General features: G+C 41.2%; 2 protein-coding genes and 1 long non-coding RNA gene across 4 annotated transcripts; 1 reads left to right on the top strand and 2 right to left on the bottom strand.

Moving 5' to 3' along the window:
- Nucleotides 1-2,630: 2,630 nt before the first annotated feature.
- Nucleotides 2,631-10,439, bottom strand: LOC146424717 (uncharacterized). Of its 2 annotated transcripts, none has more exons than XR_014846831.1 (3): nt 10,302-10,439; nt 3,100-3,223; nt 2,631-2,838 (listed from the first exon to the last, which is right to left on the bottom strand). It is a non-coding gene; the product is annotated as an uncharacterized LOC146424717 (long non-coding RNA). The 2 variants fall into 2 exon arrangements; XR_014846832.1 differs by having other exon boundaries at nt 3,100-3,243; nt 10,302-10,432.
- Nucleotides 10,440-16,224: 5,785 nt separating this feature from the next.
- CTSL (cathepsin L) lies at nt 16,225-21,250 on the top strand. Its single transcript, XM_085042012.1, has 8 exons — nt 16,225-16,356; nt 16,665-16,800; nt 17,148-17,270; nt 17,349-17,504; nt 17,669-17,893; nt 19,430-19,598; nt 19,938-20,055; nt 20,841-21,250. Exons 2-8 carry the CDS (start codon nt 16,675-16,677, stop codon nt 20,938-20,940), a joined length of 1,017 nt encoding a protein of 338 aa, XP_084898138.1. The 5' UTR covers nt 16,225-16,356; nt 16,665-16,674; the 3' UTR covers nt 20,941-21,250.
- A 13,094-nt stretch (nt 21,251-34,344) lies between these two features.
- LOC146424715 (fructose-1,6-bisphosphatase isozyme 2) lies at nt 34,345-55,553 on the bottom strand. Its single transcript, XM_085043204.1, has 7 exons — nt 55,193-55,553; nt 52,420-52,582; nt 51,414-51,506; nt 45,819-45,959; nt 44,477-44,614; nt 38,304-38,423; nt 34,345-35,163 (listed from the first exon to the last, which is right to left on the bottom strand). The coding sequence occupies exons 1-7, from the start codon at nt 55,363-55,365 to the stop codon at nt 34,969-34,971; spliced, it is 1,023 nt and encodes a 340-aa protein (XP_084899330.1). The 5' UTR covers nt 55,366-55,553; the 3' UTR covers nt 34,345-34,968.
- Between the last annotated feature and the right edge of the window lie 616 nt (nt 55,554-56,169).

The raw sequence follows: 56,169 nt of genomic DNA, 5'->3' as shown, positions 1-56,169 counted from the left end.
GAGGTGAGGATGGAAAGGCACAGAAAATGAAGAAGAAATGGTACTACTCATCATTAAACATTTTTGAGCAAAACTCATCTGTGTGTCATCTGACCCCCTTCATCTTTTTCATTATACCCATCAGATATATTTTGTCTCTTGGCTTTTGGATTTGTTGCTTTCCTTTCAGTCTGAAAAGTAAAGAGAAAAAAAACCCATGCTTTTATAGATGTGCAGCAGCTGCTGCAAATGTTGCTTCCTAAACCAATATAACTAGCAAGTTTAATTTAAATGCAAAGTACTGTTACAAAGCAAGGCTCAATGTCCCATTTCTTGTACACCCAATACCACTGCTGGTTTCAAGACCTGAGTCTACATCATTCTGTCTGGGAAAACATTAAAAAAACAAGCCAACAAATAATGCAGGTTCTGTCAGTGAGTCAGAAAGCATTTTACTGTATTTGAACAAAGTCTGATGAATTTAAGGAATGTTCTGTGAACTGCTTCTGAAGAACAGTCTTCATTTAATCTCTTCACTCTTCACCCTCAAAGCAGCAGGGTTTGCCACGCTGTGGCTCGCACATGGTCCCAACTTGTCTGCAGGGGCCATGCTCCAGGACCATTCTTCCAAGAAAGGCACCATACTGAGAGCTAGAGCAGAGGTCAACTTGGACCAGGTCAAGTGTGACCAAGGATTAAGGCATTGCTTTTGGATGTTGAGTTTCCCTGGTATTGCAGCTGCATACCAGACTGTGGACCTTATCACAGCTAAGCTGTTTCTGTAGATTAGGTGAACTTTTCTCAGAGTGGTCCACGTTTTCTGACTAAAGAAGTTACAGCACCTCTCTTCTCACCATTTGACCCTGCTTGCCAGGGAGGGGGTATTTTTTATGTGACAGCATCAGCTGAAGATTTATTAATGATGCAGCTTCCTCCCAGTTCTCCCAGTCACAGGATGTTTTCTGTGGTGTGGGGAAGATTTGCAGATGGGAAAGGCACACTTCATTTGAATGGGGAATGGTGGTCATTTTCACAACTTCCAGAGTCTTTGTGTCTCTAAGGAATCAGTATGTAGTAATAAAAGGGAGTACAGAAGGCTATTTGTAATTCTATTTACATGTATGTTTTGTCTTTTATTAAGTGTGTATGTAAACCCCATTAATTTATCAGGGCTTTGGAAATCTGTATTTGTGAATTATTTCCTCTTCATGTATAGAGCAAATGTGTGACCCATCAAAATAAATAAGTAGAAAGGACTGGGCTGTGCTGTGGGGAAAAGCTGTCCAGCTCAGGAATGACAAGGAATCTGTCATTGCTTCAGATGTGGATAACACTGCCCTTCACACCTGCTTCCATAGAGCAGAGGTACAACTTTTACCTCTCCAGCAATTAGAAAAAATACACTGGCTAGGATCTGAGACGTGTTTGCATTGACTTAAAAGACAAGAGGCTGAAATGGAAATTATAAGAAACAAAAATTTCTTCCAGTGGAAAATTAGAGACAGGTGAAAAGGGCAAAATGTAAGCAAGCAGGTTTCCCACAGTAAGCAATTTTTCTGGGCTTTAGATTTGTCATTTGTCTATTTAAAGCAGTGGGTTTTTTCTTATGTTTTTCCACTGAAATGTTTAAGGATGTTTTGTTTAAACTTTTCAAAACTAACTTCAATAGTTGAGTACAGGGAAAAACCAAAAGAACGTGTAGTGCTAAGCAGAGGAGTCACCCAACCAGCCTATGTGAAGATACTTTCCTGCACAAGTATTTTATGCACTTGTAGGAAAAACCACTGCTGAAGACACTTCCTTTCCTGATCACATTTTCCCTGCTAAGATAAGTAAGCCAGGCATTTTCACCAGCTAGTTATTTACCAATATTATTAGAGCAGGAGTGGGAGTACAAGTCCCATATTCTAAAGCTGAGATTCTGTAAAGAAACAGGAACCTGACTTTGTGATTCCCTCAGAAGAGTTGTTTTTGCAGTGTTATAACACGCAGCTTCCACTTTGTATCCACTGGAATTTGACGAGTTTCTAAAAGCTGCTTTTCGATGGGATCAATAACCAGGCATACAAAACATCTCTGACGTCTTCCTGGCTGTAGCAGTTTGTTTATCAGTATCACTGAGAGAATAACATTGCGTGTCTCTCTCTTTAGGGAGGCTTCCAGGAGCTGCCTGGAGCTTACAGACACCAAGACAGACACCCTTGCCGGCTCTCTAGCACAGACACAGGTAACAAAGCTCAGTCTTGTCACCAAGGAGTGGGAGGCAGTGTAGGGACTTTCTGAGAGCTTCCTCAAAGGGCTCCAATGTGGTATATGCCAGCTAAGAGTTTCTTGTAATTGCAATTGTCACATAAAAGAGAAGAGAGACTGCAAGTAAATACAGAGAGATAGGCAAACCCCAGTCTGTTGTGAGTCAGTTACAAGCAACATATATCTGGCAGTGTAAAGATGCTTCCATCCACCTCTTACACAAGTCCTGCTCTAAGCTAATGCAGTACCAGAATCAAGAGCAGCTTTGATGCTTGCTTGCTTTCTCAATATTAAACGTTAGAATAGTATTTGCTGCTGCTTCTATCCTAAAAGTCATCCAGACTAGAACTGTAGGTGCTGCACTTTGGTATGAATCATAGCGTAAATATTGCCACAGTCACTGCTTGTCACAAACAGGTTTATTTCAAAATCACCATTGCCACATTCCTCCTTTGTTTGGCTGTTTTACAATTCTTCCTCGACACCTGTCAGCACACTTGCCACTGGGAGGTGAGAGAGATGGTCTTGTATTGTCCCTCATCACCCGTGGAGGCACAATCTGTACAATTCACCCGTGAGAGGAGGTGAGGACTCTCTCATCTGACCATGCTGTAAGATAAACAAAAGTGCTGATTTCACACAATCTTTTTTTTTTTTTTTTCGCAATATAACCACAAATCTGTTACATCCGATTTCCTGCACAGCCTGTGTGCAATGCATTCTGGTAAAATAAGGGGAGGTGTCTGGGGCAGGGAGACATTGGAGTGCACTGCTGTACTGACTTTAGTCCCTGCCTAGGGACACAGCATTGCACAATCACCAAACTGCATAGCACAACTTGCCCTGACCCCATCTTCTCCCCTCTCTCACCTGCTGTCTGTCTATACAGGAGTTTCTGGGGAGATACAGAGGGCATTGCAGCAGGAGGGACACATCTCCCATCAGACCTCCAGTCATCCCACTGTCCCTTTGCAACATCATGCCTTCAGGCCACCTGTCAGCCAGGGTAAGAAGCTGGTAAACAAGAGCACAAATCAAAAAGCAACATTGTGACCTATTTAATGGGAAAAAGACTATGTCGACCCAAGCTACTGGCAAAACTTGTTTCATTGCTATAGCTGCTAGCCAAGTACGTCATGTGTGGGATCTGGCATTTAAAGTCATCATGCTAGCAGGGCTCCTGCTCCACACTTTCAAATGTCTCTGTAAGGGCTTGGTTGGATGGGACTGTATCTAGGCACACACTACTTCTGCAGCAGCAAGAAGAGTCTAGGAGTTGTTTCATCTCTCAAAGGGAAAGCATAATGCCTTTCTTGCTCAAGCACTCTGGGTACCATGTCCACCCATGTTAGTGATGTGTGGATGTACCCCTCTGACCATACCGAAGAAGGCACTACACCGAAGAAGGCACTGTGGAGGAGACTGTTCTCCACTCCATCTCCTACCTCATGCTTTCAGTTATCTCCTCCATGTAGATAGATAGCTGGGCAACTACTAGAGAAGAAGGAAAGCAAAAGTTTGCAGGGATGTTTACAGCACTGGGGATGACATTTTAGTCAAAGAGAAGGGGGACAGGCAACAAACCAAACACATCTATTCCAGTCTGAGGAAGCTCCAAAGAAATAAAATTATTCCAGTGACAAAAGAAAACTCTACAGAGGTGGTAGGACAAAAACCCATAAAGCAAGGCTCAAAGACAAGTAGGAAAAAAAAAAAGCCGTAACAAGGTCTGTGTAAAATAGCAACTCTGATCTTCTGCCCTAACCCTGAAAGTTTTTATGTACAAGTAATGTGACTGCTAATCTCATCTGTGAGTGGCATAGCTTCATCAACTCTACCTGAAGAAAATGCTCAGCTTGTGGTGCTCAGAACATTCTCCTCCACACATCAGTGCAAATAACTTTTAACAGAAGAAACCAGGAGGGATTGGAGGAGAATGAGAAGCTTCCTTCTGTCATGAAACACATTGTACACAAACAGCAACACCATCACCATAGATTCACTGTATTCAAGCTCTCAGTTTGGACCCTTTGGGACTGGAGAGATATATATAACCATGAAATATTGCTGTAACACTTGTAAAGATTGAAACAATACACTAGTGATCCTTATACACTTCATTGCAGAGAGTAACCCCAGCAAAAAATTGCTGTGTGATCTTCACAGCAGCTTTGGGGCAGGAAGAAAATTTCTTAACAGTTCCACTTGGCCTCCATAGCATACAATTTGCTTACACAGCTCTTAGAAATTTGTTAATTTCTCAAGTTAGGTGTCAAAAAATGTTAGGTTACTCTCCATTTAGTCCTCTTAGAAATACTGTCTTGAATCATACACTTCTCACTTTATTCAGTAGACTGCATATATGTGCTCTATAATTAGATTTTATTTTAGTCTTCCTGAAATTTAGTGTTACAGTGCTGGGAAAAAAAAATTGATGCAGTGTATTACAAGTGCATAAAATACTTCGTGTTATCAACTATTCCCTGAGAGCAGAAAAAAAAAAATTCTTCCATCCCACTGCAGCAGAGAACTTGGGTGTTTAGGGCTTAGTCCTGCAAACATTTAAAAATGTGTGTTTGTAGTTTATTCATGTGAGTGAATTGACAGAATTGTATGATACCACCTCTATGGATAATAATACAGGGTGTGGTTTTTCACTGTCTTCAGAACTGGCATGGCTGGAGGTTCCTGTCAATTGTAGAAATGGCATCTGTAGAAATGGGAAAGTGCTATTTTTTGATTCCTCAGACAATATATTAACCTTTAGTGATAATTCTTTCATCCTAACTGCTTTTCTAAAATGCTTTCTTAGGAAAACGATTGATGTTTATTATCACTGTTGGTTTCTGCTACTGATGTAGCACATTGTTACATCATACTTGGCAGTTGCAGGATGCTCAATCTTTAGTCATTTACCCCAGAAGACTTCATCTAAGCAGAAACAGTCAAACAGAAAAGCAAAACTCATTCTACCTTTGCCTCCTCCTTTGTCTGTAGCATGCCCTCTTGCAGTGCAAAGGCTTGATCTCTGTAGACAAGGATATTGCACTGCCCATTTGCTTAAACACACTTCAGTTTCTTTACAAAAGAAGCACAGGTAGGAATTGTTCTTCTTAGCTACAATTCATAATTCCAAGAATCTATCAGACTTCAGTAATAACACAGAGGTAGCTGTGGGATCTTCTGCAAGTAAATGAGACAACCAGCTGTGGAGATGAGATGTCAATATAGATGGTGGAAAAAGTAGTGTGAGGGCAGAACCAGTGAATTTTCATTATTGTTGAGGCTTTCTTTTGTGTCCTGTTCGTTCTTTTCTCTGTGTATCTCTTCCCATCCTCACTGGGCAAGTGAAAGCTGTGCCACAGATTGGAGCTGTAGGTGCTCAGATGGGGGAACACCACAGTGCAGCTGTCAAGCACTGGTCTGTGGCAGCTGTGGTCTCCCTGGCTTTCCTTCAGTAGAGGGTCTGATTTGGTTTTCTTCTCTCCTATCAAACAGCTGCCTTACAGGCAAGTTGGAGATTTCCCCCTTTCACACCTGACTTGCGATGGCCAATGTCCTCAAAAGATACAGCAGGGAAATAGACATGTGGATGATGTGGTGCCCTAGGTCTTTTACTCTCTGCAAGGAAAGAACAACCAGAAGGTACTCCTTACTAAGGGAGTGGGAGCAGGGCGAGTGTGAATTTCACCATTAATTCTGCATGCCTACCTAGTGAAACTCTTACTCACTTTCAGCTCAGCCTACGTAAGGATGCACATTAAGGCACTGTGTGCTTCACTGTGATTCATGTGAAACTTGAGTATTTTCTTGAGTTTAAAAAGCCTTTTGAGAAATGTGAGGTAACCCTGGTGTTTCCCAGAACTAGTGCGAGGGAGAAACAAAATGGATACAGAGAAAAACAGACAACAAGCAAGAGAATTCTGCAGATACACAGCTTCATGTACATAACAGAAGGGAAGGATAAGGTTGTTCAGGGACCTGAGGATAATACTGTTCCTTTATGATATATCTCCCTTGCTTAGCATTCATAAAGAGCCACCCACAGCCCTACTATCTGCAGTCTTATCAAAAAAACCCTCACTGCACCCTGCAGCTGAACACCTTTTCTCTGGTATGTGAAAACAAGTAACCAGCATTCTCTTGAATTTTTCTGCTTGAGGAGAAAAGCACGAAGTCAGCCAAGACCTCACTGGGACATGATATTTCTAGACCCTTACTTTCTCCTGCAAGCCTGTAGTGAATACAGGATGTGGAACTACTGAGCTGAATTGAATTACAAACCCAGTTGATGAATTCTTGTTGTCTTTCCAGTGTTTTTAATAAAACAAATGGTTCAGAGCCTTTTCAAAGAACACACTAACAATTTATCTTAAAAAAAAAAAAAAAAAAAAAAAGAGAAAGAGAAAAGAAAAATCAGTTTGACCAGGCTTTCATCTTCTGCCACTAAAGTTTGGCCAGTGCTGCCATGGCACATATGCTGATTTGTCAGCCCAAAATAATTTGTTTCTACAACCACGCTCTAGCTAGGAAAATATGTAGAAAAGAGTACTGACAGCTGTATGGAGGTTTCACAGAGACACTAGTCCTGAATTATTTTCAGGATTAATCCCCTACTCCCAAACAGGTCTTAGTTAACAAAGCATTGTTAGTTAATGTTCGTGGAACAGGACGGTATTCAATCAATGCAAAATATTACCTTTAGCAGTGATACCATTACAGTGAGGTATTTTATTATCTCTTTTTTATTTTGTTTTGATTATCTTCAGTCAAGATCTAGCTGGAAACATACAATGTGCATTTACACAATGCAATGTCTAGGGTGGCTGCTCACCTCTGCTTTTCTCAAAGGATAGTGATAAGGTAAGGCTAACACTTGATGAAATCAAATTTTTCAGAGTGAATGGTCTTGGTGATAAAGCTTGGGGGCAGGGGGAAGAAAGAGCTTATTTTTGCTAGTTTTTGTTTTGAAGAATTTGAGGCATAAAATAGCAGTATGAAGGACTGTGAACTGACTTGATGGTTGGAAAGGTCAGGGGAAACGTTAAAAAATCCCACATATTCTGCTTATGCCAGCTACCAGTCACTTCTAGCAACTCTGTCCTTTTTCTGTCGTCCTTTTCACTCTGCATGAGGAGCTATTGTGTGTCAGCTCACAACCTTAGTCACCTGAGGGAAGGTTAAGAGAAAGACCACTGGCGACAGAGGGGCCCGCAGCTGAGGAGATGGACTTCTACCTCTCTGAGGTTACCGCAGGAGGAGCAAACAACCTCGGAGGCACTGGGTTTCTACAGGAACATCAGACAGGCACAGAATTTGCCCCAAGTCCAGGTGAAAAGGGCATGTTATGGCCAGAGCTAAAACATGCAGACATGCTAGACATTCTGGTGTCATTTAAAAACATGTTCATATTGATTCCAGTTTGAAAGCTAACATGAAAAGCCAGACAGTTGTCTGAGTCAGAATTTTCTAAGCTATTTCTTAAAGACCTTTTCTGATGACTCTTTGATTTAATGTTTCCAGTCCCCTTCAGACAAAAAAGGCAACTGAAGACTTGCATTTGGGGCAACAAGCAATGTAGTTCTTTTATGTAGCCAAATACAGAAAGAGGTATGGGCTAGTCGCAGCTGGATATTGCCACTGCTGCTTGGCTTGTCTTTCAATTAGAAGTACAGAAAAATAGGGGAAAACAGCTTTCTATATGATGTTAGATATCTTACTAGACAGCTCAACCAAGTCTAATCCAGTATTTGATTGAAGAATTCTGTTGTTTTAATTTTAATTACTGCTTCAGGGGGAGACTAGATTTTTAGTACTATTATGGTGGACTATTTTAATTTAAATGACCATAGTATACTAAATACATAGCATCACCGAAGTACATTTTTCCATTAATAATTTACCTTTCTTTCTACACATTTTAATTTACAATCTGTGAATGGCTTAGGACGTTACAAATTTAGTCCATTGAACAACAGATGAAATAATGTGCATGATTTAATATTTGAGTTATGTATATTTTTTTTCATGAAACCCAGGAAGAGAATAGCTGTTCTAATATGGAACCATTCTTGGGTGTCCTACCCTTGTTACAATGTAAGACTATTTAGGGTGGATGTCCAACTGTGCTAACATAGTAGTATTGCCTGCATGAAAAAAGTACAAAATTCAGGCTCATTTGCTAGGGGGGGAAAAATAGTAATTGAAAACTTTTTTTTATATTTACATTAATATTTGCCACTGTACATATAATCAAAATAGTCCCAAAAAATTATTTTAGGTAAGCTCTGGACTGCTAGTATGTTGATTCATTTTGTATATTTCTTCACTTTCTTTCTCCCTTTCTTCCTGTCTGTCTGTCTTCATCACAGTATTTGGGGATTAACCTTTTGCAGGCAGGTTGTGAATGTACCTAATTCCAGATCTGAGTGTCAGGACTGAGTGCCTCTGAGAATTTGCACTGAAACTTACACCAAGGAAAGCCTTTGTTAACAGATATTGTAGCTGAGGCACACTGCATTCACCCTGGCAAAACCTTTAAACACAGCCTTTGTTTTGAGCAGTTATTTGTTTAGCCACAAAGTCCTTAAAAAAAAAAAATCAGCTGGGGGAGAGGAAACAGCTGACACTCTGTTTAGATTGTACTGTGTGCTCAAGTGTCTGCCCTTCATGCTAATGGGAAGGCTTGGGACCACTATCAGCATGCAGGAGAGCAGAAGGCAACCCAGGTACACAGCATTGAGACAGCCTCTGAACAAAGGGGTTTCATCACCACCTTTCCAGCCATGGGCAAAGCCCATATTTTTGCATTAAATCACGGCTACAGTCAGCACTGAGTTGTTTGCAGGCCAGTGTGTAAAATAGTTTATTTGGCTAATATCCAAGTCTGACTTCGAGTGATAGAGCTCAGAGAGGGAGGCATCTGCAGGTAGAGGACACTGACATTTGAATGGTGAGGCTTGGCTTGAGCAGGCCCCAGTATTAGGCAGCTACATTCCAGCACAGCTGCAAGCTACCATAGGCACCATCATGACCACTCCAGGTCAGCCCACTTTTCTGGTAATGCATGACCACACACCAAGAGATAGCCTGCTCTAAGAGCAGAGGAAGATTCTGGTGACAAGGGTGATTGTATGAATGTTGTGTCAGTCACTCACTGTGCTCTTCTTCAAGCCCAAGGCCAAGGTCTAGTAAAATCCCTGTGGATGTTTCCATATGGAGCAAGAGGAAATTGCATAAACTTATATATAGCTGGTCATGAGACAAGTTAGAAAAGCAGTGTTCAGCTCTGCAGCTGTTACACTATGTATGGCCTTGTCCTGCAGCCATCAGGACACTACTGTGACATGAAACAGTTTCCTAAAGTATCTTGTTAAATGCAGGCCACTAATTAATCAGCTTCATCCCATATCCAGATGAATGTCCTCTTGCACACACTCACTTTCAGTGGCAAATGAACAACCAGTGCATAAGTCATTTGCCTTCTGCTGTGCTGTCCTGAAGCTTGGGGCGTATATTTAGGATGCCTCACAGGCTGAGGTTGATCAAAGAAAGAGAGATCAAAAGACACTCTGCTCTACTGACAATGAGAAGATCCAAATCGAGAAGGTCTTGGTGGACAGAAAGGTTCTATAAAAGACCTGGTGTAGTGTGTCTGCCGCAATGATTCAGCAGTTATTCAAATATTTGAAATTATAATGTAAATCTGACAGCAACTGCCAGAACCCTGGGGATCTTACTGGGCTGTGAATGCTTCAGCTGAATCTTAGAGACAGTCAAGGCAATGTGCATTTCACTGATTTATATCATATGTGTCTCGTATTCCCCAAACTAGATAACCCTTGCATTTACATTGACTGGTAGAAATAGGAAAAAAGATGCATTATGATTTACCATGGCTAATTGTAGTATTGAAGAGCCTAGAGTGATTTGCCCGTAGTCATCCATTATATTTCACAACAGCACAGTACTGCTTCTTTTTTCTTCAGTCTGTTTGTAAAGGAGGAATAACAGCAGGTGTGAGTCACCACTGCTCCTCACCCCAAAAGCACATGCACTCATTTCCCTCTTACCTGATTTTCAGGAAAACAAACTTTAGACCTGTATTTGATTGTCTCAATAGCCTCTCTCCTCTTCTGCAAGCAGCTTTTGTTTAACCTTCTCTCACATGATCTGTTAATGAAGCCCAGCCTGTAACTTTTAAGTTTAAAAATAATTCCTCACCTCACTCACAGTCTCTAACCTTATCATGGGAAATGCTTTCCAGCATGTCAGCTTGCCCTTTAGACACTACTGCTCCAAGAACAGGAGACAGACGGATTTGTCTTTCATGCTATGCAACTGTTTACAATGGCTTGCAGAAGCATAAACATCTTAGTCAAACACTAAAAGATTTATGCTTCAACTTTATTACTGTTTCCTTCTCAAAATAGAAATGGTGGATCATTGCTTAAAACAAAATGTGATTTAAAATATTAAATAGTATGTGAAATCCTCCCCACACCTTCTTTGAAATCTATTAAAATGCCTTCACTGTGATCTGTAGAGTACAGATGGGCAGTAAAAAACTGGTCTTGGTCAGAGGAACCTTACAATACAGACAGGATTTACAATTTCCGACTTGTTAATAAAATTTTAAATTAGGAGAGTCAGGAAATGGTCAGTACTTTTATGTAATTTTTTAAAAATATCCTTCTTAGTATAAGGAGGAAAAAACACCAATAATCTTTAAATTTTAGAGAAACATCAATATAATGTGGAAATTATTCTATATTTGTGAACTTCTACATCAACAACTCAAGATGATACTTCCCTGCATACTTCCACTTTTTCCCCTGGTTAGTTTTCAAAATCACAAATCTCCTAAAACACAGAAATTACTACCTGCCAGAAATCAGGAGGACACACTGAGTAATGAATGAGGAATCAATCAAACTGAAATTTAAAATTTTAAGCACGTGAGTTACACCATGGTCAATGCTTCAAAGCTGACTTCAAACATGACTCAGTATTCAACCTCTTTAAAAAAATTAAGGTATAAGAAAAGAGAAACAAAAAGAACTAATTTTTCCCCCATTCATACATACATATAAAAAAAAAAAAAAGTCTTCACGAAAAACCTCACAGGGACGGAATACTGCTTGTGAGAAACCCTAATCCTGAAGTAATGGAGGACCCCCACCTGGTCTTTCTTGCAAGGCAAGCAATCCCTTGCATCATTTCCCAACTCCTCTGACCAGGTAAGACATTGAGATGCAAACGAAGTCGTCTCTGCCTTGTGGGCCAGCAGAGAAGCTGGAATGTGGTTTCTTATCTAGCACTTGGGTGAGGAAATGGTGATTCTGGTAGATCACAAGACCGCTGAAAACAAAGAAGTGTTTCAGGAGGATTGTGTCACTGTTTCTCAGCCATCTCCCAGGTCTTCAGAACACTCACAGAACCCTGTCTGCGTTCCCTTGAAGTAAATGCTGCTTGCTTGTCTAACCTAATAATGATTCAACTAACCTCATTAGGTGCTACAGCTGAAGAACAGTTTGAATCTGATATTTTACTAGGGAGAGCATGAAACAAAGATTCTTAAGAGGCTACTTAAGAATGAACATTGTTAATCCCAGAGTGACATTTTTAAATTCCAGAGCCACCTCAAATCTGTGGTGAGGAATGCCTAGGCTGGGGAAGGAAGCTGGTTATTTTCATGGAGCTGCATGGAAGAAGAGAAACCACTCATGTTTACTTGGTAGCCTTTTTCCCAGATACGTTCAAATCAATTTAAGTAAAAAAAATATCTGCAGTTCCTACAAGTTTTCTGAGCATGCCACTAAAAATAATTATTAAAGCAAGAAGCATAGGGATATCACTACTGCAATTGTCTTCTCACATCCTCACAGCTTTCTGAAGCAGTCACTTTGGTTTTGGAAATTTACTGTGCTTTTTTCTTGCATGATGAATCTTTACCATACAATAAAAGGAAATCATGATTATTTTTTTAGAAAAGAAAGTTGACCTGTATTTTTTAAAATTTCATTTTCCTTAGGACACATATGACTGGAATTTCTTACACACAAACCAGACTCTGGGATGTAAAATCAGCACAATGTTCTCTGAAATACAACAGTAGTGGATTTTCTAAACTGGATCAAATTTTGGCTGAACAGAAGTACATATAAGACATGAATTTTAAAATTATGTATATATATAGTAGCATCTAGTGGAAGTTGTTTAGTGAAAGCTTGCTACAAAATACAGTAGTTTGCAATTTAGGCTAAATAACACTTTCATATCTTGACTGAGACCATGCTCCTGTAGAAGTCTTTTCTTAAGCCATAGTGTAGTAGGATGAAACCAGATTTAAGCTATAGGACTTTAAACTTTGTATAAACAAACATGTTCACAGTATTAGCTTTTAAGCAAGCCCGTTCAATATTTTTATTTGAGGAATAAAAGTTCTGAACTTAGTCTCAATAGTAATGCAAAATGCTTCCAATACTTTGACTAAATAAAATGTTCTAGCTTTGCTGTTTAGATAAAATGGCATACAAACAAACCACTTGTTTTTATTTCAGTAAATATCATGGCTCATGAGTTACCTTGAGATTGCTGGTCTGGGGGAGCTGCTTGTGCACAGTCTTGTGACAGCTGAGTGTGACAGCTTATTCTGTTTACATTGCTCAGGTGTTTTTCACATATTGCCAGCCTCCTGTAGCTTGGCAAGTCAATTGCCATTACAAAGGAGCTTATCTTTTCTGATTGCTGGGTTGTCTTCTCGAAGATGCAGATTGGTCCCTTCCTCTGTGCACTTGTACCAAAAGAACAAAGAAGGGCAAAGATTAAAAGTACGAAAAAAGTTCTAAAAATCCCGTATTCAAATAAGTAGATGGTTCCACAGGGGGAGCATTGTGCTGCACACTTGTGATGTGCAGCAGCACATCTCATGTTGATGAAATGTGTCCCTGGAGAGTTAATGATGAATTGACTCCTTCAGCTTCAGAGGCAACACACTGCTATGCGAGTTCTTGGCACTATTTAGAAATGCACAGCCTATGTTATCTGGTAACTTGTAGGGCCTGATAGCTACAGGGCAGTTGGCAAACTTTTGGCTGTTGCAATGGTGACATGCCCAGTTATTAAGAGGTATTGTTCCTGCATCTTAGAAGAGCGGTATGCCTTTGGCAAAATAGATGGAGTTTTGCGTTATGCAGAGTTCTTCAAAAGCTGGTGTTTTTTTCAAAACAATTTGGTGTATTATCCTCTGAAATTGAGAGATTTAAAGTAATGGACAAGAGTCTTCCTTCAAAGTTTTGATGTTTAGATTACTGCAGGCAGAACTCTGACTACTGTGATTAGCATGGCTAGCGAGGTTTCATCTGGACTGGATGGGATGGTATCTGTTGAGATTTTAAGGAGAGGAACTGAAGGAGCTCTTGATTTCACGCCTTCTCTCTGCTAACCTAGAAGGAATGCATTGCTCAGTCCCCACAGACATGTTTTCAATAGAGCTAAGGCTGCTATAGCTAGTGTGACTGCAGCATACTATCAGAAGGTTGCACAGTTTGGTGGAAAATTATTTCTATCAGTATCTGCTCAGTTTTGACTTGTAACTGCTGCCACTGACCCTCTGTTCACTTCAGCAGACCATCACCACACTGGCCTTACACTCTGGCTTGTGAAAACATCGTGGTGCACAAGCAGGAGCAGCTGGAACAGTGACAGAGAGATGCTGAGTAGCTGTGTAATATGGTGTTTTTACCTTGCCTGAAATAACAAACAGCTGCGGCAATATGGCTGGCAGTTTTCATGTTGATCTTATATAATAGACTTCACAGAGAGGAAATGTGCATCCAGGAGATGGAGGTAGTACTAGGCCAGCCTCTGTCACAGATTTCTAAATAGCACTCTTGTGATGACCAACTTCTGACCATGGCTGTTGCTGCGCTGATTTCTCTTGCATATGCTTATATCTTTGCACCTAGACTCTCAAACTTCCATAGCAAAATACCTAGGGAACTGATATATCCACACAACAGTAATGACTCACTACAAGCCCAAGTCAACATGCTGAACGTGAAAGTATTCCTGTCTCCTTCAAGGATTTCAACAAATTCTCAGCTAAGATTTCCCTATGTACAGTCATTAAATAACCTTGCAGGATGAATTTACCTTCATAGTAAAAATGGTATGTGACTCCTCTGTGTGTGTGTGTGCACGTGCACCAAGAGCATTCAGGAGGAGAGACAGCACAGTGGTATCACATGTTAGCTGACTGCATGGTAACTTCCCCAAAGAGAAAGGACCTCGTCCAGAAAAGCATCAGTTTGCCTTGGTGCATCTCAGGGCACATTACAGAACAGCAGACATGTGATTTATGGTGCAAGACCTTCTGTAATTTAGACATTACCTCCTGCCATGCCAGCTAAACATCTTGTCCTTTAAGAAGAGAACTCCTTGTCGACAGTTCATTGATAATTTACTTGTAGCCTTTCAGTGCTCAGTCGATACTAGATACAGTTGCACAAAGCTAACCTAAACAGGACTGAGAAATCTTCACAGAAAATGTTGGCAAAAAGCTGTGAAATAAAAAATTTTCAAATGCCACACATCTCAAAATAACCAAAACCCGAGATTAAAAAACCCCACCTAATTATGAGTTAATCAAACCAAAGAAGTTCATCTAACTCTCCTGAGGTATTTAAATGGGTATTAAATATGAAGTGAAAAGTTTCATACTGGAAAGAGACAATGCATAGCAGACTTGCATCAGTACTTTAAAAAGACAATACTAGCCCTCCAACATATATTTAGGTATTTGGCTCAATAAGTTTTCCTTGAGCCAAAGAGTGCTCCTGAGATTGTTTGGGTAAGTAAACGTGTATTGCTTGTTTTAGCAACACACTGTGTTTCTTAAGGCATCAAAAAAGTGAGAAGTACATATCATATGATTTCTTCCTTTTCACTGTTGTGTAACAGTCTGCAAAGCCTGATTTTTACACTAAATACATGCTCTCAAGTTTATAAGCTAAAGCCATCAGCAATGCTGGCTCCACAATGGTTTAAGGGTGAATCTCGCACAACTTGCAGTTATTCTACTACTGTAGACAAGTTCCCTGTTAAAAATTGCAGTTTGTCTAGTACTGTGTACCAAGTCCATGTGTAAACTCTCTAGTATCTCATAGTGCTGCGACTCTTGGTGTCACAAACAGTGTTTTCCAGTAGGTATTACTGGATGCTATGCACATAAACACTAGCCACACTGGTGTTAAAATATCTCTTACCGAGCTTGGGTCCAAAGGCAGGAAAAAAAATAAGGAAAACAAACAAAAAAACCCGCAAACCAAACCCAAAAACAACGCCACCACACACCCCCCCCCCCAAAAAAAGAAGAAAAAAACAAAACAAAAGCCCCAAACAAACAAGCAAAAAACAACGAAGCAATTTTCAGATATTAAAACATGGGGACGTTCCTGGAAATGTTTCTAGCAGCAGTGTCACGGCCACGCCGCTGTGCCCCGTGGGAGATGCTTCCTCACACCTGCCTGGCGCCAGCCCCATGAAAGCGTTCAACAAAACCTGTGGCGGAGCTGCAAGGGCAGCAGCAGCTCTCCCAGGCACCCGGGGCCAGAGACCACCGGGGCAGCACCAGCCTCAACAACCCGACCCGGGCAGGAGTCATCCCCGGAGCACAGGGACGGGGCTGGGGCTGCCAACACCCGCCATTCGTGTCTCTTTGCCTCCAGACTTTGTTTTCCCTTCGTTGTGCCAGCTGCTCGCTTTAAGTCCCGCCGGGTTAAATTCCACCCAGCTTAGCGTGCTGCCACTATCTCCTGCCCGACAGCGCTCGGAGTAAATACTTGGACAAACACTGCTTAAGGTAGCGGCTCGGGCGGTGCGGGATTGCCCCACAACAGCCCGCACCGCCTCCGGGCGCTCCCGGCCCGCTCCCCGGGGCGATGCGGGGGCAGCCCCGGCAGACCCCGCCCCAGCCCGGGCCCGGCGGGAGGAGCGGCCCGGCCCGGCCCGGCCGCCAATGGGCGCGGCGGGGCGGGTACGGCCGCGACCGGGATAAGAAGGGCCGCGGAGGCCAAGCGCCGTCGGTCTGGGGAGCTGGGAGAGCAGCAGTGGCCCTTCTGAGAGGTGAGGTGGGGGCGCGTGGAGAAGGCCGGCTTCGGCTGCGGCCTTGTCCCGCGGCCTTGTCCGGCGGTGGGGCGGCTCCTGCCGGGAAGGGGCCGCCATTCCAGCTGCTTCGGGAGGCTGCCGACTGCTCATCCCCATCCCGGCCCCGCCGCCGGAGCTTGTTTACAGTCGCGGCCGCGGGCGGGGCGGACTGCTCGGGGCGCTCGGCTCCCGCCGGCCGCTGGCGGAGGACGCGCGGGCGGTCTCGGGTCTGGCATCCTCCGAGCTCAGGGCGCCCTGCCTGACCGCTTTTCCTCCGTCCTTGGCAGATCTGCCGGCATGAGCCCGTTTCTGACCACGCTTTGCCTCTGCTTGGGCGTGGTTCTCGGCGCACCGAGGCTGGACCCCGAGCTGGACAGCCACTGGCAGCTGTGGAAGTCGTGGCACAAGAAGGACTATCATGAGGTGAGCCCCCGGGGTACGTGCTCTGCTGGGCCAGCGCTGAGCGCACCGAGCTGGGCCCCGTCAGCTGAGTCATGTCTGCTTTGTTACAACGCCGGCTATGGGCAGCGCTTGGGAAGCATAATCCTTCTCTTCCCAGATTCCTTTCCTGTGGCTATGCGTTGACTCAGCTGCACTGTACTCGTTGTTTTTGTTATGAGGGCGGCAAAAAGACCACCTCTTAAGCACCGTTCCCGTTCGAGTAGTCCTACGTTTGCCCGAGTATTACAAGTCTTAAAAAGCTCGTTGTCGTGCAAGCGAGCTTGGTTTGACCTGCCTCCTTAAAGTACGCTGGTTTTTTTGCCCCTTAGAGAGAGGAAGGCTGGAGGAGAGTGGTTTGGGAGAAGAATCTGAAAATGATTGAAATCCACAATCTGGATCATGCATTGGGAAAACACAGCTACAAGTTGGGAATGAATCAGTTTGGCGACATGGTATGTATAGAGGCATGAAATGTACAGTGCTGAGTAGTGGTGTGTGATAGTGATTACATGTATTGATTCGCTTTTCAGACAACTGAGGAATTCAGACAGCTGATGAATGGTTATGTACACAAGAAGTCAGAAAGAAAATACAGAGGATCCCAGTTTCTTGAGCCCAACTTCCTGGAAGCACCACGATCGGTAGATTGGCGAGAGAAGGGATATGTAACTCCGGTTAAAGACCAGGTACTATCTGATGGTGGATTTCTAACCAGTTATAGGTCCAGCTCCCTGACTACTACATCCACTTTCATAGAGGGAAAACACTGTACCTGTTTATGGGTTACTAAATTAAGCACCATTTTGTGTCTGTCTGAGTTTATAACATGTTATTTCCATGTATATTTCAGGGTCAGTGTGGCTCTTGCTGGGCTTTCAGCACAACAGGAGCTCTTGAAGGGCAGCACTTCAGAAAAACTGGCAAACTTGTTTCACTGAGTGAACAGAATCTGGTGGACTGCTCTCGCCCTGAAGGGAATCAAGGCTGCAATGGTGGTCTCATGGACCAGGCTTTCCAATACGTGCAGGATAATGGGGGCATTGATTCAGAGGAATCTTACCCATACACTGCAAAGGTAAGTGTAATAGCTGAACTTGTATTGCAGGTGTCATGTGTTTTGTGTGGAAAAAATTGTGTGTTGGAAAAGGCATTCCTAGAAAGGAAAATGTCCTTACAGTGATCAGTACATCTGTTATTCCTGTTGCATTTTTGCTAAGAGAGCTGCCATGATTGCCAGCCCCAGTAGGAATCACGTATTGCACTGGTCTTTGAGGTCAAAATCTTGACAGACCAGTTAGAAAAACTGGAGCAACTATTCTTATTCCTCCCCCTTGTTGTTGCCTTTCTATCATGCCTTATCTTGGTTGCCACACTAAACCAAGAACCCAGCCCTTGCCAACAGTGCTACTTAGTGGTAATGTAGCAATTCATCTTCCCATAACTGACCTATTACAGAGTTGCTACCTATAGACCACCTAATTCTTGTGGCTAGTGTCATTTGTTTTTTTAACAGCAGTTGTTGCCTTGAGTTCTGTTTTTGGACTAAATATGCATAAATGGAGATAACAGACAGGCTTTTTAAAAACCCTGTAATGGTCTATCAAATGTTGAACAGATACAAGAGGATGAAAGAGCAGTAGTCAATTGTGGTATCACTTGAGAGCCCATGGTTCGTGGTTTTCTTTTCTTAAGAGTTCTGTGCACTATAGAGGATCACTTCTTGCAGCTTGTTTTGTGCTGTCTGAGTGGCCAATAGCAGTACCATTTGTTGTGAACAGCATTGGATTTGGGTTCCTGCTCAACTGTGTCCCTGTAATCTCAAACGTTTCCTAATCTTGGCTGTTCTAAAGATCCCAGTTGATTATAGAAAGTGCCTAACTTGCTGACTGCTAAAAGCAAGCAACTGAGCTGTAGTCTGTTTTCATTTACTTGGGGAAACAACTTTAGTACTAACCTGTGATGCAGGTAAGGGAAGGATGTGCTTGCTTGAATCTGTTTCAATTTTACATGATCTGACTTCCAAGCTAGGTCTCACCTCTCTCCTCTGGTAAATGTGTGTGACATCAGCAGTTCAGGCTTCACTGGGGAAAAAAAAAGGCAACATAATACACAAATGTTGTATGTAAGGTCATGTAGTTAAAATTCCTAACTTTCAAATCATTCTATACAGCTTTTCAAACTATGACATACTAAACCCATGGATTTAAAGTGCTTGCTCAATGAGCAGTTTCTGGATTGCTTTGTAATTAATGAATACTTGGCTCTCTTCCATTGCCCATTAAGCCATTCTGGGCTTCTTTTCCTTCCTGTAAAGATATTTGTCCTGCCCACCAAAGAGTGCAGAGTTCCAGAGCTCTGGTGCCCTCTGCACCCCCAGTAAAGCTTTTTTTTCCAGGCCCCACCGTTTTTTACTTTTTCTGTCATTTTGAGAAACTCAACAGCAGTTCTTCTGTATCCCCGTCTTATCTCCTTGCAAAGCACTGCTGAGGCAATTGGATCCTCTTCAGTCCCTTGCTTTCAAAGCTGCAAAGTCACAAAATGTCTAGTAGTTCTGTGCTCACCTGTGTGTTAAATGGAAGACTGTGTAATAAGTAGAGCTTTCTCTGCTTAGGATGATGAAGACTGTCGCTACAAGGCAGAATACAATGCTGCTAATGACACTGGCTTCGTTGACATCCCTCAAGGACATGAAAGAGCTCTCATGAAAGCAGTTGCAGCTGTGGGTCCAGTGTCTGTTGCTATTGATGCAGGCCATTCTTCATTCCAGTTCTATCAGTCAGGTGGGGATTTGTTAACAATTTTCATTCAGAGAACTTTTTTTTTTTTAAATACTCAGTATTTGTTACCTTACAGTTTAATAGACCAAAAAAACCTAGGTATGATCTTGTGACATAATTTAGAATTTATTTTAATTCTGGGTCAGGTTTTCCATATGTACTTCTCTTGCATATGTGTGTACTTGTCCCTCAGTTTTTGCCATGATGAAATTCACTTATGATTTCTTCCTCTAACTTTCAAGAGGCTGTGAAACATTAAATTTGAAATACACAAAGCTTCTCCTGAGGCAGAAGGGTTTTCTGCAGATAAATTTGTTCATGAGTGAACTTGTACCCTCACAGGTATCTACTATGAACCAGACTGCAGCAGTGAAGACTTGGACCATGGTGTTCTGGTTGTAGGTTATGGCTTTGAGGGGGAAGATGTAGATGGGAAGAAATACTGGATTGTTAAGAACAGGTAAGATCTGTCTGCCAGGGAGAATAGAAGGTAGTTTGTCACTTGTAGGGCGAGAGGTAGAGAGACAACAGTAATTAAAATCTCTGTGTGGGAAATCTGGAGACTGTTTTCAGAATGTGTGGTATGACAAAGGTTAAATCCAACTCACACTGCTGGCAGCCTAATAAAGTAGGCCCAAAGCAGCCATCTTATTCTGCTTGTTCAGTTAATTTAAGGGAGCTCAGTGCTGACACAGCCTGTGAACTTAGTAGATCTTAAAGGAGTGGAGCAGAGTGGGGATCAGGAAGAAGTCTGCTTGGGGGAGTGTAATGGATTTGTTTTGGAAGCAGAGTGCTGCTCACTTGTGTGAAATAGGATAACACTTTAAAGATGGAGTTACCTCCTTGGAGGGAAAATAATAAATTAATGCCGAAGGGCACATCACATGAGCTTGTCTCATGTTCTCACCATTACTGGGGCACCACCCTCAAATGCTGCTTGCAGCCTTTGACTTCCCTTAAATTGCCTGGGAGCAGTGTCTGTGCTTCAGGCACCTGTAGTCAAGGTTTGCACGTCAGTGTGACTACCTCATGGGAGAATGGCTGCATTCTTCATTTCTATGAGCTTGGGATGCCTCCTGGGATGCTTTTAATTGCTGGAAAACACTTTAGTTTTTTGGTTGCAACTACCTTGGATTTTCTTCACAAATGTGGAATTCAGCAGTTTTCAGTTTAAACACTTAGGGGGGAGAGCAGTAAATAAGTAACTTCTGAAAATGTAAACAAACCCTTTGCTTTTGTTTTCAGCTGGGGTGAGAAGTGGGGTGACAAAGGATATATCTACATGGCCAAGGACAGGAAGAACCACTGTGGAATAGCAACAGCTGCTAGCTATCCACTTGTATAATTTGAAGACTGAACATTTCAGTACAAGAGGGGATTTAAACTGAATGACCAAACACATGTTCACATGTGGTAGCCTTGTGTCTTTCAAAACTCAACTTGATTTTTAAAACTCTTGAAGTATATTTTACATGTTGGTGACATGCCACTTGTTTAAATTAATGTAAATGTTGGTATGTAAACAGCTTGTAATATTGCTGGCTTTTGGCTGCTTAATCCCATAGATTCTTTGTATTTTTCCTTTTTTTTTTTTTTTAAATTGCAACGTGTCCAAAGGTTGACTTTTTAAATAAATACTTAAATTCCACTATGTAGAGATGGCTTGGCTCTTTGGTCTTTTTTCTACTTGGAACTTGTCAAATAGGCATCCTAAATCATACTCTGAGCTGGAGTCTATATGTGTACCTCTCTCTATGAATCACTAAGATGCAACCCTATCTGCAGATGGCTAATAGCTCTTATAAAAAGGAGTGTAGAATTTATGATATAGATTTACAATGGGAAGTGGAAAAATATCTGGTTCCTTGTGTCTCATAACAAAGATCTTTGCTTTATCATCTTCTGCATGCAGCATCTGCTCTTCACTTAGCTTTTAAATCTGTCAGTGTTTTCTTAATGGCACCTCAACATACCACACTTGTGTAGTGGGAGCAGGTGTGTCCTTTTGAGCATTACAAGATACAGCAGGAACACCAAAAGCACACCTGGACTCTTCACAGGGCTTGTTTCTAGAGATATGTAGGACACTAGATAACATCTTCCCCTGTACTAGCTTCAGCTGGAGAAAGAAGGAGGGTGAGGGGGAAATGTCCCTGTGGAAAGTGAAGCTGGTCTCCTCGTTACCTGTATACTTGCTGGTTGACTTAACTGAGGTGGTGCACACTGTGCCTTGTATGACCTTTTCTGTCTGCAGGTATCTGCTGCTGAAACCATGAGTATTAGCTGTGTTTTGGTTGCCAGGCAAGATTAGGTGTATTTTGGGTACCAGTAGTTCCTGAAGAGGATGGTGAATTGTTAAATATCAAAAACGGCAGCAGGGAGAGGACTTGCCCTGGCTTTTGGGTATTGACATCACTTCTTGCTCTTGGCCTGTAGGTGAAGGAGGTATAGCTCTGAAGCATAACTAGCATCAGTTCTGAGTTTATGGATCCATGGGTTTTTGTGCACAGTGTTTTTTTGGAATCTGATAGCCATGCACACAAGAAAACACGTAGGCCACAATTGGTGGAAGATTAATTTCCTTGTTGATAATGCCTTTAAAGTCTAAGTTGCATTTAATAAATTATTCTTTAAAGAGGAAAAACAAGATGAGTTATCCATAATAATAGTAATAATTGTGAGTTGTTCATGTGCTGCTTGTAGATGAATTCTTTCAACCTGAATTTCCTGACAAGTTTGGTTTGTTGTTTTTTTTTTTTTTAAAGGAAGAGCCTCACTTGGCCCAGTGGCTGTTTAACAAGCCACAGAGCAGAAATACTGGTTAGAATTTAGCTATTAAGTTGACTTGCTAAGCCAGTTATGGAGAGCATCCACACTGCTTGGGGGAAGCTATGGAGGAAATTAGTATGGATCTCACCGGGGGTCCTATAAAGGCTGATATTCAGAGGGGAATGGCAATGGTCTGTGCATTCAAAATGAGAGGCAGGAGCAAAATGCTGGCAGAAAAGTGCATAAGCTTATGCAGAATATGATTTTTCATTCTTGCTGTAGGAACTGGGAGTGGACTAGACTTGTCTCTCTGAACACTTTTTAATCCCTGGAATCTGATGTTACTGTGAGCCTGGTAGTGTACAGTGCTTTGGATTTTCTTACTGGCTAAAACAAAGGTGAGGGCAGTACAAAGTCTGCTGGGACTTGAACTGCTGAAGAAATGGGCAACAGGGAAAGGTGTTTGACTGCAAAATCCAGGGTTAAAAAAGGTTGCTGGGAAAACAAGATATTTTTTATGAACAGAAGGGAAATGAAAAGGAAATAACTTTCCAAAACATATGCACGTGAATGGGCAGGTAGCTCACAAAAGAGGCATCAGCCTTTGACTTCTTTAGAACAAATATGTGATAGTGCAGCTATTTGTGTGGATTAAAACTTGCTGACCATTCTGGCTGAACATCCTCCCCAGAGTGGAATAATAATGAAAGGGACAGGGTAAGTCAGGTCATGTAGATAACTCAATATTTACACAATCTTAAGTAACAGCTTCACCCAGAATTGCCTTATGTGACACTGTAAAGACCAGGATTTTTGTATAAGTTACAGTTGTTTATTGTATGGTTTAAGTATATGTGTAAGTCTTTTCTTAGAAATCTAAAGAATGCATTTCAAGAAAAATACTAAATCTGCCTTTGTGATTCCTCTGTGGTGGCCCTGCCTTCTGTAAAGCTGTTTTATTTACTTCAGTAATGCTGTAATAAAGTATCAAATTATTCCATAGTGGTATATGTCCTGTTGGGGAAAGTGTCTCTGTTCAAAATTTTTCCTTTCCAAAGATATAGCAAATGCATGTTGTGTGTGGCCACAGCAAGCTGCAGAGCTGTTCCCAGAAAGCTATGTGTAATTAAAGCTCTTGGTTACTGTTCCAGTATTTTCTCTCCAAAGCTTGTTTTGGTTTTATATTCCTGCTGATAGCTGAAGCTGCATTTATTAAAATATGTGTTACTTTTAAAAATACTAGTGCACATGTATTATCAGTAAAAGATTCTATCTATACTTCCCTGTTTAGGCCCTGAGTTGCAGCTGCTGTTGTTAATGGGATCTTACATGTATCTAAGTATATGAGCTGGGTACTATATTACCTGCATGCTAGATGGCAGTTCTCTATGGTGACAAACTTTGCTGGCCTTGTTTGCCAGCATATTAACTGTGAAAATGTACTTTTTAACAAAAATTTGGGAGGAAAAAAGTATTGCATTTTTATTCCATGTGTTGATGCTTTTTAGATAGACTCTTCTTGTCGTAAATGTCTCTTAGCAGTTTCTCTGATCTTCTTGTTGAATGTACTTACCAGTCACTGGACCTGAATTTTTAAAAGACGTGCTCTTGAGGCAAGGAAAGTAATGACATTAAATGATTTTGCTTACACATGAGGTTAATTCTTTGAAGTCTGGTGAGAAATGAATTTAACTGTCATGTAGGAAACGACTTGAGAGCACTCAATTTCTCATCCTGTCTGTGACTGCTGAGTAGAACAGAATTTTGGTGGGTTTTTTTAACATGTATTGTTTTTTTTGTCTTTGCTGATGTTAAATCCATTTCCAAACATTAACAGTGAAATAAATAATTTCATTATTCTGTTACACAAGCCATGCACTAAAGTAATTTTCAAAATGCTTTGAAGAACTACGGTAACAAAATATTTGTCAACTCATGCTGTGAAAACCTTACAGGAAAGGCAAACATGATGAATTGTATCAGTGAAGGTTTTCTATAATGAATGATTAACTGGTGATCTGCATAACAGCACTCAGAAAACATAGTTCTGAGACAGCCAGAGACATAGGAAAATGGGAATATCCAGTTAAAAAAAAAAAAAAAACAACAAAAAAATGAGCTTCTGAATATCTGTGCAGCATTTGCTCTTTAATTAATCTCCTTGATGAAATAACAAATCCTGTCATGTTGCTCTTAAGCTTAATGCCAGCTAATCAGTTTTCCCATATTAGAGACTGACTGCAGTTTCTGGCTGTTACCCAAGGAGCTGAGCATACCCTGAAGGCTGTCATAATGTAACCTGATTCTGCTTTCTGGCTTTCTTTGGACTTTATCAAGATACATGAGAGTGAGAGCCTATTTTTATTTGCTGTCCATCCAAAAAGATTCTTCAGTCTTTTTGCCAGGAAGTCATAGCAGGAAATGCTGACTTAACAAATTCACTGTTTTGAAGAAATAATTGTTTAAATTAAGTAATGGGGATGTTGTTATCCCATTTGCTAATCACAGTTTTACCAAATCACTAATGCAATTTCAGATAAATGTAGGGACACCTAAAACATTTGGAAGAAAGGCTATAATAATAAAATTTCATTCACAATTCAAAAAAACTGAACTCAGGTGATATTCAATAAGTCTTTTCTGAAAACAGACAGGGAGCCCAATTGGAGCTTTATTTTGGGGAGGAGGAGGATTGGCCACATGGTGGAGACCTGATCCATGGATTGATTAGTTTAGATAGATTAAGAGTCTCAGAAGAAGCCACCTTCATTTGTGCTCACAGAGAACTTGACTGTTTTGTTTCCTCTTTTCAAGCTCAGCTGTACGAAGATTATTTTCCTGGTCTTAAAATATGATTTCTGCAACAGCTTTTGTTTCCATCATGCCTATTTTCTGTTGAAGAGCTACCGCCAACCTTTGTCACAAAGGAGAAAAGAAAGCATGGAGACAGGCATTTGTAAAATATGTATTGGATTCTTTTTTTACAATGCTTCCTTGTTTTGTTCACTGACAGTTCTCACCATCTCTCAGGAGATCCAAAATCTACTCTGTGAAACCTGTTGGATTTTCCCAATAAAGTGATGTTGGCAAACACACTGTAGAAGTAACAAGGTGTGTCATCAGGTGTGGTGCTGCAGCTCTGATACCTGGTACCTTCTACAGTCCTGGTTTGGGAAGAAGTGGTCAAAGATAGAGCAGAGTCAGAGAGTGAGCTACTCCCCCACCCACCACCTTCAGAAGGCTGCCCTAGTTGGTTAAGGTTGGCTTTGTAAGGTCCTCTAGGATTGTTGGTCTGAGATCTCAGCAAGGAAGAGACAATTCTTCAGCCTTCTAAGTGTTGTTCATATGCTTAGTGACACTTTGGACATTCATCTGGAATTAAATTTGTGTTTCGAAGCTCTTTGCCTGTGCTATTGTGTATTCCTCTAGGGTGAGAATGGTTTAGGTGTGCTCCCCTGGGGTGCTACTACGGGCCCTCTGAAGCTGTTACAGCTATTGCTTCCCACCTCTACCAGGAAAAACTGCCTCAGAAGCTGTCATGGAAATATTCTAAGTTCTAATGAGTAAGGTGTTGTTTTTTTTTTTTTTAATTACTAGTGAAAGCTTCCTGCACAGCATGCATGCCATGACATAGAGCTGTTTAAAATAAATGCTGGGCTGTTAGACACTCAAACTGTCTGAGGGTGTCTGAGAAGTTGATGCTGAAACAGGGTGTTGAGAACTCCTTGAGGCTGTAGCGTGTCTTGGAACACACTTGTTTTTGCTTAAAATCCAAAGGTCAAATGAGGTGGCTTCAGAGCTGCCAAGTCAGGTGTTTTTTCCTGCAAAGGAAGTGTACTTCTAAGCATATCTCTGTAACATACCAGTTTATGATGCTTGTAACAAGGCACAAAAAACCCTAGACAGGGCTGCCCATTAAACTCTTAAAACGGTTCATTGCTGTGTCTGCAGGTGCCCATTTTTGCTAGATAGGTGTATGACCAAACACATAGCACAACCTTTTACCGTAATAGCACACCACTGCCAGAATTGGTGAATTTGCCAGAATTGTGAATGCAAATTCTTCTCAATAGCCATCTTAACATTCCTTCTGCTCAGCCATGTTTAGCAGTATTGATTTCCTCATTCAAGCATGAAGCATAAGCTGACAGCAGGGTTTTTTCGTAATAGGAAATGCTGGAAAAATCAGCTGTGTTGTAAAATTGCATTGGCTTTTGGAGATTTACAATAATAGTCTCTCATAGTTAGAATAAACTTCTCTCTCTGTTTATGTAGAAATTCCAATACCTTGTGCAAAGGTTAAGAATAAATCCTGCTGCCTTTTTGCCATTTGTTGCTTGCTAGGAAGAACTGGAGTGGACCTGTGTTTTCTGATTCAGAGCTGTTACAAGGTTTGATCACATTTCTCTCGCAACATAAAAGACTGTTTCAGAAGCAAACTTGTGGTCATAGGATGCCCATCAGGAATATTTTTGAAGTGGTATTTCTGTTGCAGTATTTCTAGACATTTCAACAAACTTTATAGCCTTTTTGTTAGGAATTCTGCAAACCAAGAGCAAAGGAAACTCCCTCCACATTGGGTTTTTAATCTAAACTGACACCGAGCTGAGAAGTGGGAGAGGAGGAAGGCCAACAGCAGCGAGGCTGCCTGCCAGAGGCCATGCAACTGATTAGCAGCTGTGGGTGTGCATTTGGGAGAAGGCTAGACTCCCTCTTTGGCTTTGTTTTCTCCCAGCAGAGCTTCAAAAGAGCTAAAAGTAAACATCCCTATTCTTGTTCTTTTATGGAGTTTAAATTTTAGATTGACGTTTGTCTGCATGGCCCTTTCCACTTATCCTCCCTGCTTTTGTTTGAACAGTCCCCTTTTTCTGTGCTGGGATAATAAATCACACTGTGTTGTTAAAAGAGGGAGAAAATGGTCCATGCAGGAACAAAACAGGAAAGCTGGCAATCAAAAGGGCAAAGGACAGATGGTGTGTCACCCGGTACGGTGTCTCAGAGCTGTGCTCCTCACAGCACACGATGACAAGGCTGGTGCTGAGGCAGCTGGGTGTGGAGAGGAGCTGACCTCTTTTTTTCCCCGGGCATGTGCCGACAGTGCATTGGAGCATCAGCTGAATCGATGAGACATCGTGAACGGTCATGCCCGGGCTGGGATTAGGCTGGCCACGCACATTCAGCCTGAGCACAGCTGACCCAGTAACTGAGCGGCTGCATTATCTCCTTCGGAGGTGTCCCTTTAAAAGTGATAAAATATCCCCCGGGTGATCTGCTCAGCAGCTGACAAGAATTCCTAGGCCAAGCTCCGCTTATCAACGTGGGAGTACATAGCAGTCTTGGCCAACACCCTCTGCAAGCTGGCTCACCAAACTGCCTTCACTGAGCGCCGTGGTCACAACAACAAAAGCTGCTACCAGAAAACAGGTTGCTGGGCTCCTGATGAACAGAATTCTGCAGAACCATGATGCAAATCATTGCATTAGATAAAAGCAACCTCCTCAGGCCAGATCTCTGTGGAGAATCCTATCTCTATGAAGTATTAAAATCAGTTCAGTTGGATCAGATCACATGCTTGGTTTGAGGTTTTGGTTTTTCTGTTTTCTGAAAACACATCTGTATTTGCAGAAAGCCAGGAACAAAAACTAAAGGTGTTTTTGGTAGCAATGAGTGAGGCTTATGAGCATTGCCCACGACAACATGAACCCTGAATAGTGGATATTATCTCCTCAAAACTTCAGGTGTTCTGTACCTCTGGGTAATATGTGCAGATCCTCTATCTCAGTGTTCATTTTATTCTCTGCCATTCCCACTTTTGGGCCCTGGATGTCTCTGAAAAACAGGTATTTTTACCTTTGCAGTCTCACAGAAGTTAATGACTTTGCCATCTTTCCTCTTACTAAACCCGTGCTTCTCTTCCACAAGCACACACTTTTCTCACAATGTGTCTGTTTAGTAAAATCAATGTAAGCTAAGAGCTCTTTCTTGTCCTCTGTCTCTAATTAGCTGGCATTTTATAAATGAAGAAATCTTTCGCCTGACTTTTCCAGAAATGTCAGTTGGCTTTATTAAAAAAACAGCAAAACTCCCTTTGTGCATATTTTGTTGAAAACAGAATAAAGTATCCACTTTTGATACAAATGCTCAGAGACACATTTGATCCTACATTTCAAAGTGCATCTGCATTTCAGCTGCCTTGCTTTCTCAGGGATGGGTGACGTCCCAGGGCAGAGTGTCCAGGATCAGTGCCTCAGTGCTGGGCTGGCAGGGCAGCAGCACAGGCAGCCTGGGTGCCACGGGACTGGTGGGCAGCCTGCCAGCCCAACCTGTTCTCTGATCCCCCATCTTGTGATTGCAGTCACAAGGCCACCTCTCTGCGGCTGGCTGCTCGGACTAACTCAGTTTCCAGTCAAAGTAATTTGTGAACAACTGCTCATTTATTAGAGACTGGTGGGGTTTCCGTGTTTTATCCTGTTACTGGACACCACTAGGTTTTGGTAGTTTGCCTTTATTTTACCTCTGAAATGGGTGCAAATGTTCCCAATAATTGGAAAGAAGAATTATGTTTGGCAATAAGTTTGGCAATCAGTGCTTTAACAGCAGCCATGTATGTGTATAATACAAATAGTATAGTTTCCACAACTTTCTCCAAAAGTAATAGGAAATCAAATGGGTGCTGATTTATTAATATATAATTTTATGTCAAGAAGCTATTGAATACTGATACAAAGGCACATATGGGAATTAACATTTAGATGCATGTCCCTTCATGCCTTTGGGCTTTCCATATATTTTCAATTTTATATCATGTTGATGAGTATCTGAGGGATAATATCAGGCATTGCCAACTTCTGCATCCAGAGGCATAGTCAGAACACCTTCACCATGAATGCTGCCTGCTTGTCCCAACAGACTTGATGGCAGCTTGTGGTACATCACCTTTCACACCGCTCCAACCACTAAATAATCTCTGCTTCTTAAAAAAAAACCCAACAAAGCCAACAACAAAAAAACCCCTATGTCTTATTTTCTCAGCAGTCTGAATGCCCTCAGATACCCTGGCAGCTGGCCATGGAAGGAAGTTGTGGTCCAGTGTTGCAAGGGCCTCAGAGGTGGTGTCTCCTCACCCTGTGGTTAGTGTCAGAGAGCTCTGGAGAAATGGTCTGAACTCATATTACACTGCGAAGGGAAGCTTTAAGACTCACCCTTGAGCCTTTAAGAAGGACTTTGTGGAGTGGTCTGGTTGCAGGGTTGTGCTACATGCAGCCGAATACATATAAGTACTTAGGTAGGTGAGGTAGGGCAAAGCAGGGCTCCGGCAAAGAATAGCCACTGTTCACACTGAATAGAGTTGCTGCTTTCTTAATCTCCGTTTGAGGTTTGTATGGGTTGTTTATACAGAGCAGATATGGATCTCTTCGAAAGTACCAGTCACCCAGCAGCCCACAAACCAGGAGTGTTGTCATTTAAGCATTAACAGCCACCCAAGCGGCAGCTGCTTGCCAGAGCAGTGTCCCAGTGCTAGCCTCCACTAATGGGTGCTTGTGGTGCAAACTGAGGAAAGAAACAAAACGTGGGAAAGACAGCAGCTGGGATTATATCCAGGTTTTTCTGTGATACCATACTGAAATGAAGGCAAGGTGGGTGCTGTAAGGCTGACAGTAAGTAGGGCATTGAATGACTGACACATTGCAATATGCAGGTGTATATATATATCCTGCCAGCAGGAACATGGACCTTACCCACTAAACATAGGTATACCCACTGCAAAACAAACTTCAAGCATTTCCCTAGCAAGTGGTGGTTTTTAGAGGCCCTGTGGTTACACTGAGGAGTTTTGCATCTCTGTTCTTGCTGTATCCTTGCTGTATCTTTTTTTCCTGCCTGCTTAGGAACAGGACCAGGTTACCAGAAATCCTTCTGATGTAGAACTAGTATTGTTAATTTACTTATATTGGCCTCAAATTACACATGACTTTAGGTTTCCAATTTAAAAAATGCAATGTAGCTCCTCAATAAATTAGTGGCATCAACATCTATTTGTGTTCCTATACAGAAACCAGCAGAGAGAATTACTATATGTGTATAAAAGATATGTATAAACATATATATATATATATGTGCATGTGCACTGTGCATATTTTTCTCCGCAGGAAAACTGATTTATTAGTTTTCATTGTCAGAGTGCACAGTTACATCATGAAGTAAAAAGTTTTTATGATTACCTAAACTCTTTCTTTTTTTCCTTTTTTTTCAGTTTCCTCTTCAGTCTCCAGGATTTAAGTGTTGCTTGTGCTCTGCTGTTGATAGTAGAAACTTTGGGAAGCACGTGATGAGGAACAGAATAAACAAGTACACACTGTACTTTCTGATCCTGGGCAGTTGTCACAGCTTTAAGAAGTGCCATATAAACACCTGCAGAAAGAGTGCTTTCATGCCTGAAGCAGCACTGAATCACATCCTCACCCCTGGGATAGCAACAAGTAAGGATAAATACTCATCCTGAATAATTTTCTGTCTGCTTTTGTTCAGCCTGCCTCTTCTTTAGGAATAATAGACCACAGTTGTAAGTTAAAAAATTACTGCTGGATTTTCTTGGCAGGAGTACTTTTAATTCCTCTCTATGTCCTAATGTAATTCACAGAGTGTTCTTAGTACAGTCTTGTGCCAGCACAACTGGGATCAGGGGTGAAAATGAGATGAGGGTACAGGAGTTGCTTACACCAAGGAGGTTACCTAAAAAAAAAGTTCATATAATGAGACAGGAGAGCTATAAAAGTGTCTAATACTCAAAGTGACCTAAAGTTCAGTTTTCTCATCTTTATCACTTAATGTAATCACATATTTCTTTTAATTGCTACTTTTTTGCTCTCATTATCAATGACTACTAGTTTCAGAGCTGATTTCTGATCTCCTTAGGCAGTCTCAAATATGAGATTAAACACCAGTGCACCAACAGGATGGATGGCTATAGAAGCCTAGAAGTGTCAGAATCACAGAGTCATTAGGGTTGGGAAGGACCTCTGGAGCTTTGAGTCCAGCCACCCTTTCAAGGTAGGGTCAGCTACAGCAGGTTACACAAGAACCTGTCCACAGGTTTGAATGTCTCCACAGAGGGACACTCCAGGATAGCCTGTTCCAGAAGTAAAGAAAATGTAAAGAAATTCTTCCTTATGTTGAGGTGCAACTTTTTGTGTATTACTTTATGGCCATTGCTCCTCATCCTGTCGTGGGGCACCAGTCTGGCACCATCCTCTTGGCACCTGTCTTTGAGATATTTAAATGCATTAATGAGATCTCATCTTAGTCTTCTTTCCTCCAGACTAAACAGGCCCAGCTCCTAAAGTCTCTCCTCATGAGAGAGATGCTCCAGACCCCAGATTGTCTTTGTGACCCTCCACTGGACCCTCTCCAGTAGCTCCGTGTCTCTCTTGTGCAGAAGAGCCTAGAACTGGACACAGCACTCCAGATGTGCCTCACCAGGGCTGAGTAGAGGGGCAGGATCAACTATCCTGACCTGCTGGTCACACTCTTCCCAATGCACCCCAGGACACCATTTGCCCTCCTGGCCACAAGGGCACTGACAGCTCTTGGACAACTTGTGATCCACCAAGAGTCCCAGGTGCTTCTCCACAGAGCTGCTCTGTAGGAGGTCAGCCCCAGCCTGTGCTGGCATTGGGGCTGTTCCTCCCCAGCTGCAGACCCAACACTTGCCCTTGCTGGGCTCATTAAGTTTCTCTCTGCCCAACTCTCCAGCCTATCAAGGTCCCACAGAATGGCAGCACAGCCTTCAGGTGGATCAGCCCAGTTTAGTGTCTCAGCAAACTTGCTGAGGGTGCATTCCATCCCTTCATCCAGGTCATTGATAAACAAACTGAACAAGAATGGTCCCAGTATTGATCCCATGGGAACACCACTGGCTGCAGGCCTCCAGCTGGATTCTGCTCCTCTTGTCACAACCCTCTGAGCTCTGCCTTCAGCCAGTTCTCCATCCACCTCACTGTCCATTCATCTAACCCACATTTCCTGAGCTTACCTGCCAGCATGTTATGGGAGAGAGACAGTGCCAAAAGCCTTGCTGGAGTCAAGGCAGACAACATCCACTATTCTCCCCTCACTGACCCATCCTGCCCTGCCATCATAGAAGCCTATTGGATTGGTCAGGCAGGATTTCCCCTTGGTGAATCCATGCTGACTACTCCCAATGACCTTATTCTTCTACATGCCTGGGCGTGATCTCCAGAATGAGCTGTTCCATTCCCTTTTCAGGTATAGAGATGAGGCTGACTGGATGTGTTTTCCCAGCTCCTCCTTCTGATCCTTTTTGAAGATGGCAGTAACTCCATCTTTCCTCCAGTCATTGGGCAGCTCTCCTGTTCTCTGTGATTTTGCACAGATAATGGAGGTTGGCTTGGCAACATCTGCCAGCTCCCTCAGCACCCATGGGTGCATCCCATCAGAGCCCAGGGATTTATGGGTGTTAAGTCCATCTAGCTGACCTCTAACCCAACCCTCTATGACCAGGGAGAAGTCCTCCTTTCTCCAGCCTTCCTCTCTTGCCTCCAAGGTCTGGAATTCCTGAGGGCTGGCCTCATCATTAAAGATTGAGACAAAGAAGGCATTCAGTAATTCTGCCTTCTCTGTGTCTTACATCATCAGGACACCCATCTGATTCAGCAGTGACCCCACATTTTCCCTGATCTCCTTTTGCTGCTATGTACTTGTAGAAGCCCTTTCACTTGCCTTTGATATCACTTGCCAGATGCAATTCCAAGTGGGCCTTGGTCTTCCTCGTCTCATCCCTGCATACTCTGATGATGTTCCTATAGTCCTCCCACAGGGCCTTGCTCTTTTTCCACATCCCATAATTTTTTTCCTAGGAGCTCCCTGCTCATCCATGCAGGTATCCCTTTGCCTGATTTCCTGCCCGTAAAGCTACACTGGTCTTGAGCTTGGAGGAAGTGTTTTGGATATTAACCAGCTCTCTTGGACCTCCTTATCTTCTAGAGCTCCATCCCATGGGATTCCTCCAAGTAGGTCTTAGGAGAGGCTGAAGGTGGCTCTCAGGAAGTTCATGCAGGATCCTGAGTCCCCAGTGTGTATGTCTCAAACAGCAATAACCAGATAGTTGTGGAGCCAACCAAGGATTGTTGATGGTAACAACCAGTGATTGTTGGTAACACACACTGTGAGAAAGAACAGGGTGTGGCTGGTGAAGGTGGCCATACAGAAGTAGGGCAGCACATTTGTGGGACAAACATCCTTGTTGTAGCTCTTGGAGATAAGGACAACACAGTGCAAGCACAGGATTGAGACTGAGATGGGGGAATGGACTGTAGCAAAGGATCAAGACCACTCAAGATGCCCAAAGCCCTTTGACCCATTTCCAGAAAGGTCTGAAAGAAGAAGCTGTGCACGATAACTAATTTGCATAGAAAATGAGAAAGTTATCTCCCTGGCAGGGTAAAAAAGTATCCTCACTAAGCCCAGCCTGAACTTCCCATCAGCTGGATCTGTGCTGGACCCAGGACTCTTTCTCTGTGTCCCTCTTGCCTATCCCCTCCTCTTAAATTCAGCTTTCTCTCTCTCTGTCTCTCTCTTTCTCTCTCCCTCCCCCTCTCTCGCCTTTCACCCCACCCCTTTATCCAAAATTCACTGCCATGTGCTTTTTGTAGGACAACAGGGATTAATTTGTACAAATTCCCATGCCAAGTGTGGAATTTACTAATAAAACTTTGTAAGCTTCTGAGGACCATCTGACTTCTGTTGTTCCCTTTGACCACAACTATCTACAGAACTTGGGTGCTCCTCTCCCCTTAAGGACAGGACACCACATTGGCTAGGAATGGCAATAAAACATGTGTGAAAGGGCAAACTTCAATCTACAATGAGAACCTTTCACAGTAAGAGAAAATAGAGGTGTGACAGTGTCCTTGTATCCTCTTCTGTTGCAGAGGACGATGAATCAACAAAATAGGCATGATTTGGGTGTCACATCCATAGCAATGGTTTATTGTAATTTGTGCTGTTCAAAGTTGAGTGTAAACACAATGATATTTCCTGTTGTTATGATAAATTAAATACCCTGGCAATGTTGCAACCTTTTCATCTCTATTAATTACCAAAAACATATAATTTGCAACTTAAAAATACTATTTCAGACAGTATGAGACTTCTGCTCTTCTTAGGGCTGTCAAGATAAAAAGCATCTGCAAGAAAGCCTCTGACACAAAATCGAGATCATGGCATCATAAATATTGATGTGGCAACCCTGTCTCAAACAATACCATCCATGTAATGTAAGATGTAAAACTTCAGATCAAATGGGGATACTGACATGATTCCCTTACTTTCATTAATATTATATAAAGTAAGCACTTTCTGTTTGGAAATCAGGACTATCTCTGCACTTGCCCTGCATAAATCAGAATTAAAGGTTTTTTACACTTGCTTTCAAGGAGAAATGAAATCTCACTATTTTTCTTGTTCTTGTAAAGTGGGACTTTCACTGAGAGATTGGTGGTAATTGATAGAATCCACCATTTTAAAAGGTAAATCTTTTGCTGGAGACTGAAAATGGACAAGCAAGGTCTGATATGGAAAGCCTTTAGCTGCTCTTCTGGTGTTTCTGTACACAAGCAAGGTATTCTTGTACATCATCTGGAGAGCCCAGTATAAGAGGAACTCTCTGGTGAATATTCTCAGGTTTCACATCCAACACTGCTTCAGTCCCTGTAGTTGCCATCCCACCTGCCTGCTCGATGATGAAAGCCATAGGGTTGCATTCATAGAGAAGTCGGAGCTAGAAAGAAAGAGGAAACACGTGACTGCCTTTGGGGGAAACAATACCAAGGACTTGCCAAAACCTAGCCTTCCTTTTGTGATTTTAGGAAATTCTGTACCAAACTTTAATTGACCTAAGTAGCAATGTCTCTCGCTGAGCCACTCCTTCCCTGTCTTCTTCTCATGTTCCCTAACACCTTCTGTCTAGAGGAACAGTGTACTGACCCTACATCCAGGCATCACCACTATCATTTCCAAGCTGATGTACTGATGTGCAGCACGAGTGAAGCTGTATTTTGTCAAAAATGTCTAAGATGTGTCCCACAGACATCAGCAAAACTGTTAAACCAGCTAAACTAACAGTACCGGGAAGGAAGAGCCAAAATATCTTCTCATATGTAGCCTTTATGTGTTAACTCAGAGCTTGGGATAATTATGTTCTGTTTGGTCAGGATATTTTTGAGTTTGAAACTTGATGCTCCCAGTTTCAAATTTCAGGATTTGATGGCTTCTCTTCAGAAAGATGGATAGACAGTAGTGGCCTGAACTTATCCAGACAGTGTCTGTGTTTTCTGAAGGAGCTGCATTTATTTACTAAAAGCAAATTTTCCCTTTTGGTTTGGGCCCTAATATCTGTTCACTTTTTTTTTTAAGTGTTACCTCTTAGGGTGAATGCATTCCAGTGGAATGTGAGCTTATTTAGGATATGCCAAAAATTTCTGTGCTTAAATAAACATAGGTAGTTAGGTTCAAACAGACATTATTTCTGTAGGTTTACCTACGAAGTGCTCACATACAACAATATTAGCACATATTTTGTTTAAAAGACTCTTCACATGTGTAAAAAAGAGAATTTCCCCCTTCTGGGGAAAAGGAAGTGTGACAGAATGCAGCTGTACTTAGAGGCAGAGAAATGGGTTCAACACATGACTTCACTTCCCATTATGCCTTTAGCCCACTAATAAAACAAGGATAAACCACACATTTAAACAGCACCTTATTACCTTCTTTCTTATCTTTAAAGCCCACTGAAGTGCTACTTCTGGTGCAAGGACTCTGTCTCACAAGGAACATAGGACCAAAATCCTTCACTCTCCTTCTTATTGCTTGGCCCAGTTCTGGAAGATCATGAGCCAGCAAACAGCAATGGTATCACCATGCAACCACGTTTGGAATTTGTTGTTGCTACGCTGTGACTATGCAACTTAAGGAAAGCAGTTTTTCTTCAGGAAGCAGTGCAATTGCACTTAGGAATCTTCAGATGGGCTCTGTCTTCAGATAGGTTTAACATTTTTCCCCTAATAGAGAACTATAAGCCTTAAGTTTATAAAAATATTATTCAAATATATAATTTGAAAAGAGGATTTAATTGGTCCTGTACTGTTTACCAAGTATTTAATTTTCTTTCTTTAAGTTAAAGAAGGAGCTGTATATGTTAGGGCCTACATTCATGGCATTTGCATTTACTCTAAAGACTTTAGATCAATTACAGGGACATTTGGTTGTTTTCAGCACTCTAACCAAGTGCATAGACTGTCTTTCAGGGGAATGATGATCAGGGCACTTGCCACAAGAACATTATTTCTTCAACAACAAAAGATTTATGTGAAAAGAACCATATACACCTGCACTGTGAGAAGGAAAGAGTACTTTTAATTGTACTGATAGCATGCTTTGCTCCTTTTGTTACTGTCTATTATGGCAGTGCAAGCCAGAGCAATCCAGTAATAAGTGTGGGCTAAGTCCTGTGGAAACCTTCATTTCTATAAAGTTATATAAGTACTTTGTTCCTTTGTTCTTTTGTCCTGTTTCTCATTCTCTCTCTTCAACAGTGGTTTAATGCAGATTTCAAAACAAAAAGTTTAATTTGAAGAGGCCAGTCAGCAAACCCACTTTTTTCACACACAGCAAATTCCTTTTTTGTCTCTTTCTCTGGTGTACAAACAGATCCACATCATTTACTGAGGGCTTTTTTGGGGTGGTGGTTTTGGTTTTTTTTTTTCCCTAGGATGCTGATTCAAAAATTTAAATAATTTTTGGCTGGACAAACATGCAGACATTTTTGGTTGTATATATTGAAGGGAATTATTTTCCTGTTTTTCTTTGAGGACCACTTGGATCTGCTGGTATTTTGGTAAATACAGGTTCACCGTGATGGCACCAGTAGTTCTCTTTCCCTAAAGGCTGTAGACAACAGGATGTTCTGAGACTAGTGTGGGAGATGGAGCAGATTCCTCCACATGCCAGTCACGGATACAAAAATGTTTGAATAGAACATTTTAAGTATGGTGTAGATCAGGAAAGAATGTGGTCTTGGAGTAGAACACCAAGTCCAATCTATTATGTACTAAAACAATAATTTCCTAAGGATGACCTGCAGGTTACTGTTGGTTCACACATCAGCTGTATGACTAGTCTCTTTTAAGGCATATTTTTTTAGAAATTTGATAGTAAGGGTATCTGATACTAGAGGAGAGAAGTTGAGGTTGACTATGGTCCGTGACTCATCAGTTTCAGAAGCTGACTGCACTGCATTGCACTGCATTGTCATAGTGTGTTTTGTACAGGTGTCCAAATGGGAAGTCATATTTTCCCCAAATACTGACCTTAGCATGCATGAAACCCACCTTCCACTGTAATTGCCTTTTCTGGTGAGGTAGTAGGAGCCTGAGTTTGCAGAGCTGGTGATAGTAGGCTCAGTGCCCTTTGGAAACATAAGGTAGGCAAACTTGTTTTTCTAGTGTTGGGCAAAACCCTGTCTAAAGCTCAGCGTATCCCACCTGTTGGTGGGATAACTCCAGTTGCTGGATTAAAGCGCAGAGGTCTTCCTTAGCTCTGTGTTGTACCTGCCAGCTATGCACAGGTGTCTCAATGGGTTTCTAGGGCACTGAAATATCATCTTTAGAACAATTAATGATGTCCTCAGTTGCAGTGGAAACCACTTGAGTAGTTCATGGTATAAAAGCACACAGGAAGATTTCTGGCCTAAATTGGCAATTGCCTGAATTTCTTTCCTAAATTTGATTGCTGAACATCATTTTCATTAATAATCTTTCCTGCAGTGGAAAATTACTTGTTTATTTATCTAAACTATTGTTCTGGTAATACCAGAGGCATCAAGTTGGCTAAGTTCACCAGAAAGGAATTCAAACAGTATACCTTTCCTTTAGGGCTCTTCTGATTAGCAGGATACATGAAGATCCCACCATACATCAGTGTACGGTGAACATCAGCTACCATGGAGCCCACATACCTGGCACCATATGGGGAACTGCCATCCTGAAAAACATGGAGCAAAGCATTATATTTACCAGGCTAGACAGCTAGTAGCATTGCAAAATGTAATTTTCTTATGAAACTGGAATCAAAGCTGCCTAAATCAATGGCTGCTTATGGATACTGCAAATACTGAAATTAGCCTGAAGCTTAGCCTTTTGTAAGATGTAGTGATCATCTACAGGGTTCTAAAGTAAGTATTTTAAAGAGCTGCATTGACAGTATGCCAATTTGAATGCACAATTTGGAATCAAACCCCAGCCTGTGAAAAACCAAGGGAATGAAAATTTCTTCACCTGATCAGAACAAGGCACTAATTTGGTTATTGATCCTTTACTGGCTCCTGAGACAGAGCGTGAGGAGGGATGTCATTCTTCACTACATATACAGATGGTTCCCAGAAGACTCAAACTTTTACCCTCTAGCTTATTTGTCAAGTGGTGAAATTGGTCATAGCATTCATTCTGCAGCTTAGTCTGGGAGATAATGATTTATTAATGAATGTATTTTTCCTTGCTCTCAGCTTAGAAATTGATGTTGTCGAATGATAGATAATTTTAACAAGAGCAATCAGGGAAGTTTTCATGTTTATGACCAGGTTTTCTGGTCATAAGAATGTTAAATATGAAATATAGAGGACAACCAAGTTGTCTTGAACAAATAGAACAAGTCTATGCACAATAGATCAAATAAACTCCACTCAAGAAATGGAATGATGTGTCACCATACTTTTATGAAAGGAAAATACAAAATGCAGATGTAAACAAAGGGACAGCTTTTTAAGAGAAGAGTTCTGCTGGTCTTTTCATATGGCTCAATCTGTCTTCAATAAAGCTGAAGAGTAATTTTCATCTTCCCAGAAAATCACTAGAGACTGGACTTTGTGCACATTTAATACACATACATGTTTTTGTATTACAACACTAAAAGCTTGAAAAGATTTCAGCACGTTTTTTGTCTGGATCAGTTTTCTTATAAAAGACTGCAGCACTTTCTACAAAGCTCATCCTGTATTGATACTAGATCCAGAAAAATACATTGAGAACTTGTTCAGCAATGCCAGCTCTAAGACCTTCAGAAACCATAAGTTAGTCACCTTTCCCAGCAAAATCATAAGGTTAGCTGGGGGACAAAATTCACAATTGGAAGGAAAACACACACATAGAGAAAAACATAAGTCTACTTTGAGATCACTTTTTCAAATTGTTCAGTGCAACTGTGAAGTTTTGATAATTACTCTTCGAAAATGGGAAAAGATTCTCGTGAAATTACACATTATAATGCAACAGAACACTAGGAAGTTAAGTCTCATGCTGCTAAATATAAGACTTGGATTTCTGATATTGCTGGTAATAAAATTGGATAAGACACCTGTTCCAGGCTATGTAAAAATCCTTGTTCAACTTCACATGCATTCGTTTTCGTGATTCTTGCTTTACACAATAGAACTATTAAAAATTCAGAAGAAAATAATGCAAACTATGAAAGACATGATGGATAAGACACAGCCTAGGTCTTTTACATTTAATTTTTTAAAAATCTGGTCCTATGAATTGTAGGTACAACTGAACAATGCTTTTAAATATTTACTCCCTTGTTTCTCATGGCTTATGCTCAAATAATTGCATATTTAGGCTTTAAAAGATAGCTCCTCCGTCTCACAGCTCTTCATGCTTGTGAATTTGCAATTGTAAAAATCTGACATCAGAAAAAACCAAACTCCTTAGGAAGTATTAAAGAGAGACAAAGGCAACTTTTCAATTAAAGTCTGGGAAAGATGAGATTATAGTCTCAAATTACCTTTAAAAGCAGAGTCAAAGGGAGAACTTTCTTCTGTGGTTTCAAAAGGTAATGAACAACAACCTTAAGGCAAGGTTGTTGAACACTAAGAAAAGCCTTAACCTATCAACAAGCAGTCCCTGAAAGAGACTGCTAAGGGTTGCTTCTATGACATTGTCAAATAAGAGCTCTGCAAACCACAGACATAAAATTTACTGATTGTGAGCTGCACAACTGAGCTACCTGTGTACACATCATTAGACATGCTTGGAATGTGCTAAATTTCCTATCCACGTGCAGGTTATTTACATAATCTATGTGTAAATGGACAGTGTTACTTGAAGGATCCTTTGTGGGTTCCCTTCTAACTCAGGATATTTTAAGCTGATGGGATGCCATTGAGGCTTTTAGTTGCTTCTTACCCTGATCACCTGCTAGAAACTCAGTGCTGAGACTGTGCTGAGAAAAAAACAGAAAATAAGTTCCTCCATTTTGATAAGATTATGACTTGAACCACAGACTGAAATGAAATTTTTACTTCCCTTAGCATACAGCTGCCTGGATGGGAAGAATAAGTATTCCTTTTAGTTAGTGAACTGTTATTTCTTGTTTCTCCAGTTTTGTTGCTCATGCATTTTTTTTACAGATGAGAAAGTTACTTGGTGTTGCATGCATGCTGGCATGTTGCCCAGGCTTTCTTCTCAAACAATGTAAGAGAGCATGAATGCTAGACAGGTTCACCCCAAATTCTTCATAATGCCAAGCTCAGTGTTTGCTCAATAGGGATTTCTGCTTGTTCAACTGATGTCAATGAAAGAGCTGGAGAACCTTCATGTTCCCTTGGTCAGCATCCATAGTGTTTGAGTAAACTTGTGGATACTCTTCATTTTAACCCTTCTGCAGCTTTTTATTTTTCTGTGCAAATGAACGAAAATTATTCATAACAGATAGGTCCTGTGATTTTTTCCCTTCACGTTCTGATAGAAGTCAGTTTTTCGTTTCTTTATTCTACTGATTTGTGACAGCCCTATTCTTCCACAGCAGAACAAGACCAGGCTTTTCTCATATAAGTAGGATGAGTAGGAGAGGCAAGAAATCTTTTCTACAGACTACAAGAGCAACACCCTGTATCCCTTACTCCACATACAGATATGGTGAAAAATATGGTGGTTTTACTAGGTTTTTTGTATCACTGAGACACAGCTTGGCTAGTTGGCAGAAGAATACTGAAATGTACTGTTGATGGCAAGTTTTTAATGGCATTGCTGAGACAATTCCCTGAGCAGGGAGTCTCCACTGCCTAGCTCTCATTGTCAGCAAGCTGTGATGAGACAGCTTCTCTTGTGCCTGATTGTAGGAAGCAAAGACAAAAATAGGTGTCATAGCAAAATGTGACAATGTCCACAGGATGTTTCCAAATTCCACCATTGGCGAACCAGTGCCAGAGAGAAAGTAGGGCCTTGCAGCCATTGTGGGAGGAAGAACCCTTTTTGGGGACCAGTTACAATAATATTTGTCCAGAGACAGTTTCCTGCCCAGCAGTGCCCATTAAGCATTGCAGACTGGAGTAAACATGTTGTATTACAGGCAACCTTGCAAACAGCAGCTTGCTTTTTAAGCTGGTTAAGCAGCAGCAAGATTTTGTCATGCTTGATAAAAGATTAGCTTTACTCTCATAACAGAAGAGATATGGTTAGAGATATATTTCTCCCTACATGATAGTAATAGGAGGCTTAAGTCTGGCCTGCAGAACATCAGCATTTTTCTAGTGCTTTTTATTAATAGATACCTTAGGTAAATGGTGATCCACCAAGAAACTTTGTGGGTCAATATGACTTTGTAGTCCAAAGTGTCTGATCTGGGATGCTGCTGTTAGATGGTAAGGGGAAATCTCTCTTCTACCCACAAATAGTGGATTTTTAGTGTTTCATTGTCTATGATACAGAACATGGGACATTTTGTGGACAGCATTCTATTTTTGTTTGCCTGTTTTACTTTTTTCAGTTTTCTGTGGCAATGTCAGAGAGTTGTCTGAACAGCATGTTGGCCAAGAACCACAGAAAGGAGTTAATAGGGGTAAGATCTAAGGAAAAAAATACAAAAAATGTGACAAATAGCTAAAATTGACATCCAGTCTCTTGGCTTCTAGTGTCCAGAAGGATACAGGGTGAATGATCTGCCCCAATAAGGTTTTTCCCCACATCCACGCATCAGTTCCTCCTCAAGTCACAGGCAGGGGATATCCAGAAGGTACCCTCACTACCCTTCTCCATGCTGGAGAGAAGGGGATGAACACCAAAGCGTGAAAAGCTCCTGGCTGCTGTAGGGAAGGTAGGAACACCACCAATGTGGCTGCAGCTGGTTAGGCTTACAGATGAGGTCAGAAAGGCATTCCATGCTACATAGAAATGGCAACACATTTTCTCTCTAGCCCTCCCCACAATGCACATATAATGTCCTTTCCAAATCAAGGACCTGAGTTATGCTGTTTCCAAAAAATCAAGTTCAGGACAAGCTTCAGATGCACAGGGCACTTCCTGGTGCTTTGTGGCCATAACATTTGTGCCTCAGCTATTTTCATACAGAGAGCTGTACATCTCAGAGCAGCAAAAAATGTGCTTGTTCAGCACCACTGAGGAGATCTCCCCTGCCCCAAAAAACCTATGCACTTCTGTGCTGCTTGCTTTAAAGCAACAAAAACATCTTCCACCAACTTCTGTTGCATTAGACCAATAATTTCAACAGGTTTTCCTCAAATGAGAAAAAATAGCGTTTGCAAAGGAGTTTTTTCTGGTATGCCCTAACTTAAGGATTTAGTGAGTCACATGATAGAGCTGTCCTTACTGATCCTGTGGTGAAATACTTCTGTCTGGTCTTTCCAGTGACTTTGAAATCTCCTCAGTCTTCTTCTAGTTGCCTGGGGTTGATGCATTTGTTTAAGAGTTTTACTTCAAACAACGCTTGGGTGCTTTGCAAAAACACAAAGTAATAAATCCAGTCTTAATGCATGATACTGAATTCATAGCCAAGCATAATGTGAGCAGAATAAGAAGCACAGATGTCTTTCACTTTCCCAGCTGGATTAGGTTTCAGGAAGTATGAAAGTTGTGCTGTGGGCTTCTGCTTCTCTCACAGCTGAACTGAACGCAGACTTTCAAGTCTCAAAGTAAACTCAAATATTTAAAGTTAATGTATTTAGAATGCTGTGATGTGACACTCTCTGTTGCTACAACGTGGGTAATATGAAAAAGAGGTTCTGATATTCAGTCAGTCTTGCAGCTATAGCCAATGCTGTTAATCCACATTTTCAGCTCAGAAGGAGCTTATCACAGTACTACAGTTTAAATGCTTACTCATTATATTTCCCTTGTATGACACCCAGAAGTTTTTTATTGGATCCATTTTTTTAACATGAACCATACATAAACATTCTTGACAACTATTAACTTTAAAATAATCTGATTTTTTTTTTAATAGGAAGAGCTTTAAAACCACTTTCCTGACCAATTTAAGTCCCAAGCTGATCCACGTCACCATATTTCATTATTAATTACTCATCACATAGCCACACTTTCTAGAGATGTTCCAGCTTCCCACATTGAAATCTTGTGTTCTGTCCTCCTGGCATTGATAAAAGGCCATGCAGAGCTGTATTTCTCCAACGAAGTTCATCAGACCTGGGATGTCTCTCTTTTACAACCAAATGTAGTGAAATTGTGCCCCACACCATTTGTTTAGGTTTTTTCCCCAGCCTATAAGTAGGTTAATGCTCCATATGATGCAAGTAGGCTGTGCAAGACTGATACTGCATTTCTCAGATGCAGGCATGTACAGGAAAGAGAAGATGATGCCACCCAGAGTGCTGCAAACATTTTCTGTGCATTATGTGGAATCTAGCCCAACTGCCCAGCTGCACAGGTGGCTGAGCTGCACAAACGACTGAACTGCACATTCAGATACAGCTAGAAAACAAGGGTATGCCCAAATTTGGCCAACACAGTAATCTTTGTTGAAAAATCTGGTTCTTCAGCACATTTCACTTCACATAAACAAGCTATGAATTTATTTAGCAAAGTCAGAGTTATAAAAGATGTCAGGATGCAAAACCCAAACAAAATCTGTTAGATACATATCCAAAATGGACCAGGTGGTATAAAAGGGTTACATGGGCCTGAACTCAGGAAGACCTTCAAATCCTTTTCCGTCAGCCTGGACTGCATGGAATGCAGTGCTTGCTAGTGCACGGTACATTGGGTACAGTGCTAATATTTTCTTACCTCAGGGAATTTCTTCTTTTGCAAATATTCTGTCATTGCAGGATCAAAATACTTTGCATAACCTTCATTGAGACTGTATACCTTCCCCTTCTTCTTGATTTTAACATCTCTATCCACCAAAATAAATTCACCAAGACCCTGCAGGAGAGGATAAATGAGATATTAGCAAGCAGCAGAAAATTTCATTGACTTTCTATAACAGTTGTCACACTAGAGATGGCAGAAATGCTAGCACAGCTTGATCCTTTCAGCACCAGTCTGGTGTATAACCTCACAGTATTTCAAAAAGAGCAGAAAGCAGAGAATTTGCGTTAAGTTAATGAAAACTTGTCATGTTGGAACTATAAACAAAAAAAAATTGGAATAGTTAGAGTATCAAAAGAATGCCAATCAGCCCTGAGAAGAGATGGATCATGAATCTCTGTCCTCAAATCACAAGGCTGCAAGTTAAGAAATAGCACTGTCTTCTGATTTTTGAACTCTTCTTGCCTGTCTTGTCTAAATATCTTAATGTGGTCAGCTACCCTCAGGTGTTGCTGCCTGTGGTTTGATTTCAACTTCCATCTTCTCTTTCTCTGTCTCTAACCAGAGCAGTTCATCTCCCTGTTCTTTCCACTTGAAATGAGACTATTTACAAAGGTTCAAAGAAGTTTTGCCAAAAATGAATCCTTTTATTAAAAAAAACAACAAAGCAAACACAAGAAATAAAATTCCTATGTTATTGCCCACATTTAATGCTGGTTTTAAAAATTATTGGTCTTCCTGCATTCCCACAGTAACACTTGTTGGATTCCTGGGCTGGGCACTGAGGAGTGGCACACTTCCAATTGTACCAGCACTGTTGTGCTTTTGCAGATTTTTGGTACACAGCTGAGGTGACAGCCATAAAACTGTACCTCACTCAGGAAATGAAACATCACTGTGCATGAGCTATCAAAAAAATGGTCCTTGCCTCAGGCTAAACAGTGAACATGCTGATGTTCTTCTTCAAACAGAAAAATCAAGAACAAAATAAACATACTCCTGTAAGGGGAAGCAAAAACACTGTTCAGATTAAATTTTCTTAGGTGTTGGTTTGAATGAACATTGCGTCAAACACAGAATTGAGAATTTAGATTAGTTTCTCTTCTAATGAGTAGGAAAAAACCCAAGCAGGTATTGCAACCAACACGCCCATTTATTATTAAATATTTGTGAAGAGACAGTGGGATACTCCAGGACATGAAAGAAAGAATTGCATAAAGTGGCTAGATTACAGAGACAAGAATTAACAAAAATAAGTAAAACCAAACACATGCAAGCTCTAAAGATAGTGGCAATGTGATTAACACCATGACTGTACCGGATCAAGCATGAAGCAGTCCACTCCTTGCCCTGTGGAGAGGGCAACCAGTGTTGCACTACCATACAGGGCATAGCCTGCAGCAACAATCTTGCGTCCGGGCTGTAAAGCATCTTTTTCAGAGGGCTCATCATCTGTTTCCTGAGGAAAAATTACCATTGGACTGAAGGTTAAATTCTGATAATGAACAATAAAAACAATGTTCCAACAATAACGCGTGACAGATTTCCTTTTTCTGTCTATGCAGACCTTTGAAACAACCAAAACAGAGATTGCTCCCACTCGTTCAGGGCAAGTTTGGTACAGGTACATGTGCCTGCTGGGACAGGACGTTGAGAGTTTGTTATTTCATATGTGTCACGCAATCAATGTGATACCTGCCACAAAGCTGATCCTTTAGCATTAGCCCAGGATAAAAATTCAGGATCATCAGAAATACGAGACAGAGCAGAGATACTAATTTTTCTGCAAATATAACATAAGCTATCATGCTGACACCCCTCAGAGGAAATAACTGAGACATAAATGCTATAATTAACATTACAGAAAAAATGCTTCTAGTAATACAGAAAAAAAGGGTAGATGGTGCAGCGTGATAGAACCAAGTTTGTGCATTGGTCTCTGCACGTGGTGAGATGCATAACTGAAGAGATATAAATGTTCATATATTATATACAAGTGTTTATCATATTATATTAAAAATAACAAATGCATTTGATTATGCATGTGTGCAGGTATGCATTTATAACTCTACACAGAACACTCAGGTGGCATTTTACTTCATGCTTTTAATCAATTTATGACACTTGTATTTTGATTTTGCACTTTTTTTTTTTTCACTGAACAACAGTAGCCCAAGCAGACCTGGTGAAAGTATTTCCAGCCAGCTCTAGGGGTGTGTCTCAGCCACGGCTTACAAGAGTTTGTCTGGTGGAGTAAGGATGGACAGCTAACAGTATTTGGAAAGGCTGGCTCCAGCCTTCACCTCCTGCTACTACAAAATGGGTAGGGATTGCTTGATGTCAACCTTTAAAAGTTTTGCCAGTTGTGGTGGCTCTTGTGTGGATGTTTTGATGGTGGTCCATCAGGAACTGAAATGAGAAACCCCCCTTTCTTCAGGCCCTGGCATAGTATTTTATTGTTTCACACTCAGACTGTTTCTCAGTGATTGCACAGGCTTATTTAGATTGAGCAGCAGCTAAACAGAAACAGCAGGTCTAGCCCTGGTTAAAATATCTGGTTAAAAATAATAAAAATCTGTGAACACAGCCTTGTGTAGAAAATAAAACATTTGCTCATCAGGGTCCTAACAAGGTGATACCATTCATCATTGTATGCCAACACCCTGAGGAAAACTGAGATGTGGGACACCAAATTGACACCTTTCTTGCTATATGAAGACAGTAATTTCACATCAAAATGTTTTCATTTTCAGCTGAAAGATGTTGTTACTTTTGTTACTTCACTCACAGTTTTTAACTGTATTTGCTCAAATCTTTTTATTGTTATTTTGCCAAGTTCTTCTGGGGGAAAAAAAATCCAGTGGACAGCCAGCTCTTCATGGGAGCTGAAATACAGCATGTATATATATGGTACTCAGTCCCTTGAAATTATGTCAAGCTGCTTATTCTGAGAGGTATAATGCAGATAATGAAGGAAGACTAGTTTAAATTTTTGTTTCCATATTTCAGAGCTGTGACTATTGACTAATATTAGCTAATACTTCGTGAAACAATCTTTACAGGATCAACTATTATGCTGTACATAGCATCATCTCCTTTAAAAATATATCCCTATAGCACATACATCTCACCACCCAAAGCAATGGTTGTCTGTTGTAGACTAATTATTTGCAATATCAAAGGCAGAATTAAACATGTATTTACACAGTTTCAAACATATTATAGTTGTCACAGCATTTTGTATGCTTTTCTCATTAAAGAAAAAATAATTTTGCATAAATACAGCAAAGATATTTGTTTTCCAGAATATGGGGTATACACAATACACGCAACTTCCAGTTATATATGGTACCATTTTAAAATATATTTTTTTCTGAGATGAGCTTTTCATTCCTATTTCTTAAACTCATTTTCTATGTAATATGGCTGAGAAATTATTTGTTTGTTGACTATTCAAAAAAAACCCAGAGGAACATCTCCTTCAGCATATAGTCAATAGGGCTGAATTCACTTGGTTTTTTGTCCTTATTCAAAACTTCCAAAACTTTCCAAAAGCTAGCTTCCAAAAATCAGGACAAAAGCTCAGTCTGAAACAAACATTTTGCAGAGCTAGTTAGAACGTGAAAAAGCTACAGATCAGCAGATATTGCAGTGTCAGGACTGCTAGGAGTTTTGTCCTGCCAAGTACCATGTGCTGTTAAACAAACCAGGGAACTAAGCTGGCCAGTACACTGTGATTGCTGAGTATTTTCACTTCTTTCTGGTGCACAGATGGATTTCCTGTCCATTATATTTTGACTATGATGGAGGTAGTGAAATATCTTTAGAGGTCTTTATGCAAAACAATGAAATAGGCAGGTGGACTGCAAATAATGAGATATCGTGTCTCTGTAACTCGTTATTGGTGTGAAGCAGATGAAACAAGGGCTGCAGAGTTTGGTGATATGGGTACCCTCAGGTGATATATGAATTTGAAATTTCTTGTGTATGTGATTTGCCTGACATCACATGAGGGAATTCTCATCAGCACTGGGAGCAGCACTAAAATTATTTGATTTCCAGGTCTCTATTTGTATCACGTATTTCATGAGTATATTTTGTGCTTATCCTGAATTCTTACACCTTGTCTTTGAGGGACCATGTGAAGAGGAGGACATTGTACCATTCATTCATGACAATGAATGGTAGCAAATTAAATACATCAGAGGCATTGGGCAAAGTCACGAATTAAAACCAGAGTGAAACAAGGCAAGAGAGTTTCGTAGCGTATTTGTGCTGGACAAATTAAGAGCTGTAGATTCAGCTCAATGGCATAAAAATCAGGAAAGAACCCAAGCAAAAAAAAGTCTTTGTCACATCTGACGCTTTGTCAACTGAGGGCCCCTCAGTGGCAGCAGCTGCCAAGGTTTGATCCCCTGCTGGTCCTGCAAGGCTTCTCCCTCAGCCCCACATTTCTGATGTTTCTGATTTTCAACAACACCACCCTTGCTTCAGAAAACAAAGGCTAGGTGGAAAATTAAATAAACCTGAGATAGCACTGATTTCCTGGTGGCTTTCACTAAGAAACCGATACAGTGCTTTTCTGATGGGAGGAAATGATCCCTCCCACCCTGGTGGAGGCTCTGGATTGGGAGCACCCAGAAAACTGTTTTCAGGATTAAACTATATTCTCCAAGTCTGGCCTTTCTATAAACATACTTATCTGTTTTGCCTTTTTTTTTTTTTTCCTAAAATGTTTCTTCTCTGGAGAGTTTACCTTTGGAAATGAAGTTAAGCTGAGACATGGTGAGGAAATCAGTAATGCGCTCATCTCAGAATTGGTAGGTTCTAAGGCACATCCTTTGGAATTACAGTTGTTCTAACTATCAGAAATGTTATTTATGAACTTTAAATGGTTAATCAATAACATGAACCATTATGAAGAAATTAAGTTTTCTTTCATAGGTGATACTTCTCCACTGGAATAAACAGCTCACTTTTATTCTTAGTAACAATTAATAAAGCATTTATTATTACTTAATAATTTCAAAGGGCTTGAATTTGGTAGTGTTTAAAGGTAATAATGGTGCTATGATATTAGATTGTCTGAGAGGAAGGCACATTAATTAACATGTGCTTTGTAATTAGGATTTTAATGGAAAGTGCTATTTAAATGAAAGCCTGTAAATTCAACATTGTTTCTAACTACCCGGAGAAAATTGAAATTTTTCTTGTACAATTATTCTTTTAATTGACAAATGCTGCTTCATCCTAAAACCAGGATTTTCATTTGGATCTGAAGTATTTGTACAAAGCAATGTAATTTCCTTTTTATGAAGCACTGAAAGGTATCTACCCACACGGAAACCAGTAAATTAGAAACATTGTTTACAGCAAATATGTCAATATACAATACAACAACTGTAAAAAGATCAGAAAATTATTTGAAATCTTGAGCATTTGGAAATTTGGAAGATGGTCTTATTCTGAAGTAGAATCCTGGGTAAGACCAGGCAGTCCATTGTATTTACACGTATTACAGGTGAGTTAAAGATGGCAGAGAAATCTAATTTGTGTTTCAACCTTCTAAGCTACATTAATCACACCGAGCACTTGCCTTTATAGTCACACACAGTAAGTTAACACAACATTTTTAGAGAGAAAGACAATATTTAGTATTTGTAAGATGGTTTTTATCACCTGTAAGAATAGCGGACAATGCAGCTATTGCCTACTGCAAATATTGAGAACTGCTGCTGCAATTTAGGATATCTTTTGAGAGATAAATGAAAAGGTCGGGGATCCCTTTCCTTAACATAAGGGCACATTTAATGGATTTCATCAACACAGTTATGATCTTTTCCCTGTAAAAAGCAAGATACTGCATGGTACTGGAGGTAGTCCCCAGGATTCTCTTTCCAAAATCATACCCAGCCACCATTTCAATGTTGTCTGGCCTGAGCTACATCTGTGGTGTGGTTTTGTATTAACCATTAACAGTGTGGACAGCCAAATTCCAGGACTTGGCTTGTGCCATTGCTATCTGGAGATTGTGCTATAACTATTTGGTTAACTAGTAGATGCATATTCTCAAGAGTGATGACTACTGTATTGCCTGCAAGAAATGTAAAAACTACAGACCAGCCAGTTGAAAACTGTGAGTTAAATGGTGAGGGAAACTTTGAAAACATATCTTCATTTGCTTGAAGTGTAGCATCTGCAAAGACTTCTTTGAAGTCACAAATATTGTAAACTCCTACTTCACAATATGAGTGGCTGAGGGTCTCCCACAGTCCTATGACCATGAGCTCAGGCTTTGGGAAAAACACCAACTGCTGGGAGATTAGCAAACCAGTCACAAGACTTGGCATGACTGTAACTATTAGCATTTGTAATTGTCTGTGTAGCTGCTGTTCCGTGCAGCCCACGGCAGCAGACATGCTGCCAGAGCCCCGATGGATGTAGGTGATTGCCTCCTTCAGCCCCTATCATTACCCTGCTTCAGAGCTCCCATCCCGAACAGGCACAGCAGCTGGGCTGGGAGGCCACGCTGCTGTGACTATGATCCAGCCCAGGGTGCCAGCCCCGCTGAGTCAGCGTCCAGGAGGACAGATACTGCAATTTGTCAGCAGTAACACTGAGTCAAGTACCACTGCAGGAGCTAACCAGCTGCCCTGGAGGTCAGATGGTTTTAGCTAAGTGCGTATGTGTGTGGAGGAGCAAAGTGCTGTCACCTAACAGTTTCACGGGGCTGGGTGTCTTCTTCCTGTGAATTCAGGCAGCATTTTAGCACACGTGAATATGAAGAGTTCGCCTACTCTTTCTAAGGCTCTCTTTTTCCCAAAGACACCTAAAGGACCTAGGAAATAAACTAAGCAAGGTGGCGAACCCAAGACATTTTGCTTTCACCAAGTGAATCGTGTGTTTCTCTTACCTTTTTGTAGATAGCAAATATTGTTCCTATCGGTGCCAAGCAGTCTATATTGGATGAACCATCTAGGGGGTCAAAGCACACCACATATTTACCCTAAAACAGAAGTGGCAAAAAACCCCATTAAATTATATTTCGTCTCATATTATTATTTCCTTGAAAAAAATCCCTATTTTTATGTCTGCATTTAGCCCTCCAAGCTTGCCTGACACAGCTCAGAGGAGGCTGTAGTGCTGACCCAGCTGGCCCTGCAGCACAACACCAATTCCCCAGGGGCCTGCCAGAGAAATTGGAGAGGATATGCTTCTGCTCAGACAGCACAGATAGATGAGGGAGAGGAGCAGTACTCTGCTGCCAAGCAGTGCAAGAAATCATTTTAAAGCAAAAGGAGTGATGTATCCTGGAAGCAAGTATTTTCCTCGAATAAATATGTTTTGGTTTGTCACTTTTTGCTTCGAATGAAAGGATTTCCCTGTGTTGTGAGGTTTGAGGGTAAGAAAGCAGAAAGAAAAAATCTTCAGGGAAGGGCAGGTTACATCAGTGTGAGCAGTAACTCGCTGCAACAGGATCCCCTCCTGGGGGAAACCTGATGAAGCAGTCAGGTGTTTCCTTTGGACATGTAACATAAAACTCAGTTCTGCCAGCCTCTCATCTCATTTTATCTTGCTAAATACTAACGTAATTCAAAACCGTTGCACTGGTGGTCAGGGAATGTAATAGTACACTTACGCCTGGGATTTGGGGTGTGTTAACAAGCTTAAAAATAATTATTTTTTCCCCTTCACAAAACTTTAATAATAATTTTACCCTCCACGTCTCTTTCAGCTGTTGAAATCATGCCACCCGCAACAATTATTAATCAAAACAAAACAGAAATGGTGCAAATTTTCTGAATTCCCACGGGAAGGGTTGGGTTTGGGAGCCAGGGCCAGGTTTCATACTTGAAGCAAGAGTGCCACCTGGTGCTGCCGGAGCCGATAACCCCCCTGAACGCAGGAGCTGCACAGACCCGCCTTTCTTTCGGGGTGATGATGGCCTCCTTGTTCTCCTCTGTGACCAGGACGCAGGTACTGTAGGAGGACTGGAGCATATTAATCACTAAGGAGTTGGATAATACGTCCAGCTTCTTCACCTCGTCACCTGTCACATTCACAGTGCCAGCTATACCATACCTACAAAATAGTAAAATTTTCAAGAAATCTGAGGGAGGCCAATATTACAGGTTTTTAGGAAAAAAAGCCCAAGAAGTCAAGGTGGTTTCTTCATCTTATCTTCATACACCTTTGTCTCATCTTTGGATTAAATAGCTAAAATGCATTATAAGACTGAAAAGAAAAGCATGCATGAGAAAGGAAATGGTGTAATTTTGGGGCTTTACCAGGGTGTTTTTCTCCTGTATGGATGTTCTCCAGGCCAGGAGCAGAGCCTACAGCCCAGGTGGTAAGTATGAGGCTTCTCTAACAGCCCCACAAAGCAGCTGGCTGCAGTTTTGAGGCAGCAGAAAGTGCAGTGAGCATCTGCGTTGTTTTCTGCCACTGAGAAAGGCTGAGGCTGCTCAGTGTTCTGTGATGGTCCTTTAACCCACACTCAGTCAGTCCCCAGCTCGCCCGAAATCAGGAACTTTAAAGACATCCCCAGGGAATCTGCCCTATGGAACTATATCTCAGGATCAAGGTCTGTTTTATTTGGTGATCCTCAGCTGAGTTAGGACCATGCTTCTTTTCCCTAACCCAATTTTAGTAATATGCCAATAACATAGTATAGTAATATGTATATGTATATGTTTATGAGATTCACAGTTGAAGAAGCACTGTTTAGACCTAATGTGCATGTTCTGGGCATCTTAGAAACACAAAAGCTATACAGGGAACAGATACAGATTTTTTATTCATTAGGGGCAGGAAAGCATGGCTAGGGAGGAGAAAGGGGCAAGTAATTAGTCCTGATGATGATGCTGGTCAGGCAGGCTTCAGTTTGGAGTGGAGTAGGTCTTATCTCTTATCCAAAGCTGCCTCTGCTTTCCAGAAGTATTGAGTGTTTGGGACATTCTATTTTTGAATGCAAGTTTAAGATTTTGGAAAGGACCATGATTTTCAGGGAGTGGTAAGTACTTATTCTCCAGTTAGTGTATTTTCAGGCACAAGCCCAGCTCAGGTCCATGACTTAGAAATAAGTCCTCCTCCACTTTTGAATTGAAAATTTGTCAAAAATTCATACTTAGCTCTTTTACATTAAAGAAGGCATTTCACAGCCTCTTCTTCAACTGCACAAATGTAGATGGATGCAAGCCACTTTCATAGTGGTTGAACATTTGCCATGGGAAATCCTGAAGTTTCATGCGGAGTTTTGGTGATTTAAAAGGTGCAAGTTACTCATGTGTGTGTTCAGACCTTTTAGATATTTCTGAGTCAAAATCTGAAGCTTTTTGTTTGCAGAAAGAAACATTTGCTACTTAACATGATGGATGGTTTGGTTTTTTATGAAGGGGAAGAAGGATATATGGTTATTCCACCTCTAGCCTATCAAATAGTTCCTCTGCTGTTATGAACTATTTCAGAGATTGCCTATCTCTAAGGTAAAACTTATATAAGAGAAACTGTTCCTCCATATCAGGGAGGCAAAATAGCTCAATTTCACCTAGTAAGAGCAGAGACAAAACACAGTTTAAGAGTAAGGGCGCAGGAGCCTGATGCTGTGGTTAACTTTGTCTCACGTCCTCTCTGCACACCTGCCTGGAAAGCGAGGGCGATAGTTCTGAGATACTGAATTCATGATTTGCCAAGATGATTGAGGACTTGGACCAAATAATCAACAGAAGCACAAAACCCCTTAGTGTCACACATTTTGGTGTTCCTATGGGAGAAGAAAACCCCAAAATCCAGAACTAATTATAAATGTTGACTTTCTTTCACAAATGTATCCCTGGTCTCCTTCATGCATGCAGGTATATCTACATATGTTCAGAAACATATCTCTCAACACATATCAAAACTTTTCTATTTTAAATGCACAATTTTATTAGGGCATTCCATATCTTTGAACTCCTTCAGAACACCATTAAAAGACTTAGATTAATGTCTATTTCCCTTGTCAGTGTGGAACAGCTCAGTGCATTCCAGACTTTGCTAAGGCCATTTTTTATTTCATCTGCTAGATGCCAAATTATTATGTTTGTTTTTCATATAGGGCCTTTTGAAAATCCCCAGCTGTAGCCCTGATTGAGGGATCCTGCTTGAGGAAGGAAAGAGGAATGCACCCAGGTCTGGCAGTGTATGGCATTTCTCACAGGGCTGTTGTTTTAGAGCATTGCTTATACAGCAGACAGGCACAAAATCAGCTTCCCAAAATAAGCAAAGTCCTGATTTGCACAGTTCAACACAGGGCTTGGATGTTAGTAGAAAATATCACAGTGAGATATTCTGCATTAAAAATATCATGGTGTGATTTTCGGCAAATTCACAGAAGATTTAAAAATAGATTAGTATCAACAAGTACAAGAGATAACAAGGCGAGCAGTGCATTGAAGTTCTGAGTTACATTTTTAGAAAAAAATATTACAGAACAGCAGTTAGCTTAAGTGTCTATCTTGCACCCAGTATTACAATGCTCCAGAAAGAGAGCTCTCCTGCTTCCCACTCTTGATAATCCAAGCTCTGACCTCACTCAGCTTAAAAAAGACACTGCCAAAGTATTTTTGAATCCCTGCCCACTCCCCAACCTTGATGTGCAAGAAGCTGTCTCTCTACCTCCTCTTCCTCCATGTAGTGCAAGGTAGGACTCACATGTGGGCAAGGCCTGCCTTTCTGACAGCAGAGGAGATGGCCTTTATGGCAGTCAGCATGGAGTTGAGCAGCTGTGTCAGCTCCCCTGTCGCTCCTTTCACACGGCGTCCCTTCTCCATGACAAAGCGCGTCAGCGTCAGCATATCTGTTTCGAAGGGGCTTTTGTCGGTCATTTTTGCTGGGAACCAGAGCTCCTGTCTTGGCTGGACAAGATGCTCTCTTGCTGTGTTGAGATCCCGGGTAGCTGTTTTATGTCGAGGTAGAGCTGTTGGCTGTGTTGCTGGTCAGAATTTATTAAGATGTTTCTGAGACCATGTGATTGAGTGCTCAGAATAACTGCACCCCAGGCTGGCTCCATGGCTCTGCTTGGATGCAGGAAAGGAGCCTGAGACAGGACTACAGCTGAGCAGCCACTGCTCTTCTAGTCCCCCATGCACCAAAATTAGCTCTGTGGAGATCTAGTTACATATTCTCACTGTACGTTAGAATGGTTATGATGCAAAACTCTTGCTGGCTGCACAGTTGGAAATGGCTTTCCTGCAGATCCTGCTCGGCAGTGGGCTCAGCATAGCCAAGGCAAGGCACAAGTTACATGGCACCAGAAATGAAGGCAGCAGGCACCACTAACCGTGTGTGCCTCAGTGTCCCACAGCCTTGTCACTCCAGACAGTGAAGTTCCCTTCCCAGGATCCCTGTCTGTTCACTCTCTTTTGGCCTCCACCCTGGAGAAGGGTTTTGAAGGGGTGCATGTAGATACGCATTTATTAATGTGTTTTACGTTGCTAGTTGGTCTGCTACAGTTCCATTTTAATGATTTCATGTCTGGCCTGGGCTGTTTGTAATACTATAGTGTTTGAGTGAATGAGAAGTATTGGTGAGCTGTGGCTTGACTAGTTACAAAGTAATTATGTTTTCAATAACTTACAAATTAAGCTTCGATGATTTAAGCATGTCATTGTCATTACACACAAAATGAA

This window comes from Lichenostomus cassidix, chromosome Z, assembly GCF_008360975.1.
Source record: "Lichenostomus cassidix isolate B80296 chromosome Z, HeHo_3.0, whole genome shotgun sequence".
NCBI lineage: Eukaryota > Metazoa > Chordata > Aves > Passeriformes > Meliphagidae > Lichenostomus > Lichenostomus cassidix.
This window is presented reverse-complemented; position numbering and strand designations above follow the sequence as displayed.

Bases quoted from the DNA above. Each gene is read 5' to 3' on its own strand.
- LOC146424715 (XM_085043204.1), bottom strand. From the start codon at position 55,365: ATGACCGACAAAAGCCCCTTCGAAACAGATATGCTGACGCTGACGCGC. The intron at 51,507-52,419 runs GTCTGTGCAGCT...CTTCTGTTTTAG, and splicing joins TCACCCCGAAAGAAAGGCGG to GGTAAATATGTGGTGTGCTT. The intron at 44,615-45,818 runs GTACAGTCATGG...CCTCTCCTGCAG, and splicing joins ACTGCTTCATGCTTGATCCG to GGTCTTGGTGAATTTATTTT.
- CTSL (XM_085042012.1), top strand. From the start codon at position 16,675: ATGAGCCCGTTTCTGACCACGCTTTGCCTCTGCTTGGGCGTGGTTCTC. The intron at 17,271-17,348 runs GTATGTATAGAG...TTCGCTTTTCAG, and splicing joins TGAATCAGTTTGGCGACATG to ACAACTGAGGAATTCAGACA. The intron at 19,599-19,937 runs GTGGGGATTTGT...GTACCCTCACAG, and splicing joins ATTCCAGTTCTATCAGTCAG to GTATCTACTATGAACCAGAC.